Genomic DNA, 72,089 nt, shown 5'->3' on the forward strand with positions numbered 1-72,089 from the left:
AAAGATAGCAATAGACATATCTCAAAATATGACATACAAATGGCAAAGAGTGTTTGAGTAGTGCTCAACATCATTGATGATCAGAGAAATGCAAATCAAAACAACGAGTTATCATCTCATCCCAGTTAAATGGCTGTTGCCCAAAAAACAGGCAATAACAAATACTATCAAGGATGTGGAGAAAAGGGGACCCTCTTACACTGGTAGGGGGAATGGAAATTAGAATAACTATTACGGAAAACACTGGAAATTCTCAAAAAACTAACTATTGAAATACCACATGATTCAGCAATCACAAAGATTAAGTATGTACCTAAAAAAAGGAAATCAGTATGTCAAAGATATATTGGCACTCACATGTTTATTGGAGCACTATTCACAATAGCCGAGATTTGGAAGCAACCTAAATGTTCATTGACAGATGAATAGATTATAAAAATTAAGTACATATACACAATGCAGTACTATTGAGCCATAAAAAAGAATGAGATCTTGTCATTTGCAACAACATAGATGGAACTGGAGAAATTCTGTTAAGTGAAATAAGCCAGATACACAAAGGCAAACTTTGCATGTTCTCACTTATTTGTGAGAGGTAAAAATTAAAACAGTTGAACACGTGGAGATGGAGAGTAGAATGATGGATACCAGAGGCTAGGAAGGGCAGTGGTTTCAGGGAAGTGGGGATGGTTAATGGATTCAAAAATGTAGTTAAATAGAATGAATATGAGTTACTATTTGACAGCACAATAGGGTGATTACACTCAACAATAATTTATTGTATGTTTAAAATATCTATATGAGTACAATTGGATTGTTTGTAACATAAAAAAAAAAATGCTGAGGTGATGTGTACTCAAGTTACCCTGATGTGATTATTACACATTGTATGCCTACATCAAAATATTTCACATATACCACAAATATGTATATATACCTACTGTGTAGTCACAAAATTAACAAAAAAAAAAAAAGTTTTCAGGACCTCAGGCAAAGACATAAAATGTACTACAAATGTAAGAGAATCTGAATACATCAATTTACTTTAAAAATACAAAAAAGAAGGTAACATCATGGATAATTTTCAAGAAACAGGAAATTAAAATAAAAACCAAGAATCTTAAGAAATTGCAAACCACCTTGTCCTTTAAGTTTCAAGATTAAAGCAAAACAGTTTTTAATGTATTGGAACTCAGATAATACTAGTAAAATCTTTCCAAGGAATCAACTAAAGGATTAGCTTCAACCAACCAAAAAATGACTGACAATACAATGTAAACAGACTAATGGGTAAGTATTTTATATATATTTATTTCTAACGCTAAGAGTAAAACAAGGGTAGGTCCATAGATTGAAAAATAGTCAACATTGTTTCGATGAAGAAATAATGCACCTAATAAGATGGAAGCAGGAAAAAAAGAGGAAGTAGAAAAATATAAATTGACTATAGTATAGGAGAACAGACTGGATTCAAAGGATACCATTTAAAATTGATGGAAAGTAAAAGGTTAAATAAGAAAAAGGGAGTTTAAAGGTCTGCAAAAAGCACTAATACACAAAAACTACCAGAATTGAAAGACAAACTTTCCTAAAAACCCAAAGAAATTAGAGGTATAAAAACAAAGATAATCAAATAGAAAAAGAAACACAGTAAATATAAAATAATATAAACAGTAATTAGAACATAATATAGCAGAATTGAGATCAAACATGAGAATAATAACAAATAGAAATGGGCCTATTTAAAGGAAAAGGTCTTAAAATTGGCTCATAAAACAAAATCTAATTCTATGCTGTTTTCAAGAGACACATTAAAATACAGTGATTCGTATAGACGAAAAATAAGAAAATCCATAAAGATTTACCAGACAGATGAAACAAAAAGAAAACAGAATTTGCAATTCTGATATCAAAGTAGACTTCAACCTAAAGAGCATTAAATGAAACAGAAAAGGCACACTTTATAACGTTAAAAGCCACCTTCTAAAATGCAGACAGCTGTTGAGCCTATCATTTGGCAAACAAATAATAAATAAATATCTATATTAAACAAAAACTAGGGAAGATGCAATAATAATTAAGAACATGCTGATAACAGAAGACAACACTTCATTCTCACATGACACAGGCAAGTGAACAAAACTAATTTGGGATGTAAAATCTTTAAAAGACATAAAGTATATGTTTTGAATATATATAGAACACTATGCTGTGATAATACACAATGTACCTGCTTCCAAGCACTCATGGAACTTTCATGAAAATGGATCATGTACTAGACACAAGGAAAATATGAGGAGTTTTCACAGAACAGAAATATTATGAACAATATTCAATTATCACAATAAAAAGATTATAATTAAAAAGTAAGCTATCATATTTAATAATACAATATTAACAATTGTTTAATAATGCTATAATTAATATATAAAATGCTTACCCATCCATCTATTTACATTGTTCTTTCAGTCACCTTTTGATTGCTTGAAGCTCATCTTTTAGTAGGTACCTTGGAAACAATAGCTTCCTTTATAAATCAATTTTTAATAAATCATCTTCTTTTATTGCTTATCAAGACAATTGGTTTTGATGCACATTAGTATATTTAAAATATTCTCAGTTACTTCTACACAGTTATGTATAAGATGACAAAATAAGAGTAATCATTAAATAATAAAAAATATAGTAGCAGTAATATGACAAATATTGTGAGATTAATTGATGCATTGGATCAAAATATCTTATATATTTTTATGAAAATAATATAGAATTGTAAGACATTTATACAAATTATTCCAATATAATATGTTATGAGGTAAGGACTTTATGGTAAAAAATAACCCTGGTTTAAATCTTGGTTATCTCATAACAAACCACATTTGAAATGTGGTTTCAAAATAAGAGACTCATTTTCTACACTCATAGAAGTAAAGTTTCTATCCTGGTCTTTTGCTTAGTACATGGTGTAAATGGCATTGAACACTGTTGTGATAGTTTTCTAAATATAATGAGCTAACATACACCCAAAAATACCATGGTACCAAACCGGTGTAGTCAGAAATAGAACACTTTATGAAGGTGATAGACTGTGGCATGCAGAGTTCTTCAGTGTAGAAAACATAAATAACCCTAGCTAGATTAAGTAGGAGGAACTTATTTCCAGATATTAGTAACATATGTTTGTAAAGGGTGGTGTAAGATTATAACTGGAACTTCTTAGGGATATTCTCAGAATCATTGCAGAACTAACCTGAAAAAGCAGCAATTGCTACCACTGACACAAAAGCTACCCTTTACCTTTCCCAAAAAATAGAGCCATCCATTTTCAGCTGCATATGGATGTGTCTTTTTATTGACAAAGCCTGTCTGTTTCTGTGTCCTGGCAGCATAAGAAGTCTGAGAAGTGTCAGTTTGGGCAACTCCAAACTCACACTTTCCAGACTTCTTATGCTGCCAGGACACAGAAAGGTTTTGTCAAAGTGTGACTTTGGAGTGAGTTTGTGTGAAAGCACGTTGAAAATGTGGTGTCTCCACACTGTGGAGCATGATCAGAATATAGAAAAGGTAGTCAAAACTTTTGGGACTGTTACAAATAACAGTAGTCAACTACAGAAGGAAACACTATCATTGCTAGTTGAAATTCTGCCCTAGAGCAATGATGCCCCATATTGCCAGGAAAACGTCTGTTCAGTTTGATGGGCATAAATCATATTGTGAAGGCAGTCCAATCAGCTGAATGCCATTACAGTTTTGAATTACATAATTGATTGCTCTGAATTTCTGCAGGCCATGCAATCATTTAATAATTTGACTTTCCAAATACTTTTCCTTGAGCAAAGAATGTTCATGTCAACTTAAAACTTTCGTGTAACTTACATTATTGATCTAAATCAATATCTTGGTACTTTGGTTTACACACGCCAGTCTTTCAGTTTCTATTAAGTTCAGATAGCATCATTAGTCTCATCAACTCTATGGTCCTGAGAATGTTTCTGGAGTATTAAATCATTAGGAAAATGCTATCCTTTGAGTTACTTCATTAGAAAGTTATTGATCTTGTTTGATGATGAATTGTTACTTCTCTCAAAGTTTGAAAGTCCTACCATCTCAACAAATTAGACTGCTTTTGTTATTTGCATCAGTTAATTAGGCAGTTTTTGTTATTTGCATCAACATTTTGTCTTGGTGCATTTTTTGCATTGTTTAATTTTTATTTTTTAATTTTACGTATATTATCCATGTTGCATTTTTAAAAAAATTACAACAGCAAGACATTATTTTAGAAACATTATTGATGTTCTATTGTGTGAAAAATTCTATAAAACTCATTATGTTACTTAACCAAACTTGCCTAAGTTATTTGTAGATGTTTGAGTAATTTAAAACTTAGTTAAAAGTAAAAATGCTAATTGTTTTTACAATTTCAGCTTTTATCATAGATTAAAGGGTACACATACAGGTTTGTTACATGGGTATACTGCATGATGCTGAAGCTTGGGTCACCAGGCAGTAAACACCATACCCAACAGGTTGTTCTCAGCCCACACTGCCTTCCCATCCTCTCTTATCTAGTGGTCCCCAGTGTCTATGCTTGGGGTCCCAAAGATCCCATCACCCAGGCAGTAAGCACAGTACCCAATAGGCTGTTCTCAGCCCACACTCCCTTCCCATCCTCTCTTATCTAGTGGTCCCCAGTGTCTATTGCTTTCATCTTTACATTAATGTGTATTCAGTGTTTAGCTCCCTCTTTAAGTGAGAATATGCTATATTTGGTTTTCTGTTCTTGCATTAGTTTACTTAGATAATGGTCTCCAGACTGCAAAGGGCATGATGAGGTTTCTTATTTAAATTATAATGAATAAATCCAAAGATTTATATAAAAATAATCTAATTCTGGCCTTAATATTTTGAGCCCCCTCATAAGAATGTTATTAAACATTCCTAATCATTCCCTTCATAGTCACTTCATCTTTCTTCCATAGTTCACACCCCAGGAATTGCTGCTATTTATATCTTTCCTGACCTTTAGAACCACTACAAACAAAAATATTGTATCCAAATCATAAATGAGAAGAAAGTCAATACTATTGGCTCCAACTATAGGAAAAATTTCAGTTTGTTCACACGCACACACACACGCATACACACATACACACACACATTTATATGCAGATAATGAGCCCTAAGGATAGTTGAACTAAAGCCATTTCATTTAAGACAATTCCGCTTTCCCAGATGATATGCTAATGAACCAAGTAAGCAGTTCTAAGTCATTGATATCACATCATTCAGCACACAATTTCCAAAAACAAGTTAATGAACCAGTTTTTGAAAATCATTTAGAAGAGACACAGTTTGACACATACCAATGAGGCCAGTTCATTTGCTTGCTAAAATAGACTCTATCTTGGGTCCTTTCTAAACTAAAGCTAGCTTGACTTTGGCTGTCATCAGAAATAGTATAAAAATAAAAATGAATAAGTGCATTCCTAGGCCATGGAGAGGACTGTTTTTTTCTATTAGCATAATAAACTATATTCAAATGACCACTTATATCACCATAAGAACTAAATGCCTGATGAAAAAGTTGAAACAAAGCCTGTGTCTCTCATTTACTTAAGTGTCCTGGAAGTAATTCAAAGACCCTCTATAAGAAGAAAATGGCTTTCCTCATTCTGAGGTATTGGTATATCATTTGTTTTTACTGTGTTTGTGTACATCCTTCCCTGTCTTTGGTGGTTTATGTTTATGTGAAGACAAAAGAAGCTTGGGATATTTTAATCTATTGTTTCTCATACACATTCTCTAAGGCAAATACTATGTGAATTTTATTGTGCTTATCGGTGCTTCAATTGAGAGTTTCTACGAAAACACTTTTAGAAAAATCCAGGAGGAAATATTCCCTGCATATATAAAACATTTTTTTCTATCTCCTCTCTCCTAAACACTTTCATGCTTCCTTGCTGTTACTATCTATAAACATTTTTGGTAATCCAAGAATTTATCACAAAAAAGATTCAATTTCTGAAAACACAAATATTACAACCTCTAACCAGAAGCTCCTTCCTTTTAATTTTCTCAATGATTTTACTTACATTTTACCCATTGTTAATCTAATCTAGACAAAACCATTTATAGATATCTGTTCCATTGCTGTCACATAGCTTTCAGTCTATTGAGAAACACTGAATAATAAACAATTCTATTACAATATGATTCAGTGCTGTGATAAGCCAGCATTTTCTCAGGTCTTGTGGTTTTTATTTACTTAATACCTCCCAAATGCATCCACCAATTTTCCCTCTTTACTATATGTTTTTAAAAGATCACAGCCGTCTTTTACCTGGATGATTCTGACAGTTCCTCAGTGAACTTTCTTGACTTATAGATATGTGTTCAATCCATTTCTCATAGAGCAGCCAGAATAATCTATTTAATAGAAGCATCTTTTACTCCTTGCTTAAAATATTTCCTTGTGGTCATCCCATTAATACTGAAGTAAGGAACTAATTTTTTAACATGATTTACTAGACCCATGGGACATTTCTTTTACTGTCCTATCTCTTTATCCTCACCTTATTTCCTGCCCCCTAGTTGTAATATGTAACCTACAGTCTAGCCATGCTGCATTGTTTTGGATGAATTATGTTTCATACTTAGCAACAATGCACATACCATTTCTCTAACTGAAACACACTTCCCATAATCAGCTTCCCTAACTTCTAGTTAACTTCTCTTTTCTTTGGCCTCAGAATTTTCATGCACTCGTGGGAAGAATAATGTTTCATTGTGTTTATTGCATTTTTCAGCCAGGTTGGAGTCCAGGATCATACATAAGCTAAATTCTGCATAGATTTATGTCTTTAAATAGAAACTCCTATGAGTTAATAATTAATGTCCATGCCTTTAAATAAAAAGTGCTTGGATGTGGGATCCCTTTGAAAGAAATACCTCAGCCTTACTTTTTTTTATTTTGTTGGGTAATAATTACATTTCTGGCTCTAGCAATATCCAAGATATCATTCTTTTGAAATCTCTTCAAAAGCAACTAAACCTAGGTTTATTTCTTTTTCTCTTTCATAGCTATTTTCATTGATTGGTAAGAGACATTAGGTTCACTATCTAAATTTGTAATTTGTTGTTTTTACTTCCAGTGTCAAACTAAACTATACAAAGTAAGTTGTGGGATTCATGTAGCTAGCCCATGCTAAATATCTGCCATCTGCAACATGGGCCTCTGTTTATTCTGGATGCCTTAATCACATAAGCGTCATCCTTGGATTTAAATTTCAGATTGCTAGACTGTCACTACCATTCATAGAGGTAGAGTTTAATAAAGAAAACATGAGAAAATAACAGGAGTCTTAATTATGAAAGGAGCACGCCTTCTCTTTGGATTCAGTAAAGAAAAAAAATGTATTGAAGTTATTACAAACCAAAGACTAAAATAGGAATTTGAAACATGTGTGCACAGTAGAGTCTCTTTCTAGAAATTGGATTTTCTTATGAAGTCAAATAATAATGGAATTTGCTTAAAAACATGTTTATTTAGTTTTAATAGGAGCAGTGTGAAGAAGCATGGGCATAAAACAATTGTAAAGGAAAATATGCTGGTTAAACCAGAGGAAGAGAGAGAATTCCTTAGCACAACATTTAAGATCTTAGAGAACAGAGTAGGTAGATATGAAAGAGAAAAATAAATGAACCTGGGTCTAGTTGCTTTTGAAAATATTTTTTAAAAAAAGATGTCCTAGGTATTACTAGAGCCAAGAGTGTAATTATTACCCAAAGAAAAATGTAAAAAGTCAGGCGGAAGTGATTCTTTTAGAGGTATCCCAGATCCAAAAAAGCATGTGGAGTCATATTGTTAAGGTTTGTACAGTGAGAGCAATTGGTGAACAAGCTCTTGAAGACTGAGACAGCTTTGCAAAGTGGTTACATAAAAGACAGACTGATTTAAGAGGCAAACAAATGGGAATATCAGAACAAGTGTTAAAATATTTTTTAAAGTGTTTCACATGACACAGTTACTGTGGTTGTTAATACAGATACTGCCTGTGTCCTGAGGAAATGTACAATATAAATTTTGAAAATAGAAAATTAAAGGATGTGATATGTACTAAATACAGGACATAAAATATGCTGAAATTTATCTTGGCAGTACTATGTTACATTGAATGCTGTGTTAGATTAGTTGTTAGTCTAATTGAAAAATGCCCCCGTATGCTAATGTGCAGCTCAGGGAAGTAAAGAAAGGCAAGATTATCTTTAAACAGCAGATAATTGTTCACTTGTAAGCAAGTGAATTCATAGTTATTACTGAGTTCACTCACAAGAAAAAAAAAACGTAGAGGATATGCCATCAAATAGACGTTTGAGCCTGAAAGCAAAAACTAAGTTAAACGAGGACAGGAAGTACTGGTACCCAAGCAAGAGGCCAACGTAACCAGGTTACATGGAAAAAATGCAGATGATTGTCTACTCAAAAGGAATACATCAAAGGAAAATAACACCCAAGTTACATATCTCACAACTGCAGAGGATATAGTGGAAGAATGATTAGCATACTTCTAGTGAAGATGAGCAAGTAACTTGTTTCAAGAATGTTCTTTCTCCCAAAAACATGGCCATGATATATGAAATACAAAATGATAAAACAAGAAGATATCCAGATCAAAAATGATATACTCATCTGTAATAGTCTATACTGCCATCAGCAGTAGATTAACCTATTAGTACTAACTTAATTTCTTAAAACAACACAAACTTGTTGCGTTAATTTCTGTAGGTTTAAAAATCCAACACAAGTCTCATTGCATTAAAAATCAAGGTGGCAGGAGGGCTATATGTCTTCTGGATATTCTTGGGAATAATCCATTTCTGAGCCTTTTCCAATTTCTAGAGGCTGGCTGTATTTCTTGGCTCATAATCTTCAAATCCAGCAACAGTCTCTTCTATCTTCAAATCCAGCAACAGTCAGTGTAGTCCTTTTCACAACACGTCAATTTGATCTTCTCTTCTCTTCCTTCGTACACTTTAAGGATTCTTAGGATTACATGGGGCCCACCCAGAAGAGGCAGGATAATTTCCCCATTGTAAAGTCAGCTGATTGGCAACTCTAACTCCCCCTTGACATGTATTATAACATATCAGCAAGTTCTAGGGATTAAGATTTAGACATCTTGGGGGAAGGGTGCTATTTTGTCTTCCAAAATAGACGCTTCTGTGTAATAGCAGTGGAACAAAGGATAAGCAAGGTTAATATGGCATGAAGGCAGTGGCAATCAGGGAGTCTGGCTTTTGAGATATATTAGGTGTTATGCTATTCTATTGGACACATTATAAAATATCTGTAATAAAATAATACAATGAGTAGTGCTAGGACATTTGGATTTTGTCCATAAGGAACAAGACAAAATTAGATTCATTCTTTACCATATGCCAGGAAAAATTTTCAAAATTTATAAGTAAAATATAAATTATAGCATATTAAAGAAAAAGATATGGGGAAGTCTTTCTAGCCATGATGTAAAATGCACACAGAGAAAATATATTGGTAGTTTAAAAAAATTCAGGTAAAAGAAAATTTTGTGAACTAGCCTTACAAAAGTGAGAGCAGGGCTTTTCTAATAGATTGCTAATTTCCTCCAGGAGCAATGACTTTCCTGGATAATTAGAGAATTGAAGGCTAAATCTAATTAGCAAAAGCAAAATAAATACACACACACACACACACAATAAAAATAAAATAAAAATAAAGGAAATGTTAGAAAATAACTTATATTTCTCTGGTCTCATTTCAATCAGTCATCAGGTAGAGTCACGGCCCCTCTCCTTCTCCTATCCCAGGAAATCTAACATGCCTTGAATCTTGACATTTTAAAATTGGTTGGCACTAACCCACCAAAATACTAAAGGTAAAAATTCTTTATTTCAGCTATGTTAGTTACAAATATCATCTCCTAACTGTCTTACCTTTTTATAATCCTCAATGTCTCTTTTGGTAAAATGTCTAATTTTAAGCTTATTGTCTCAATCTTTTTCTTTACATTGAATATTTTTGCATATCGCTTAACAAGTTCTTCTCTACTCTTAGGTCATGAGGATATGCTTCTATGTTTTCTTTTCAAAATTTAATAGTGTTGTTTTTCACATTTTGCTTTCAATTCAGTTTGATAAAAAGAAAGTAGAATAAGCACTACCACAAACAGGATTATTCGAATAGCCAACAAACATACAAAATGGTATTCAACTTCATTAGTAATTAGATAGATAAATAAACAAATAAAATTAAAACAATATGCCTGGCTAATTTTTTTTTTTTTTTGAGGCAGAGTCTCACTCTGTTGCCCAGGCTAGAGTGCAGTGGCACAGTCCTGGTTCACTGCAACCTCCACCTGCCAGGTTCAAGTGATTCTGGTGACTCAGCCTGTTGAGTAGCTAGGATTAGAGGTGTGCAACACCATGCCTGGCTAATTTGTTTTGGTATTTTTAGTAGAGATGGGGTTTCATTATGTTGGTCATGCTGGTCTCCAACTTCCGGCCCACCTAGGCCTAGGCCTACCTAGGCCTCCCAAAGTGCTGGGATTTTTTATTTTTATTACTTATTGATTGATTGATTTTTTTTTTTTTTTGAGACAGAATCTCACTCTATTGCCCAGGCTAGAGTGCAGTGGCACAGTCCTGGTTCACTGCAACCTCCACCTACCAGGTTCAAGTTATTCTGGTGACTCAGCCTCTTGAGTAGCTGGGATTACAGACATGCAGCACCATGCCTGGCTAATTTGTTTTGGTATTTTTAGTAGAAATGGGGTTTCATTATGTTAGCCATTCTGGTCTCGAACTTCCGGCCCACCTAGGCCTAAGCTCACCTGCGCCTCCCAAAGTGCTGGGATTACAGGTGTGAGCCACCTGTAATCCCAGGTGTGTAATATGCCCAGCATAAACTGGCTAAAATTTTTAATGTTTGACAGTTTCAAATATTGGTGATGACATGAAGCATGAGAAATTTAAGCACCGATTTGGGGAGTGTCTGTCAGGGATACTTGCACCAGCATGTAACTGGTACAAGCTTTTAGAAAAAAATAGCCATTATTTAATAAGTTGAAGATATACAAACATACTTTGTTTTATTGCACTTTGCTTTTTCACACTTTGCAGATAATGCATTTTTCACAAATTGATCATTTATGGTGATCCTGCATTCAGCAACTGTATTAGGAACATTTTCCAAAAGCAGGTGCTCAGCTTATGTCTGTGCCACATTTTGCAATTGCTGCAATATTTCAAACTTTACATTATTAATATATCCATCACAGTGCTTTCTGATTAGTGACCTTTGATATTACTACTGTAATTATTTTGGGATGACACAAGCTGTTACTATATAGGATGGCAAACTTATTCAACAAATGTGTGTATTCAGATGAATCCACTGACCAGACCTTTCTGCAATGTAAAATATGTTCTTATTGTCTTTGTGAAAAGTAAATTGACTGTAAATGTCTAGATTTATTTCTGGGTTCTCTAGTTTGTTCTTATCACATTGCATTACTCTGATCTTCTCTTCTGTTCCCTCCTTAAAATGTCCCAAAATAGAGAACCCAATTCTATGGATTCTATTTATATGCTTATATATCTATGTGTCTGTTTATATGCCAGTACCATGCTGTTTTGTTTACTATGGCTTTGTAGTATATTTTGAAGTCAGATAGTATGATGCCATCAGCTTGATTCTTTTTATTCAGGAATGCTTTGGCTATTTAGGGTCTTTTGTTGTTCTATACAAATTTTAGATTTTTTTTTGTTTATGTGAAGAATGTCATTGTATTGGTCTTTTGATAGAAATTGAATTGAATTTGTGGGTCGCTTTAGGTGGTATTGACTTTTTAACAATATTAATTCTTTTAATCCATGAACTTGAGACATCTTTCCATTTTTTGTCTATCATATTAATTTTTTTTATCAGTGTTTTGTAGTTTTTATTGTAGAGATATTTAATTCCTTTGGTTAAATTTATTCCTAGGTATTTTACATTTTTGCACCTATTGTAAATGGAAGCGATTTCTTTTTCAGTTTGTTCTCTATTACAGTATATAAATGTTTGTTGGTTTTGCATCCTAAAACTTTACTGAATTTATTGGTTCTAATAGTTTTTTCTGGTTGAGGTTTTAGGCTTTTATTTTTTAAAACACTTAAAAAAATTTTTAAATAGAGCTTGGGGTACAAGTAGTTTTTAGTTACATAGATGAATTTTATAGTGGTGAATTCTGAGATTTTAGTGCACCTGTCACCTGAGTAATGTACATTGTACCCAGTATGTAGTTTTATATCAAGCCCCCTCCCATCATCCCCCTTCTGAGTTTCTGAAGTCCGATATATCACTCTGTATGCCTTTGTGTACTTATAGCTTAGCTCCCACTTATAAGGGAGAATAGACAGAATTTGGCTTTAAATTCCTGAGTTACATCACTTAGAATAGTGGCCTCTAGCTCCACCCAAGTTGCTGCAAAAGACATTGTTTTGTGTTCCTCTTTATGGCTGAGTGGTATTCCATGGTGTACACATATATGACATTTTCTTTATCCATTCATTGGTTGATAGGTACTTAGGTTGATTCCATTTCTTTGCAATTGTGAATTGGGCTAAAATAAACATATGTGTGCATGTGTCTTTTTCATATAATGATTTCTTTTCCTTTGGATAGATACCCAGTAGTGAGAATGCTGGATCAAATGGTAGATCTACTTTTTGTTATTTAAGGAATTTCCATACCATTTTCCATAGAGGTTATACTAATTTACATTCCCACCAACAGTATACAAGGGTTCCCTTTTCTCCATGTCCATGCTGAAATGTATTGTTTTTTAACTTTTTAATAATGGCCATTTTTGCAGGAGTAAGGTGGCATCTCACTGTAGTTTTAATTAGTATTTATCTGATAATTAGTGCTGTTGAGTATTTTTTCATATGTTTGTTGGCCATTTTTTGTTTTGTTTTGTTTTTTGAGACAGAGTCTCACTCTGTCCCCCTGCTGGAGTGCAGTGGCCTGATCTCGGCTCACTGCAAGCTCTGCCTCCCAGGTTCACACCATTCTCCTGCCTCAGCCTCCCGAGTAGCTGGGACTACAGGTGCCTGCCACCACGCCTGGCTAATTTTTTTGTATTTTTAGTAAAGACGGGATTTCACTGTGTTAGCCAGGATGGTCTTGATTTGCTGACCTCAGGTGATCTGCCCGCCTTGGCCTCTCAAAGTGCTGGGATTACAAGCGTGCATGAGCCACCATGCCCAGCTGGCCATTTTTATGTCTTCTTTTGAGAAATGTCTGTTTATGTCATTTGTCCACTTTTCGATAGTATTGTTTGTTTTTTTCTTGCTGAGTTGTTTGAGTTCCTTGTAGATTCTGAACACAAGTTCTTTGTCAGATGCCTAGTTTGCAAACATTTTCTCCCTTTCCATGGGTTGTGTGTTTACTCTGATAATTATCTTTTACTGTACTGGAGCTTTTTAAATTTAACCAGGTTTCATTTATTTATTTTCATTTTTGTTCCATTTGCTTTTGGAGTCTTAGTCATGAATTCTTTGCCTCGGCCAATGTCCAGAAGAGTTTTTCCAAGGTTATCTTCTAGAATTTTTTATGCCTTTAGATCTTAGATTTAAGTCTTTGATCATCTTGAGTTAATTTTTGCTTAAGGGATCCAGCTTCATTCTTCTACATGTGGCTAGCCAGTTTTGCTAGCATCATTTATTAAATGGGGTGTCCTTCCCCAGTTTACATTTTTGTGCGCTTGATCGAAGACCAGTTGGTTGTATTTGTCTTTACTTCCAAGTTTTCTGTTCTGTTGTACTGGTCTATATGACTACTTTTATGACAGTACCAAACTGTTTTAATAACTATAGCCTTGTAGTATAACTTGAAGTTCAGTAAGGTAGTGCCTCCAGATTTGTTCTTTTTGCTTAGAATTGTTTTGGCTATGTGGGTTCCTTTTTGGTCCCACATGGATTTTAGAATATTTTTTCTAATTCTGTGAAAAGTGATGTTGTTATTTTGATAGGAAGTACGTTGTGTCTATAGATTGCTTTGGGGAGTATACTTTCCACAAGAATGATTCTTCCAATCCATGAGTGTGGGATGTATTTCCATTTGTTTGTGTCATATATAATTTCATTCAGCAGTGTTTTGTACCTCTCCTTTTACAGATCCTTCACTTCCATTGTCAAGTATATTCCTAGGTTGTTTTTTGTTTTGTTTTGTTTTTTGTTTTTTTGCAGCTGTTTTTAAAGGAATTGAGTTTTTGATTTGATTCTCAGCTTGGTCATTGTTGATGTATAGCAGTGCTACTGATTTGTATACACTGATTTTGTAACCTGAGACTTAACTGAATTCATTTATTAAACCTAGAAATCTTTTGGCAGAGTTCTTAGGATTTTCTAGGTATATGATCCTATCTTTGGTGAACAGCAATAATTTGAATATCTCTTTTCCAATTTGGATACCATTTCTTTCTCTTGCCTGATTACTTTAGCTAGTACTTACATTACTATGTGGAATAGAAGTGGTGAAAGTGAGGACACTTGTCTTATTCCACTTCTTAGGGGAAATGCTTTCAACTTTTCCCTATTCAGTATGATGTTGACTATGGGTTTGTCATATATGGCTTCTATTAGTTTGAGGTAAGTCCCTTCTATGCCTGCTTGGTTGAGGGTATTTTTTTTTTCAGAAAGGGAAGCTGGATTTTATTGAATGCTTCTTGTGCATCTATTGAGACAAATATATATGGAAGCTGGATTTTATTGAATGCTTCTTGTGCATCTATTGAGACAAATATATAGTTTTTGTTTTTAATTATATGTATGTGATGTATTACATTTATTGACTTGTATATACTAAATCATCTGATACGGTTTGGATCTCTGTCTCCATCCAATCTCCTATGGAAATTTAGTCCCCAAGCTGGAGGTAGAACATGGTGGGATGGGATTGGATCATGGGGGCCATTTCTCATGAATGGTTTAACACCATCTTTCTAGTGCTATTCTCATGATACAGTTCTCACGAGATCCAGTTGTTTAAAAGTGTGTAGCACCTCCCACTTCTCTTTCTTTCTCCTGCTCTGACCCATGTGAAGTGATGGCTCGCCCTTCACCTTCCATCATGATTGTAAGTTCCCTGAGGCCTCCCAGAAACCAATGCCACTATGTTTCCAGCACAGCCTGTACTGTACTGGAAGTACAGTACCCCAATTAAACATCTTTTCTTTATAAATCACCCAGTCTCAGGTATTTCTTTATAGCAATGTGAGAACAGACTAATACACCATCTCTGAATCCCTGAGATGAAACCCACTTGATCATGATGTATTGTTGTGTTGTTGTATTTGGTTAGCTGTTATTTTGTTGAACATTTTTGCATCAATTGTTCATCAGGGATATTGGTCTGTAGTTTTCTTTCTCTTTTTTTTCTATTATGTCCTTTCCTGCTTAAGGTATTAGAGTAATACTGGCTTCATAGGATAACTTAATGAGAATTCCTTCTTTCTTGACCTTTTGGAATAGTTTCAGTAGGATTGGTACCAATTCATCTTTGAATGTCTGGCAGAATTCAGCTATGTAACCATCTGGCCCTGGGCTTCTTTTTTGTTTGTTTTTTTATTATTACTTATTCAATTTTGCTGCTTATTATTGGTCTCTTCAGGGTTTCTATTTCTTTCTGATTTAATCTAGGAGCATTGTATATTTCCAGGAATTTATCCATTTCCTCTAGGTTTTCTAGTTTGTGTGCATAGAGGTGATCATAGTAGTCTCAAATTATCTTTTGCATTTCTATGGTGTCAGTTGTAATGTCTCCAGTTTCATTGCTAATTGAGCTTCTTTGAATCTTCTTTCTTCTTTGCTTGGCTAACCTAGCTAATGATTGATCAATTCATTTATGTTTTCAAAGTTTTTTTCATTGATATTTCAAATATTTTTTGTTTGTTTCAATTTTATTTATTTCTGCTGTGATATTTGTTATTTCTTTTCTTCCCCTAACTTTGGGTTTAGTTGTTTTTGTTTCTTTGATTCCATGAGGTGTGACATTAGTTTGTCAATTTGTGATTTTTCAGACTTTTGGATGTAGGGATTTAGTGCTATACTCTCCTCTTAGCATTGCTTTTGCTGTCTCTCAGAGGTTTTTAAAACTTGTTTCAATATTATTATTCATTTCAAGACATATTTTAATTTTCACCTTGATTTCATTGTTAACCCAAAAGTCGTTCTGGAGCAGATTGCTTGATTTCTATGTATTTGTATAGTTTTGGGCATTCCTTTTGGAGTTGATTTCCAGATTGATTCCACTGTGGTCTGAGAAGATATTTGATATGATTTCCATATTCTTAAATTTATTGAGACTTCTTTTGTGGCCTTTCACACAGTATGTGTGGGAGAATGTTACACATGTTGATTAGAAGAATGTATATTCTGCAGTTTTTGGGTAGAATATTTTGTAAATACCTGTTAAGTTCATTTGTTCTAGAATGTAGATTAATCCTTTGTTTCTTTGTTGATTTTTTGTCTTGATGATCGGTCTAGTGCTGTCAATGGATTATTGAAGTGCCCTACTATTAATGTGTTGCTGTCTATCTCATTTCTTAGTCTAGTAGTAATTGTTTTATGAATCTGGGACCTACAAGTGTTAGGTGCATATACATTTAGGATTATAATATCTTCTTGGTGGATTGATTCTTTTATCATTGTATAATGACCTTCTTTGTCTTTTTAACTATTGTTGCCTTAAAGTCTGTTTTATCTGATATAAAACAGCTGCTTCTGCTCACTTTTTGTTTCCATTTGTGTAGAATATCTTCTTCCACCTCTTTACCTTGAATTTACGTGAATCCTTACATGTTAGGTGAGTCTCTTGAAGAAAACAGATATATGGTTTGTGATTTTTTATCCATTCTGTCAACCTGTGTCTTTTATGTGAAGCATTTAGGCCATTTACATTCAGTGTTAATGTTGAGATGTGAGGTACTGTTCCATTCATCATGTTGTAGCCTACTTGGTTTTTTTATTTGTGTTATGATTTTATAGGCCCTGAGAAGTTTATGCTTTCAATAGGTTCTATTTTGGTGCCTGTTGAGCTTTTGTTTCAAGAATTAGAACTCTTTTTAGCATTATCATGTTATCAGTAAACAGGAATAATTTGACTTTTTTTCCTTCCTAGTTTGGATGCCCTTCATTTTTTTTTCTCTTAATTGCTCTGGCTAAATCTTCCACTAACATGGAATTGTTACTAAAGTGTTACTTTTTAGTTACTACTAAAAAGTGGTAAAAGTGGACATCCTTGTTCCATTTCAAATCAGAAAGAAAATGTTTGTAATTTGTTCCCATTCAGTGTATAATGTGAAATGTGGGTTTGTCGCATATGGCTTTTATTGTTTTGAGGTATGTTTCATCTATATAGAGTTTGTTGAGTTTTATCATAAAGAGATGTTGTATTTTGTCAAATGAGTTTTCAGCATCTATTCAAATGATCATATGGTTTGTGTGTTTGATTCTGTTGATGTGCAGTGGGATGATTAAGGAATCAGAGAGACTGAAGGGTTGAGGAGGAATTATTTAATTATTTAGGTGCACCGACCCAGTTGGATTAACATCCAAAGGACTGAGCCTCAAACAAAGAGTCAAGCTACCTTTTAAGCATTTTGCGGGGTAGGGGGAGATCTGTGCAGGAGGAAGTGTATTACAGAAGTGAGAAACAAAGACAGTTATTCAACTAAGACATGCATTACATTATTTCTTACTTTTCAAGGAACAACATGTTTTACGACTTGAGATTATCTTTCTAGTGACTTTGCAGCTGCACAGCTAGAGAAACAGTCTTCACAATGCCTGGGAAAGGGAGAGATAAGGCTCACTAGCCACAGACAGAAAAACAGGCAGCTAACTTTAAAGGACTCCAGCCCTTTCTCTTCCTCAAGGGGAATCGGGTTTTCTTATGTACAACTGAGTTTTTGCTTACACAGTCTTTAGTTTCTTTTAATTCCTGTTCCAGATGGGATGTGTCACATTTATTGATTTGCATATGTTGATTCATCCTCGCGTTCCTGATATGAATCCCACTTGAACATGGGGAATAATCTTTTAATGTGTTATATTTGGTTTGCCAGTGTTTTCTTGAGGAATTTTGTTTTTATACTTATCACAGATATCGACATGTGATTTTCTTCTTTGTTGTGATTTTGCTGCTTTAGTTTTTGTTTGGTTATTAGGATAATGCTGGCCTCACAGAATGAATTTAAAAGTATTTCTTCCTCTAAAATTTTCAGAATAGTTTGAGCAAAATTAATATTAGTTCTTTTTAAAATATTTGGTATAATTCCACATCTAAGCCATCAGGTCCTGGGATTTCCTTTGATGGAAAAACTTTTATTACTGCTTTCATCTTGTTACTTGTCAGTGGTTTGCTCAGGTTTACTATTTCCACATGGGTCAATCTTGGTTGGTTGTATATGTCCAGAAATTTATCAGTTTTTTCTAAGTTTTACAATGTGTTGGTGTATATTTGCTCATAATACTTTCTAATGATGCTTTGTATTTCTGTGACATTAGTCATTATGTCTCCTTTATTGTTTCTGATTTTACTAATTTGGGTCTTCTCTCTTTTCTTCTTAGTCTAGCTAAAGCTTTGTTAATATTACTTACTTTTTTTTAGAAAAGCAACTTTATTTTATTGGCTTTTTAAAATTATATTTTAGTTTCAATTTTATTTATTTTTGCCCTGATATTTATTATTGTTTTCCTTGTATTAATTTGGGTTTTGTTTGTTCTTGACTTTCTAGTTTCTTAAGCCACATCATTAGGTTGCTTATTTAAAATATTTCTACATTTTTGATATAGGATTTATTTTTATCAACTTATGTTTTGTACTGATTTTTATGTTTTCTCTGTATTTTTGTATGATCTATTTCATTTGTTTCAAGAAATTCTTTGACTTTCTTCTTAATTTCTTCATGAGCTATTTATTGTTCAGGAACATGTTGTTTAATTTCCATGTGTTTGCATAGTGTTCACAGCTTTTCTTGTTATTGATTTATAGTTTTATTCTATTAGTCAGAAAATACACTTCATATGATTTTCACACTTCCGAAATTGCTGAAACTCATTTTGTGACCTAACATATGGTCTATCCTAGAGAATGTTTCATGTACTGATTAGAAGAACGTGTGTTCTGCAGCAGTTGGATAAAATGTTCTATAATTATCAGTTAGGTCCATTTGATCTAGAGTATAATTTAACTCCATGTTTCTATGACAAATTTCTATTGGGATGATCTTTTCATTAATTACAGTGGGATATTGAAGTCCCCTAATATTAAGGTATGTTAGTCTATGTCTTTTTTAGTATTAATGTTTGTTTTATATATTTAGTATTACTGGTGTTGGATGCATATATATTCATAACTGTTATATCCTCTTGCTGAATTGATTGCTTTATCATTATATAGTGACCTTTTATTCTCTTTTTACAAGGCTATATTATCTGTTACAAGTACAACCACTTTTAATCTTTCTTGATTTCCATTTGCATGTGATTTTTTTTCCCGTTCCTTTACTTTTAATCTACATGTGTCTTTATAGCTGAAGTGTATTTCTACTAGACACATACAGTTAGGTCTTGTTATTCCATCCATTTGGCCACTGCGTCTTCTAATTGGAGCTATTAGTTCACTTACATTTGATAATATTATTGGTAGGAAACAATTTACTACCACCATTTGTTGCTCGTTCTTTGGTTGTTTTGTAACTCTTCTGTTCCATTCTTCTCTTATTTCTGTCTTCCTTTGTGTAAGTGATTTTTCTTGGCAGTATGTTTAATTTGTTGCTTTTTTATTTTTACTGTATGTATTACATGATTTTGCTCTGTGGTTACAACGATATTAGAAAAAAGAGTCTTATAGATATAACAAGTTATTTTGAACAGATGACAAGAGAAATCTGATTAGAAAAAAAGAACAAAAGGAAAACTAAGAACTTTACATTTTAACCCAATCCTTCCCACATTTTGACTTTTTATTGTCTCAATTACCATCTTCTTATGTTGTTTATTTCTTAACAGATTGTTGTAGTTTACTGTTATTTTTGTTAGATTTGTTTTCTAGTCTTGATACTAGTGATATGAGTGGATTACACACCACAATTACAGTATTAAAGTATTCAGAGTTTGTTGTTATATTCACCTTTTTCATTGAGTTTTAAAGCCTCAAGTGTTTTCTTTTTGCATGTTAGGAATTTTTCTCTTTCAGATTAAAGAACACTCTTCAGTTTTTATGTAGACAAGTCTAGTGGTGATTAAAAACCCTCTATTTTTATTATTCTGGGAAAGAGACTTTATCTCTCCTTCATATTTGAAGAATGATCTGCTGGATACAGTAACCTTGGTTGGCAAGTTTTCTTCCTTCAGCATTTTGAATATGTTGCCACACTCTCTCCTGGTCTATATAGTTTCCATTGAGAAGTATTTTGCCTGACAAATCAAAGCTCCTTTATGTGTTATTTGTATCAGCTGATGTGTCAGACCCCTGGCATCAGAAAGTGGTCAATTCATGGGTTGGTAAACTAACAGTGTAGGTTTGAAAAAGGATAGTTCTATTAGAAAGAAAGAACACTACAGAAGTGTGCATTGGGCCATCTCAGCAAGAAAGAACTGAATGTGCCAGGGTGAATTTTTCCTTAGGGGTATTTAAGGACCTTAAAGCAGGAGCTTAAGGGTAATTTGAACCATATTAGCCACATAGGTCAATATAAATGATTACAATTGTAGAAATTTTCATCTCTTAATGTCAGCAAGGGCTGCACAATGAGTTTTGATAAGCATGTATTCCAGAGATACATAAAAATTCTAGACTGGGCACAGTGGCTCATGCCTGTAATCCCAGCAGTTTGGGAGGCTGAGGCGGGTGGGTCGTGAGGTCAGGAGATCGAGACCATCCTGGCTAACACGGTGAAACCCCGTCTCTACTAAAAAATACAAAAAATTAGCCGGGTGTGGTGGCAGGTGCCTGTAGTCCCAGCTACTTGGGAGGCTGAGGCAGGAGAATAGTGTGAACCCAGGAGGCGGAGCTTGCAGTGAGCCAAGATTGCACCACTGTACTCCAGCCTGGGTGACAGAGCGAGACTCCATCTCAAAAAAAAAAAAAAAAATTCTAGTTACTTACAAATTTTGGGAAAGAAACCTGGAACCAGATGCCTGCTTTAGATAATAGGGAAGTCCAATTACTTCTAAATTCCTTAGATTAAGGAGTTTCTCCTCTGGGTGCTCCACTTCATGGTCTTCAGTGATCTTTACTCTCCTCATTTAGCTCTTTTTTTTCCCCCTTGGTACTTTTTGGATCCTCTCTTTACCCTTCCTCTTTGAGACATTGATTGTTATATGCCTTGGAGTAGTCTTATTTGGGTTAAATCTGTTTGGTGATCTCTAATCTCTTGTACCTGGATATTTATATATTTCTCTAGGTTTGGAAAGCTTTCTGTTAATATTTCTTTGAATATTTTCTTGATCTTCCTCAAATCCATCTTGAATGCCAATAACTTCTAGATTTTCTCTTTTAAGGTTATTCTGTATATCTTGCAGATGATTTTGTTTCTTTCCACGTGTTTTTAAATTTTTTTATCTGATTATATTTTCCAGTAGCCTGTCTTTGAGCTCAGTGATTGTTTCTTCTACTTGATCCATTATGCTGTTCAGAGCCTCCAATGCATTTTTCACCTCAACAAATATCTTTCTCCTTTCCCAAATTTATGTTTGGTTTTCAAAAGTATTTCAGTTCCTTTATTAAATTTTTCTAAGTTTTTTAATTGATTTTCTGTTTCCTTGGAGTTTGCTGAGTTTTATTAGAATTGCTATTTTTAAATTTTTATTTGAAAGCTTATGCATTCAATCACTGGCTCTTGCTTTTTTCATTTGGAAAGGTCATGTTTCCCTGATTGCTATTGTTTCTGTTGGATGTCCATATATGGCTTCAAATGAAGGATGATTAATTCCAGTGTTCACAGTCTGGCTTGTTTTGGTTGTTCTAGAGTATGTTTGCTTAGAAGTTTTTTTGTTTTGTTTTGTTTTGTTTTGTTTCTGTTTTTATTTTTCTTTTTCATTGCCGGTGGGTGATAAAAATATCAATCAAAGTAACCAGGAAGGAGTGGGATGTTAAAATAAGTCAAAGCTGGCAACATCTTGCAGTTGAGGAAAGACAGGAGAAATGCTTTGAGTCAGATACAGCATAGTGGTGACCTTGAGCATTCTGTTCAGCTTGAAGTAGGATTCTGCTCATGGCTTGTGTTACATCATAGTATCCATCCTTACAAATAAAATTGTGATGATATGAGTAGAAATATGGGAGAATTAGTATACAAAGGAATGAAAGTGAGATAATTGAATACATGACTTTGACAAATATAGAAGTGGAAACAGAAAAGACCATGACTTAATATGCAAGTACTTACATGGGGTTAGGCAAATCTACGTGTGTGAGGGGTAAAGCAGAAATACTAAGTGCAGGCCCCCCGAATTGTGGCGGCAACATTAAGAAACTGATGGAATCTTTTATTGCAGAGACTAGAAAGTGACCTTGGAATTAAAATTATTGAAAAGAAAGCTTTCATGCGCGTCCGTGTGAAGAGACCACCAAACAGGCTTTGTGTGAACAACATGGCTGTTTATTTCACCTGGGTGCAGGCGGGCTGAGTCCGAAAAGAGAGTCAGCGAAGGGAGATAGGGGTGGGGCCATTTTATAGGATTTGGGTAGGTAAAGGAAAATTATAGTCAAAGGAGGGTTGTTCTCTGGCGGGCAGAGTGGGGGTCACAAGGTGCTCAGTAGGGGAGCTTTTGAGCCAGGATGAGCCAGGAGAAAGAATTTCACAAGACAATGTCATCAATTCAGGCAGGAATGGGCCATTTTCACTTCTTTTGTGGTAGAATGTCATCAGTTAAGGCAGGAACTGGCCATCTGGATGTGTACATGCAGGTCACAGGGGATATGATGGCTTAGCTTGGGCTCAGAGGCCTGACATTCCTGTCTTCTTATATTAATAAGAAAAATAAAATGAAATAGTGGTAAAGTGTTGGGACAGTGAAAATTTTGGGGGGTGGTATGGAGAGATAATGGGCGATGTTGCTCAGGGCTGCTTCGAGCAGGATTAGGGGTGGCGTGGGAACCTAGAGTGGGAGAGATTAAGCTGAAGGAAGATTTTGTGGTAAGGGGTTTTATTGTGGGGTTGTTAGAAGAAACATTTGTCATTTAGAATTATTGGTGATGGCCTGGATATGGTTTTGTATGAATTGAAAAACTAAATGGAATAAGAGAAGGAGAAAAACAGGTATTAAGGGCCTAAGAATTGGGATGACCTAGGACATCTAATTAGAATGCCTAAGGAAATTCAGCATAGTCCTGTCAGCAAAGATTATTTATTTACTTCAAGAGTTACGACTGGCAGTTTGGGGATAGCACGAGGAGACATCAGCTGTGATGGCTTGGAGAAACAGTGTAAACCGGCAGTGTAAACAAGAGCAGGGCATGTATGAGCAGTTGAGAACAGTGAATAGGAGTATGACTAGACAGAAGATAGTAGGGATGACAAGTCTTTTTGGGGCACAGTCTAAGTTAGTCTGCTGTCTGGAATGAGACTGTGGCCTAATAAAAAGGAGCATCTATACAGGAGCGCAAATGGGCTGTACCCTGTAGCATTCTGAGGACAGGTCTGAATTCTGAGAAGGGAAAGTGGTAAAAGTATTGTCTAGTCCTTTTTAAGTTGGTGGCTGAGCTTGGTGAGGTGTGTTTTTAAAAGGCCATTAGTCTGTTCTACTTTTCCTGAAGACTGAGGACTGTAAGGGATATAAAGGTTTCACTGAATACTAAGAGCCTGAAAAACTGCTTGGCTTATTTGACTAATAAAGGCTGGTCTGTTATCAGACTGTATAGAGGTGAGAAGGCTAAACTGAGGAATTATGTCTGACAGAAGGGAAGAAATGACTGTGGTGGTCTTCTCAGACCCTGTAGGAAAGGACTCTACTTATCCAGTGAAAGTGTCTACCTAGACTAAGAGGTATTTTAGTTATCTGACTCGGGGCATGTTGAGTAAAGCTAAGTTGCCAGTCCTGGGTGGGGGCAAATCATCGAGCTTGATGTGTAGGGAAGCGAGGGGGGCCTGAATAATCAATCCTTGAGGAGTAGTAGAATAGCAGATGGAACACTGAGAAGTTATTTCCTTGAGGCTAGATTTCCACGATGGAAAGGAAATGAGAGGTTCTAAGAGGCGGGCTAGTGACTTGTCCTATAGCATAGCCTGCCTTTGCTGGTGTGTGGCGATTAGGCCTGGTGGAACCGCCATTAATAAATCAAGCGTGATCAGGGTGAGGAACAGGAAAGAAGGAAATATGGGGAAATGGGGTGAATGTCAGGTGGATCAGAGAGATACAGTCATGAGGGACAGGTGTGGTACCCAGAATAATGTGGAAGGCTGGATTGAAGTCCCAGCCAGGAACAATGGTAATTGTGGGACTTAACAAAGAGTGAGTACAGCTGAAGGAGCTGGGGAGCAGAAAGTATATGCATCAGGTATGAGGAAGAAAATAGATTTTGGAAGTTATGAGAAATGTAGAGAGCAAGTTGAGCATAGTTTGTGATTTTGAGGGCCTCTAAAAGTATTAGGGCAGCAGCAGCAGCCACTGCACGGAGACATGATGGCTAGGCTAAAACAGCAAGGTCAAGTTGTTTGCACAGAAAGCCTACAGGGTGAGGTCCTGGCTCTTGTGTAAGAATTCTGACTGCACTCACCATACCTAAGAAGGAAAGGAGTTGTTGTTTTGTAAGGGATTGAGGTTTGGGAGATTAATCGGACACAATCAGCAGGGAAAGCACGTGTGTTTTGATGAGAATTATGCCGAGATAGGTAACAGATGAGGATGAAATTTGGGCTTGACTGAAGTAATGGGGGCTGTCTGTGAAGCCTTGCGGCAGTACAGCCCAGGTAATTTGCTGAGCCTAATGGGTGTCAGGGTCAGTCTAAGTGAAAGCAAAGAGAGGCTGGGATGAGAGGTGCAGGGGAATAGTGAAAAAAGCATCTTTAAGATCGAGAACAGAATAGTGAGTTGTGGAGGAAGGTATTGAGGATGAAAGTGTATGGGTTGGGCACCACAAGATGGCTAGGCAAAACAATTTGGTTGATAAGACACAGATCCTGAACTAATCTGTTAGACTTGTCCGGTTTTTGGACAGGTAAAATGGGGGAATTGTAAGGAGAGTTTATAGGTTTTAGAAGCCCATGCTGTAGCAGGTGAGTGATAACAGGCTTTAATCCTTTTAAAACATGCTGTGGGATGGGATATTGGCGTTGAGCGGGGTAAGGGTGATTAGGATTTAATGGAATGGTAATGGGCATGTGATTGGTTGCCAGGGAAAGAGTAAAGATGTCCCATACTTGTGGGTTAAGGTTGGGGGATACGAGAGGAAGACTCGAAGGAGGCTTTGGGTTGGGGAGAAGGGTGGCAATGAGATGCAGCTGTAGTCCAGGAATAGTCAGGGAAGCAGATAATTTGGTTTAAATATCTCAGCCTAATAAGGGAACTGGGCAGGTGGGGATAACTAAAAAAGATTGCATAAAAGAGTGTTGTCCAATTTGGCACCAGAGTGGGGTAGTTTCCAGGGGTTTAGAAGCCTGGCTGTCAATAGCTACAACAGTTGTGTAGGCAAGGGAAACAGGCTCTTGAAAAGAAGGTAATGTGGAGTGGGTAGCCTCTGTATTGACTAAGGGGACGGACTTACCTTCCACTGTGAGAGTCACCTGAAGCTTAGCATCCATGAGGGTCTACGGGGCTTCCGAGGTGATCGGGCAGCATCAGTCTTCAGCCACTAAGCCAAGAAAGAGTCAGTCAGAGAGCCTTGGGCCAGAGTTCCAGGGGCTCTGGGAGTGACTGCCAGGTGAGTTGAACAGTCTGATTTCCAGTGGGGTCTCGCACAGATGGGACACAGCTTAGGAGGAATCCTGGGCTGCAGGCATTACTTGGCCTGGTGGTCAGATTTCTGGCACTTGTAGCAAGCTCCTAGGGGAGGAGGTTCTGGAGGAACACCTGGCCACTGTGGTTCAGGCATTTGGAAGTTCTTGTGTGCTGGAGATGTGGCTGGGGTTTGTCTCAAAGTGGAAGCAAGTAATTGCAACTTTTTTCTATTATTGTACACCTTGAAGGCGAGGTTAATTAAATCCTGTTGTGGGGTTTGAGGGCTGGAATTTAATTTTTGGAGTTTTATTTAATGTCAGGAGCAGATTGGGTAATAAAATGTATTTTGAGAATAAGATGGCCTTTTGACCTTTTAGGGTCTAGGGCTATAAAGTGTCTCAGGGTTGCTGCCAAACGAGTCATGAACTGGGCTGGATTTTTATATTTGATGAAAAAGAGCCTAAAAGCTATCTGATTTGGGATAAAGAAAAAGGAGCATTAACCTTGACTATGCCTTTAGCTCCAGCCACCTTTTTAAGAGTAAATTGCTGGGCAGGTGGGGGAGGGCTAGTCACAGAATGAAACTGTAAGCCGAACTGGGTGTGAGGAGGGGAGGTGATAAAAGGATTATAGGGTGGAGGAGTGGAGGCTGAGGAAGAATTGGGACCTAGCTCGGCCTGGCGAGGAGCAGCCTGGGGAGGAGGGGAGAGGTCAGATTGGTCTGTAGAAAAGGAAGATTAGAAAGACTCAGCAACGCTTGGGGTTGGGACTGAGGGGACAGGCAGGAGGGAAAGAAGGAAGATTTGGGACGAGTTGCACTGGGCACAGAGACTAGGGAGGGACCGATGTGTAAAAGAATGCCTGGACTTCAGGCACCTCAGACCATTTGCCCATTTTACAACAAGAATTATTTAGATCTTGCAGGATGGAAAAATTGAAAGTGCCATTTTCTGGCTATTTGGAACTACTGTCGAGTTTGTATTGGGGTCAAGCAGCATTGCAGAAGAAAATAAGGCATTTAGGTTTTAGGTCAGGTGTGAGTTAAAGAGGTTTTACGTTCTTAAGAACACAGGCTAAGGGAGAAGAAGGAGGAATGGAGGGTGGAAGGTTGCCCATAGTGAAGGAGGCAAGCCCAGAGAAAAGACAGAATAGAGACATGGAGGGAAGGGGTTCGGGGGTTCTTACCCTCCAGAAAAGCAGGAAAGGGGTCTGGACACAGAGATACGAGGTTGGGGCATGGAAATAAGGGATTGGGGCACAGAGAGATAAGAGGTTGGGGTGTGGAAATAAGGGATTGTGGTGCAGAGATATAAGGGGTTGGGGTGTGGAAATAAGGGATCGGGGTGCAGAGATATAAGGGGTTGGGGTATTGCCCCTCTCCTAGAAAAGCAGGACTTGTCACTAAGGGTGAAGGAGAAGGGGTTGGGGGTTTCTTGCCTCCTAGAAATGTGAAGAAGTGGTAGAGACACAGAGAGAAGGGGTTGGGGTACTTGCCCCTCCCCCAGAAAAGCGGGACTTGCCGCTAAGGGTGAAGGACCAAGGCAGGCGTCCCTGCATGGTCTGACACCTCTGAAACCTGTGTGAATAATCAGAGAGGCATCCCTGCAATGATTAAACACCAAGGGAAGGCTGCCTTCCCTAGTCCGTGACCGACGCTGGAGTTTTGGGTCCACGGATAAAACGTGTCTCCTTTGTCTCTACCAGAAAATGAAAGGAATTGAAATTAAGAGAAGGGAGAGATTGAAGTGTGGCGCCAAGATTGAAGGGAGAAAGAGGTTGAGGGATAGTGAGGGAGGTTGGAGAAGAGAGTAAAAATAGGCTGCTTACCGGATTTGAAATTGGTGAGATGTTTCTTGGGCTGGTCGGTCTGAGGACCTGAGGTCGTAGGTGGATCTTTCTCATGGAGCAAAGAGCAGGAGGACAGGGGATTGATCTCCCAAGGGAGGTCCTCCAATCCAAGTCAAGGCACCAAATTTCATGCACGTCCATGTGAAGAGACCACCAAACAGGCTTTGTGTGAGCAACATGGCTGTTTATTTCACCTGGGTGCAGGAGGGCTGAGTCCAAAAACACAGTCAGCGAAGGGAGATAGGGGTGGGGCTGTTTTATAGGATTTGGGTAGGTAAAGGAAAATTATAGTCAAAGGGGGGTTGTTCTCTGGCAGGCAGAGTGGGGGTCACAAGGTGCTCAGTAGGGGAGTTTTTGAGCCAGGATGAGCCAGAAGAAGGAATTTCACAAGACAATGTCATCAGTTAAGGCATGAACAGGCCATTTTCACTTCTTTTGTGGTGGAATGTCATCAGTTAAGGCAGGAACCGGACAGCTGGATGTGTACGTGCAGATCACAGGGGATATGATGGCTTAGCTTGGGCTCAGAGGCCTGACAAAAGCTACTATAAAGAAAAGAGAGACAAAATGTGCCACAATTTTGTAAAAGGATTGAGTTTTAGGCAAACAGGTTACCTGATAGTGAATTAATCTTTAGGAAACTCATGTTTAGAATAGATATCCTGTCCATAATTATGTAAACAGCAAACTTTTTCTGGTCTTAATATTCTGTGGTTTAGAAATATGAGAAACAGCTAAAATAAATGGGCTTTAACACCCACAAAAATACAGATAGCAAATAAATAGAGAAATCAAAGCTATCTTAAATGCTAGTAATTAATTCTAAAAGTACCTAGCTCTCATTAAATTATGCTTTATGCTGCATTCTTTAGAAGGATGGGATTGATTTGTGAGCAGCAAATCTGGTACAGCCACATTTTTTTTTTTCAACATGAGAAAAGAGGGAAATAACTTTTAAGACATTAAGTCTTTCAGAGCCACATTTGTGATTAAATTGAGCAATTTCAGCTCACTGTTTAAAAAAGGACTATATAATGCAAAAATTATGCACAGAGTGAATAATAAGAGATGTGACTGGAGAGATTAAAAGTTAAACAAACCTGCAGAAATCACAGCATGACAGCAAATTCCAGATGGCTGCATTCCCCAGGGTCCTTGAGAAACTTTGAAAGGGTAAGCTGCATGTCATCCAACAGATTTTTATCTCTGAAAGCCTATAAATGAAGGAAGAAATGTTCATGAAAATCCACCACTTCAAAGAACAGTTGTTTTGAACTCTGTGTGAGGGCTTGGCCAAGTTCATGACTCAGTCACCCAAAAAAGCCCATGCCCAAGGGATTACAATTGTTCTAACAAGAACTTGCTCCTGTGCCCTGAATGCTATTTGTTTTGCAAATGTATCTGAACACAATTCAGAAATCATGTGTTTTCTTTTCTATCTTCCTTGAGGTATAATTGATGAATAGAAATTGTATATATTAAAGGTGTACAATGTGATGACTTATATATGTAAACACTTAAATTATTATAGCAATGGAACTAATTAACACATCCATCACCTCACATAGTTATCTTTTTGTGTGTGGTGAGAACACTTAGTATCTACTCTCTATGCAAATTTGAAATATGCAATATAGTATTATTAACTATAGTCACTATATTGTATATTAGATCCCCAGAACTTATTTATATTGTAACTGAAGCTTTGTACCCTTTGATCATTATATCCCCTGCCCAACTTTGTCATCCCTCCTCTAACCACTTCCCATCCCTAGAAACTGATATTTTACTTACTGTTTCTATGAGTTTGACTTTTTTAGATTCCACATGTGAGACCATACAATATTTATCTTTCTATGTCTGGTTTATTTTATGTAGAACATGTCCTCTAGGTATATTCATGTCACAAATGATAGAATTTCCTTTTTTAAGGCTGAATAACAAACATTTAATTATATATATATATATCTCACATTTTCCTTATCCATTGTTCCAATGACAGACACTTAGATTGCTTTCATATCCTGACAATTGTGAATAACCATGCTAAGAAGATGAGAGTGCCAATATCTCTTTGAGACACTTATGTCGATTCCTTTGAATATATACTCAGAAGTGAGACTGCTGGATCATATGAAGTTTACTAATTTTTTAAGGTAACTTCATACTATTTTTTATAATATCTACACAAATTTACATTCTCACCAAAAGTATATAAAATTTCTCATCCGTATAGCAAACCCCTGTGACATGAATTTTACCTATATAATAAACCTTCACAGCTGCCCTTGTTTGTTTTTCTTTTCTTTTTTTTTTTTTTTTTTTTTTGGAGATGGAGTCTCGCTCTGTCACCCGGGCTGGAATGCAGTGGCAGTAATCTCAGCTCACTGCAACCTCTGCCTCCCAGGTTCAAGCGATTCTCCTGCCTTAGCCTCCTGAGTAGCTGGGACTACAGGCACCTGCCACCACACCTGGCTAATTTTTTGTATTTTTAGTAGAGACGGGGTTTCACCTCATGGGTTGGCCCGGCTCGTCTTGAACTCCTGACCTTGTGATCCGCCCGCCTCGGCCTCCCAAAGTGCTGGGATTATAGGCATGAGCCACTGAGCCCAGCCTATCCTCACTAACATTTCTTATCTCCTGCTTTTCTAATACTAATCATCCTAATATATCTGAAGTGATATCTGATTGTGGTTTTAATGTGCATTTACCCGATTATTAGTAATACTGAACACTTTTACATATACCTTTTGACCATTTGTACATCTTCTTCTAAAAAATATCTATTAAGATCCTTTGCCTTTTTGAAAATTGTGTTATTTTGGGGGATTTTTGCTTCTGAGTTGAGTTCTGAATTGAGTTTTAGCCTTTATTAGACACATGGTTTTCAAATATTTTCTCCCATTCCATAGGTTGTATTTTCATTATGTGGGTTGTTTCATTTACTGTGCAGAAGCTTATTAGTTTGAAATAACCACATTTTATTTTTGCATTTGCTGCCTGTGCTTTTGGTGTCATATCTAATACATCATTTTCAAGACCAATCTCAGGGAGTTTTCCCCTACTTTTTTTCTAGTAGTTTTATGGCTTTAAGCCTTCCATTTAAATTTATAATTCATTTAATTTTTGTGTATGGTGAAAGATAAAAGTCCAATTTTATTCTTTTGCCTGTGGATATCAAGTTTTCCCTCTACCATTTATTGAAGAGACTATCATTTCTCCATTGTGCATTCTTGGCACCTTTGTCAAAGATTAGTTGACCATATGTGCATAGACTTATTTCTGGGCTAGCAATTCTGGCCCATTGTTCTACATGCTGTTTTTTGTGCTGGTATCATGCTGTTTTGATTACTAGAGCTTTGTAATGTAGTTTCACATCAGGAAGTATGAAGTCTTCCAGCTAAAGATTGCTTTGCTTACTGAGGATCTTTTGTAGTTCCATATGGATTTTAAGATTTTTTTTTCTTTTTGTTGAAAAATATTGAAATTTTGATAGGGATTGTACTGAATCTGTGGATCACTTTATGCAGTATGGATATTTTAATAGTATTAATTATTCCAGTTCATGTAAAGAACATATCTTTTTGTTTTTGTGTCTTCTTCCATTTCTTTCAGTAAGTCTTACAGTTTTTAGCATACAGATCTTTAACTTCCTTGGTTAAATTTATTCCCAAATATTTTATTCTTTAGATGCCTTTGAAAATAAATTTGTTTTACTAATTTCCTTTTCTGATACTTTGTTATTAATGTATAGAAATACTACTGAATCTTGCTTGTTGATTTCGTGTCTTGCAACTTTACTGAATTTATTTGTTCTTTTTTTTTTTTTTTTTTTTTTTTTGAGACAGAGTCTTGCTCTGTTGCCCAGGCTAGAGTGCAGTGGCCAGATCTTGACTCACTGCAAGCTCTGCCTCCTGAGTTCATGCCATTCTCCTGCCTCAGCCTCCCAAGTAGCTGGGACTATAGGCGCATGCCACCATGCCCAGCCTGGCTAATTTTTTTTTTTTTTTTTTTTTTTTTTTGTATTTTTAGTAGAGACGAGGTTTCACCATGTTAGCCAGGACGGACTCGATCTCCTGACCTTGTGATCCACCCACCTCGGCCTCCCAGAGTGCTGGGATTACAGGTGTGAGCTACCATGCCTGGCCTATTTGTTCTAATAGTTATTTTGTGGGATCTTTAGGGTTTAAAATATATTCAATTATGTCATCCCTAAACACAGAAAAAAATTACTTCTTCCTTTATAATTTGGATATCTTTCCTTTCTTTTTCTTGTCTAATTTAATTTGGCTATGACCTCTAGTAGTATGTCGAACGAAAGTGTTAAGTGTTGGCACCCATTTATTATTTTTGGTTTTGGAGGAAAGTATATCATCTTTTCACCAGTAAGTATGATGTTAGCTGTGGGCTTGTCATATATAGCCTTTATTAAGTTAAAGTTAATTCCTTCTATAACTAATTTGCTGAGAGTTTTTTATAATAAAGGGGTGATACATTTTGTCAAATGCTTTTATTGTATCTCTTAATATAAATCATATTATTTTTATCCTTTACTCTGTTAATGTGGTGGGTCACATGTGTTGATTTGCATATGCTGAGCCATTCTTGCACGGAAAGGCATGGAAATTGCATCAAATTCTACTTGATCATGATGTATAGTCCTTTTACCATGTGATTGAATTTCATTTGCTAATATTTAGTTGAGAATGTATGCATTTACGTTCGTCATGGATATTGGCCTGCAATTTTCTTTTTTTATAGTACCATTTTCTGATGTTTGTATCAGGGTAGTTCTAGTCTCATCTAATGAGTTTGGAAGTATTTCCTTTTATTCCATTTTTTTGAAGAATTTGAGAAGAACTAGCATTCATTCTTCTATAAATGCTTGGTAAAATTCACCTGCTAAGCTGGTTGGTGCTTGACTTGTCTTTGTTATGAGGCTTTTGATTACTGCTTCAATTGTCTTACTGTTTATTCGCTGTTCAGGTTTTCTGCTTCTTTGTGATTTCATCTTGGTAAGTTGTATGTTTCTAAGAATTTATTTCTTCTAGTATATTGAATTTTTGGCATATAATTATACATAGTAGTTTTTATGATCATTTGTATTTCTTTTGCATCAATGATAATGTCTCCTCTTTCACTTATGATTTTATTTGAGTGTCTCCATAGAAAAATTTATTTTTTTGTATGTTTTCAAAAAAACAACTCTTAGTTTTATGGATTTTTAAAAATTGTGTTTGTAGGCCTGTATTTCATTTATTCTGCAATAATATTACTATTTTCTTCTATATTCTTCTATAATCATTACTTTCTTTCTCCTACTTTGTACTGATATTTTTTTCAATTCCTTGAGGTATACAGTTAGGTTGTTTATTTGAGGTCTTTTTTATTTCTCAATATAGGCATTTATTGCTAAAATCTTTCCTCTTGGAACTGCTTTTGCTACATCCCATAAGTTTTAGTATGCTTTCTTTCTATTTGTGTTTGTTTCAAGATATATTTAATTTGTTTTCTAATTTTTCTTTGGCATATTGGATTTCTTTGACTCCATATTTACCCTAACAGCGAGTTTTATATTTTCTTGTATATTCATGTTCAGGATAATGCTGTGTAAGTTTCATATATTTGTGAATTTTCCAGTTTTCATCGTGGTATTTATTTCTACTTTTATAACAGTATGATCAAAAAAGAAACTTGATGTTTCTTTTTAAAAGATTTCAATCTTTTAAAATTTATGCAGACTTGTTTTCTGGCCTGACATGTGATCTATCCTTGAGAATGTTCTATGTGAGCTAGAGAAGAATGTGTATTCTGTTGCTGTCATATGTAATATTGTATATATGTCTGTAAGGTCTATTCATCTAAAATGTAGTTCTTCTCCAATGTTTCCTTCTTGATTTTCTATCTCCATGATCTGTCCATAGCTAAAAGTGGGGTATTGCTGTCATCCGCTATTATTTTATTCTTATATATCTCTCCCTTGTACTCTACTAATATTTACTTTATATATTTAAGTTCTCCAATATTAGATTCTTGCAGATTTACAAGTGTTAAATCCTTTTGATGAATTGAACCCTAATTATTACAAAATGACTTTCATCTGTTTTTACAGTTTTTGAGTTGTTTATTTTGTCTTAGCATAACTATCCCTGCTCTCTATTTGTTTCTATTTGCATAAAATATATTTTTTATTTTCTTCACTTTCAGACTGATTTGTGTCTTTAATGCTAAAAGAAGCCTCTTGTGTGGAGTATATTATTCTATCATGTTTATTTTTATTTTTACCTATTCAGAAACTCTATACCTTTTGATTAAAAATTTATTCAATTTATATTTTATTTTTTTTCTAACTATTTTGTAGTTCTTTGTTCCTTTCTTTTGCTCTTGCTTTCTCTGGTATTTGCTTGCATTTTTGTTGGCGTATTTAAAGTCTTTTCTATTTATCTTCTGTGTATATACTGGAAGTTTTTTTTTCATGGTTACTATGAAGCTTACATTTAAAAAATCTTATAGTAATAGTCTATTTTAAGCTGATAACAACTTAAGTTTAATCACATACAAAAACTTCACTTGTACTCCTCCGCCACCATATATGTGCTAGTATTGTTACCCTTTATGTCTTCTAAAATTATGTATCCATTAATAAATTATTGTAGCTATAGTTATTTTTAATAAATTTGTCTTTTAACTTTTATACTAGAGTTAAAAGTAATTCACTTTCTACCACTGTAATAGTTGAGTAATCTGAATTTAACTCTATATTTAACAGCAAGCTTTATATTTTCTTATATGTTCATGTTGATACTTACTACTCTTTTATTTTAACTTGAAAAACTCCCTTTAGCATTTTTTTGTAAAACTGACCTAGCTGTAATTAGCTTCCTCAGATTTTGTTTGACCAGGAATTTTTTTTATCTCTTCCTAATTTCCAAAAGACAGATTTACTGGGTATAGTAATCTTAGTCAACCTTTTTTTTGTTCGTTTTTTTGTTTTTGTTTTTGTTTTTTCCTTTAAGCACATTGAATATGTAATTCCATTCCCTCCTGGCTGGCAAGATTTCTCCTGAGAAGTCCACCAGTAACCTGTGACAGTAGTTAACTTGTGTGCGACCACACTCTTTTCTCTTGCTGCTTTAAAGATTCTCTGTCTTTCACTTTTGGCAATTTGTTAATAATTTATCCCCGGTAATGTTTATATTGATCATGCCAGAGACCCCTTGAGCTTTGTGAGTCTGGATGTTATATCCCTCCCCAAATTTGGAAAGTTTTAGTCTTTTTTTTTTTTCTCTTTCTCTCTTCTTCTCTGGAACTCCAATAACATATATACTTGTTTGTATGATGGTATACCATTGGTCCTATATCCTTTCTTTACTCTTTAATATTTTTTTCTTCTACCTTGGCAATTCCCAGTGGCCTGTTTTCAAGTTTGCCAGTTCTTCTTCTGCATGATTGAGTCTTCTGTCAAAGCTCTTTACTGAATTTTTCAGTTTTGTTATTATATTCTTCAGCTTCAGGACATCTGATTAATTATTTTTATGGTTTCTAAAGCTTTATTAAGCTTATTATTTTGCCTATATATTATTTTTGAGGTTTTATTTAGTTGTCTATATGTGTTCTCTTACATCTTCTTGAGCTTCCTTTGGATGATTATTTTTAATTATTTCTCAAGCAACTTAGAGATCTCTATTTCTTTGGGATTGTTCATTGATGCCTTATTAATTTCCTTTGGTGATGCCTTGTTTGACCAGTTCTTTATCATCTGTGTAGCCTTTTACTGATGTCTATGCATTAAAAGGAACAATCACCTCTTCTAGTCTTTACAGTCTGGTTTCAGCAGGCAATGACCTCCTGTTGAGTCCCTAGGGATTGCAGTCAATCAGCATTGAAACCAAGTCATATAGCTGCTCCTAGGTCTGCAATAGGGTCCATGATTCACATGTTGTTACCAGGTGCTTGGGTGAGTGTGGATTCTGCTTGGTCTTTAGACAGACAGGAGTGTCTCATTAATCTTGGTCAGTGTCTCTGGCACTGGGCAAGGGTTCACCTCATGATCTGCAATTAGGTTCACAGATGATGGGGTCTATTACCAAGTCTGTGGGCAAGTGTAGCTTCCAGTAGGTCCCTGGGAAATCTCCCACTGGGTCAATGGGTGGATTACTGGGCAAGTGAGACTGCTCCTGTGCTACAAATGCTTGAGGCTAAAACTAAGTCATATGGCCACTTCAGGATCCACAGTCATATTGAGGCTGGTAGCCTACCTTTGATAGCACAAACAGGCATGTCTCCCACTAAGTTGCTGGGCAGGCAGGACTGCTCGTTGACCATGTCTGAGAGGGGCTGGAGCTCAGTAACAGGCTCATTTTAGGATCTGTAGCTAGACCAAGGTCAGTTTTCCTGTCTTCCTAAGAAAAGGTAGGCATGTGTTTCACCAGTCCCTGGGTGGCCAAGACTGTTCCTGGACTGCAGCTATCAGAGCCTGAGCCAGGTCACAGGCTGCATCAGGGTCCACAGCTCGTACTGAGGTCAGTAGGCCTGAGGCATGGGTAGGTGTGGCTCCTTCTTGATCCCTGGATAGATGGTGTTGGTGGCAGGACCAAGGCCAAATGGGACTGTAACCAAGTCCACAGGGGGACATGGTTGTTCTGGGTCTGTAGTTGGGACCACAGCCAGTAAGCCTGGCACCTAGGCACTGGCCTAACTTCTCAAAACAATTTTATATGGTCTTGGGCTTCATCAGGGTTTTGCAGCCTCTTATCTGGATACCAAAGCTCTCACAAAGCCACATTTGTCTATGGTTTGCTGCCAAAATACTGTTGTTGGAGGGATACAAGTGGGTAACCTTTTATTCCTACAACTTGCTGATATTATTCCTAATGTTTTTGCATTATGTTAACTCTATAATAGAGGTCATAGGAAAACATGGGACTAGGTAATACAGGAAAAACTTTGGGGCCCCCAAGTGAGACCTATGTACTTGATTCATGAGGTACCCTGGGATTTTAGAGAGGCTTGTTTCTGGAAAGCTTTCCTTTCTAAAATCCTTTAACTCTTGTTTTTATGGAAAATAATTTTGCTTTGTGAAATAGTTAAAAACATTCAGTCTTTGAAAGAAGACAGAGCTGGTTTTGACTGTTGGACTTGCTACTTTCTTGGCAGTATGCTTCTTAATTAACTTCAGTTTTTACATTCTTTTTTTAAAAAAAGGGGAATAACAATGCTTATTTCAAGAGTTGTGACTATAAATGGAACATGCTATTAAAGTACCCAACACATTGTAAAGCACACAATAAATTTATCAATGCCAGTTTTTCACCCTTTCTTGTGCCTGTGTGTGGATGTGTGTGTTTCAAATTTCTAAATTACTGATCTCCTCACACGTTGTCTCTAAAATTTTGCCCTGATTCAAAATAATCTCCCATGTATAACTTGAATATAATGCAATATGCATACAATGTGCCTGATAACTGAATCCTCTCTGTCCATAAAACACAAAGTGTGCAAATGTGCACACACACAAACACACACACACACACAGAGAGAGAGAGAGACAAAAGCATATAACACAAAATAGTTACATTTTAAATGCTCAATGGCCGCATGTAACTATTGGTACATATTGGAATGGCAGTTTTAGAGTTAGAAATATGAATTTAAACTTAGATGGAAATTAGTCAGCTCAGGAAAAAATATTCCTGATATTTTAATAGAAATTTTATTTTATGCCACTAGCAAATTTACTTTCCCCTTTTCCAAACCATGGTTGTCATATTATTTCTTGCTGTGAACTTCTAGTACCACTTGCACCCATTATTCAGCTAATGACCTTGCTTAGAAATTCAAAGAGATCAAATAATCAATATGTTACCTTCTGCATCCTCCTACTATTGGTATGCACATACACATAGTATTCTGCCTCTCTTGAATTAAAAAAGGTGAACTGCCTTGCCATTATTTAAGATAAAGTTCATCAATTTTTAATGGGTCATTCTGCCTACTCAATGATTCTACTGTTACATACAATTATCTCCCTTCTTTCCTTGAAATTATATTTGTTTATTGTATTCCTCCCCCCACTACACTGAAATCTTCATTAAGGAACAGCTTATTTGTGTTGTTTTTGTTTTATCTTTCTATTCCTAACATCTAAGATTATGCTTGGCATCTAATAAGTACTCAATATTACCCTAATTAAATCTGTGTCTCCTCATAGTTAGTCACAAAATGATGTCATATTCAAAAGTAATGTTAAAAGTAATTAATCCTGTAAAGTACTTTAAAACTTAACATCTCTGGAAGAGGCATCATAGAGGCAAATTTATTTTGTGATAATATTTGTCTCCTGAATCATCATAGTCACTCCAAATATCTTCAATTTCTCTCTCTGTATCTATCTATCTATCTATCTATCTGTGTATCTAATATTTATGTGTTTCTTCCATGTTAAGATTAGCTCTTCAATTAATGGATAAATTTATTCTTTTCAGGATTATTTAAAACATCTCAATATTCCAAACATTACAAACACTATCTAAAAGGCTTTCAGATAAATACAAAAACATCCTTATTAATTTTGTAGCAGGTGAACATTTAAATACTTATAAATGTTTGTCCATTTTAAAACAAAATGTATGGATGATTGATTGAACCATATTCTACATGTGACTTAATGTATTATAGTGGACAAGCATGTATTTCAAGCCAGTCTGTCATGGCCTCAAACTCCTTCTGTGGCACTTATTAATGGCTAAACATTGATATGCTAATTAACCTCTCAAATTTTGTTTGTTCTGGTCTGTAAAATGGCAGTAAAAATATCTACCATGTGTTCAGGAATGTGAGAGTTATATAAAATAATACTAAATTACTAGCAGGTGGTTTAGACTTGAAAGTATAGTAGAAGCTCAACAAATATATTATGCCTTTTAAAAATCCACACAATGTTAAAAGTACAGATGCTCCTCAACTTACTATGGGGTTATGTTCTGATAAACTCCTCATAAGGTAAAAATATAAAAGTCAATCTAACACACCTAACCTAGTGAACATTATTGTTAACCCAGCCTACCTTAAACATGCTCATAACACTTACATTAGCCTACAGTTGGGCAACATCATCTAACACAAAGTCTATTATATAATAAAGTGTTAAACATCTCATGTAATTTGTTGAATACTGTACTGAAAATGAAAAACAGAATGATTGTGCTCAATGTACAGTTTCTTCTGAATGCTGCTTTTGCATGATTATAAACTTGAAAATAAATAAAAATAAAAACACAAATAACCCCATAAAGATTGTGCTTCTAGCTTTTAGCACTGGCACTATTTCAATTTTTATAATTTTTCATATCAAATACCTCAAAATAGCTTAAGAACACAATCCCTGGATAACTGCATTTTTTTCTTCCTAGAAGAGCTGAGAATCATTAAATGTTTGCCATCACTGATCAGAAAGCAGTTAGCATCTTTTTATCAAAAAACAAAAAAAAATAAATTTTATAAAATTCCTAAGGAAAATGCATTTTAACTTAACTGTATGAATTTTTTATATCATCCGGCTTATGAGATACCTTCTATAATTTGATTTGAATGGCAGTATTATTCTTTTCCTTATTTTTACATTTATTCTTTATTGACTGCAGAAAAAAATGATATAATGAAATTCTCAAGTTGTGTCCATCTTCGAACTTGAGAACAGTTGGTCTCTCAGAGATGATTAGTACCTCTAGCAGGCTCAACATCACATAATTCAATCTCCTTTGAACCTGAATTGAGTGCCGATAGTGCTATTTATTCTGCATTTGAGATGACAGTTGATGGCTAATATTTTCTGTGGGGAAAAACACAGCCTTAAGAAACAAACTTAGCATGCTTAACAGTGAATTGTGGTACAGCAACAATAGAGACCCAACTTATTTTTAAAATTCCAGCAACCAAAACAAATAAAAAAAGATGTTATAATGTATATATTATAATATTTGTTACATTAATAGAAGGTGAACTACCTGTTATTGTAACAGAAAATCCAATTTACTGTCTGTTGCCTTCAATTTTGATTTGACAAATGCTCAATCTTACGCTGTGTTTCAAGTCCTGTCATTTATCTTTTGGAGCATGTACTGTAATGTCTCTTTGAGGCAAATAAAACTATCTTTGCATTTAATTTACTAAAAATGCTTAGGTATATTTGAGTTTATTAAGTGCAAATATGTGAGAAGCTAATTTTGTTGTTAAGATCTTTTTGGCATGTGAAATCCATCATGACTTTAAGTTTGAAACTGTTGATTGCATCCTTATTTGTATAACAAGAAGAAGGCACATGATGACTATTTCTATTGTCCTCACATATACACCATGTAATTTTGTGATCCATATCAAACTTACTTAAACAACTTCATCAATTATAAGTATTTAATTATTTCCTTCAAGTAGTTTAATTGGATATAAAAGCAAGTTTTCCATAGGCTGGAATTATTTTACAATATCCATTAAAGAAAAACCTTCACACTGTAAAATGTTAGTTCTCTTTATTCATTTACTATTAGACAACTATTCCAGAGAATGCAAAATTGTATGTGAAGGAACATGTTAGAAACAAAATCTCACATTTAAAAAATAATTACAATGACTGTCAGTTCATGTTGTCATATGAAACACATTTTTTGTTGTCACTCTCTCCAAAAATTCCAACAAAAAGACAATAAGTAAATAAGAAGGTACATATTCTCTAACACATAGAGAATAGAGAGCAAAAAAAAGCAGGTGAACTACATCAACAATACTTTAGAAGATGGAAAGAGTATGAATGACTGTACTACCTGATTTTCATAGTGGAAAAAGCTGAAATTTAGATGCTGTGTTAAGGGATGGCTAATCAAATTTAATTCAATGCATCACAAAAATAATCAGGAAAAGATTGAAACTGAAGGCAACTAGTACCTCTAGTAGGGTTGCCAGGTAAAAGAGAAGACACGGCTGGGCACGGTGGCTCATGCCTGTAATCCCGCTACTCAGTAGGCTGAGACAGGAGAATGGCTTGAACCCAGGAGGTGGAGGTCACAGTGAGCTGAGATCGCACCATTGCACTCCAGCCTGGGCAACAGAGCAAGATTCCGTCTCAAGAAAAAAAAAAAAAAAAAAGACACACAATTACATTTGAAAATCAAAGAACATTTTTTAGAACACTATATCCTAAATATTGCATGGGATATACTTATGCTGAAAGAAAATCAGTCTATCTGAAATTCACATATGACTGAGCATCCTCAAATTTTTTATGCTAAATCTTGCAACCTACTATGAGGATAGGTTGAGAAGTGGTACTGAAATCTGTGTAAGGATTAGTTGAAAGTGGAAGTAATAAGCAGTGTAATTACTAGATCTCCTCTCTCACCCAACCCATAGTGAAAACCACCTCACTGCAGCCCAGCAGGCAATGGAGTTTTACCCCCTGAAGAGACTGAACCAGAGACACTGTATTTAGGGAGATGCACTCTGTACAGTACATCAGGATTGAGTCACCATCCTGAAAATACTGGAAGTAAAAGTCTGAATAATGAAAAATAAGACCCTCTAGCATATTGTCCTCACTAAGGCTATAGATTTTAGAAGGCAGCATTACCTACCCCGTCTCCCATCAAATCAGAGATTTAGAGATCCCTTTTGAGAACAGGCTCACCTAATAAAAGTGCACAGATACTTATGTTTGAGGGTCATCAAACGAAGTGGCCCAGGTCTCTCTCTTTTTGACCACTCCACAGCAAAACTGAGATGTCGGCAGGGTTGTCTCATGCTCATAGGAATTATTTTAGATTTTCAGTATCTCCTTCTGAAATAAGCAAGATTGCCAAATATTCATCCATTTATTAATTCACCAGATATTTGCTGACCCAAACACTGTTTTAGAAACTGGAGATACCTCAGTAAACAAAAGATCAAGATACACTTGACAACTTCTAATATTAAAGGAAAAAATAAAAATTTAAAAAGACAAAGAGATAATAAAACAATAGCAATAAAAATCGATGGTTAGTAGATTCAGAAAAATAAAAATATATCTTGCCCTAATACAAGAACAGCTTATTCTTTTTAAAAAATGAATATAATAAATACTATTTGAAAATGTAAAAAAAAAACATTGGATCAAAATATTTTTAGAAATGAATTGGAGTAAATATCACGTAAAGAAAAATAGAAAGAGACTATTAGTAAGAGAAAAATAATAAGAAATTAGATAATACAGCTAGGTCAACCAACATAAGTTACAGAAAGGGAAAAAAGAAAATTGGAGAGTATAATTACATAAAAATAGAATTCCAGAATTAAAGAAAATACGTTTTTATATAAAAATGTGAGTAAAATATTCAGAACAATAAGTGAGGAAACACAAACATGCACAAAGAACACACTATGTGTGAGACAGCAAAACAAGAGGGATGTAGAAAAATCCCAAAATATTCCAAATCAAGAGAAAACTAATTCACTTTTGCATATGAAGGACCAGAATGAAAATGACATCAGACTTCATAGCAGCAAAAGTAGCTGGAAGTCTAATGAGTAATGCCTTTAAAAAAAAACTAAGAAAAATGTATTTGTGACTGAAAAGTCTAAATCCAGCCACTCTACCAATCAAGTGTGAAAACAGAATGTTTTGAGTTGTTTTCAGATTTTCAAGATTTCAAAAACTTATCTCCAACCATCTTTTTTCAGCAAGAAATGTAAGGGAATTTAATCCTTCGATAGTAGAATACAGTAGGTCATGCATGTAGGGTAAAATAAATAGCGTTGTAAACTTATTTGGTAAAAGCTATGTTCATATCAAAACAGTTAAAGAATTGAAAGTGGTTTCCTCTGCTGTTCGAAATATGACTGTGTACTTTAGCCCAGGATATTGTGTTTTTGTTGCTGTTGTTTGTTTCTTTGGAGCCCTAAAGTATTCTGCCTTTTAAAACTGCTTATAAGCAATACTTTGGTAAAAATTAAAATTAAAATTAAATCCATGGAGAGCTACATGATTCAATTACCTCTCTGCACAGAATAAGAAACTCAAGTAAACACTGTATCAATTGAAGCCATAGAATTCCAATTATCTCCTGGAATCAATTTATGCAATTTGGATAAAACACTTGTTGAACTCTGACTTTAATAACTTGAGCACAATAATGTTGACAAATCAATATAAGAAATACCCAAAGATTCATACAATTTCTAAAGCAAAACATCAATAAAAGCATATCTTCAGACGGTATACAATTTATTATACTTCCAAAATTTATTCTATACTCACTTAGTAACATGAATACAATGAAGTGACACATGTTACTTAATTTTCTTCACAGAACTAAGTTCTTTAACTCCAGACATTACACTCTGTTGATTAAATTTTGTTAATCACAGGCTTAATGATTAAAGTGGTGAATCTAGTGAAATAATAAAAATGTAATTAATAATAGGTCCTACCAAGGAAAATCAAGCACAAAATTGCTGAGTCTATTTTAAAAATAAGAGCAAGATAAAAAGTGGTAGCAAAGAACTAAGACAATTTTATGCCGCTGTAGTTACCCCAAAGCAGTAATTATTTGGAAAGTTATATCAATCTAAAGTGGACTCTGACTAATAGGAGAAGCAGATGTTTTCTTTCTCTCTTTTCAAAAAATTGTTACTTAAATTATCCATACAATAATTTACACAGAGCATGCTTAGAATGAGCGTATTTATTTATACCAAGTAGTTTTGGTAAATGTCAGAAATAATGGTACCTAATGAAAACAAATTCTTGGCTAACTTTTTCAGTAAAGCTTTGCTTCCATTTCCCTTCTCTATTTGGCCTTCACACATTTTATTTACCCTGTGGATAACATGGTAACAGTGAGCATGTTCCTCGAGGACATTGGGAAAATTGGCAAAAGCTGGTATTCCTATCACGCTTCTTATACTCCAGAGCTAAAGTGATAACTTTTGGCGGAAATAGCCTTTTGCCTGGAGGATGTGTATACCCAAACCAGAGTAGAGGGAGGATTTTCTGATGCTCTCCGAAAGTTAACAAGACGGAAACTGAGGAGATTGGTCATGGGGAAGTGTAGACAACAGATGCCAGAATAAGGATGAGGCTACTCCAGCACAAAGTGTTAATTGTTCAATTATATTTTTAAAATCATAAATTGTGACTGTTATGCCAATATTCAGCATCTGTATAAGAATCTCTCTTTACTACCATGAAAATTATTTCTAAATTGTTTTAGCCAATTATCCAAAAAATTCATTCAGAAATATTTATTTAAAAATTTTTATAGAGCTTCTACTATGTACCAGGCATTTTTTAAAGTGCTAGGAAAAAAAACTATGTACTCACAGACAAGTTTTTTGGTCTACTCAAGCTTATGTTCTAATGGGGGGAGAGAGAGGTTGACAATAAATTAAATAAATAAGTGAAATAAATTAAATAAATAAGTGAAATATTATGCAAGATGAAGTTAAGTGTGTTACTGGTGGTGAATCCATACAGGTCTGCAGCAATGTCAATTATTGCCTCTTCAGAAAAAAGAATTTGACTGAGTGGCATAAGGCAGGAGAGGCCAAGGCAAATTTTAGAGGAGGAGTGAAAGGTTATTAAAAAGCTTTAGAGCAGGAATGAAAAAAGTAAAGTACACTCGGAAGAGGGCCAAGCAAGTTACTTCAGAAATCAAGTTTGCAGTTTGACCTTTTGATTTGGGGTTTTATACATTGGCATGCTTCCAGGGTCTTGTGTTACTTCTCCCATCATTCTGCCCTTGGGGTGGGCTGTCTGCATTCTCAGTAACTCGCCAACACACAGTACCTTGTGCTTACCAAAACTTTGCGCATGCTCACTTGAGGTGTTCTTCTCCTAACAGTCGCATTCTTAGGGGAAGATCATATACTGGTTAAACTCTGCCATTTTTTCTCTTAGTGTGTAAGCTCAAGGCCATTCATCCAATTCCTGAGATCTTCTGAGGAAAATGATCACCAGTTTCAGGTTTTCCTATCTATTGGGAGACTGCCTTTTTCTGGCACTAGCTGCAATCAATTATTGTTTTAGAGGGACAGCTTAACAACTGCTTGACCATCAGCTGATGGTCACCTGACATTTCTGGTGGTTGTGAGGGATGCCCTCTCCTGCCCTGCTTATGCCTGACTATAAGCAGGCATACTATAACATTTTCCCCCTCAAGGGTCAAAGACCCCACTTCTTTGGGGAAAATGGCTGCCTCCTGCTGACAGAGACCTGATTGTAGTTGTACTGTTGGTCTTGGCCTCTTGCTAGCTGTCGGCAGGGTTGGCTCCACGGGTTGATGAAAGCTGTATCCAGTCAGGTCCAAGGGAGACAGGGGCAGGACTTCACCTGCCATGTCTCACTGCTGGGCAGTCTAGGGTCCCCTGTAGATGAGTGACTCTTGAATATTGGGAGGTCATATCTCTCACTGAGGATCCTCTAGAGCTTGATGGCCTGAAGGTGATAGGAAACAAATTGGGTTATTTGATTTAGAAGACACGGACCAAAAAGGAGCAAACGTATGAGACTAACAACTGGTCCTAAAAAGGGAAGAACCCAGCAGAACCATTTCCAGCTTCCTTCCCAATTTAACTAACTCTGGGAGGCTTATTTCCATACACTAGAAGTGGCTTGGTTTGGGAGCTGTCTGACATTGTCTTCCACTTTTCCTGATTGATTTACCCAAAGGCAACATTTTTTATCTAGGGATAAACAAATTCCTCTCTGTGCTTCCATTAACATATCTGGTCCTCAATGATTCTGGAGGACAACACCTGCTAAGGAGTCCATTTGTTCTTGCACAATTGTTAAGATTTTAGCCATGGCATCAATGTTTTTGGCTGTTTCCTTTGAGAGCTGGCTACAGGCTAAGGAGGATTTTGTGATTCCAACAATCCTGGTTACCATACCAACTATAATACCAAGTCCCATGAGAAGAAAAATTAATAGGATAGCATTCTTCATCCTGAGCAAGATGGAATGCCTGTGGATTGGTACTGGAAGAGAGAGATTGCCAGGGACTATGAAAATATCCAGGGATACATAGTCTATGGTAAAAGTTATAGTCCAGTTAGTGGGGAGGTATTGGGGAACTGATTGGCTACAAATATAGAAGGCTCCTTGGTTTTTAAGACAAGTAGGGATGTCAAAATGAAATAAGGTGGTGAGAACAGCTCAAAAAAAAAAATCCCAAGACTGCTGACATGCCCAGGTAGATGGTGGCTATAGTCACACCTGCTAAGACTCGGGTGCGTGGGGTTGTTAGCTGATTCCAATATGTGCTCAGATTTAGAATATTGATCCAGATTGTTACATTACTCATCCCTCTTGTTTCTTCTGAGCTGCAGCCAAAGATCACTAATTGGTTCACAGGAATAAGCAACATTAATCTAAATTGCAGACAAAACTTCAAAAACAATAAGTATACAATCTAATAGCAGGTGTACCATAGTTCTTCAAACATAATTTTTCTCTTGCCAGTCCTCATTTTTATTAAAAACAAATCATGATAGGACTAATTTGCTTGCAAAATAAGTTTTAGAGTTATTATATTTAGCCTGATTATTTCCATACACCACAGAAAGAATAATTATTTGCCACATACATTTATTTTTAATTGGTTTTGATGAAACTTCATTTCATAAGAAATCTCAGATAAGACCTGTTTAACACCTTAAGCCTAGCCATGAGTTTGCCATCAAATACCTGTATGAGTTGGGTAAATTTCTCTCCTCTCAATGTCTCAGTATAGCTTGGGGCTCCTGGGCCTGTCAGAAAGTGACATCTTTACTTGCCACAAGAACAAACCCTGTAAAGGGACTATGCAGACAAGGTATGAGGCTAGTTTTCCCAAGGGGCTTTTATTAGATCTATAAGTTGAAGTTGATCTTTTAAAGGAGAGCATGCCATTCAAGTTAAAGTCTTGGTAAAATAACCAGTTTCTTCAATTGTGTCCTGTTGAAAAATAAAAAATAAACAGATTCTTATTGCACTTCTGCAAATAACTTTATTGCCAGAAGTTAGGAATACTCACAAATAGTTGCCAAATTTTTGAGATATCTGGTAGAGAGAAATATGCTCCAAATTTTATTTATAGGAGTATTTTTCTAAATCATTAAAAGCTGTAAATAGTTCAAAAGAACAATTTTCTTGGCTTTGGATAACAAAGTATTAGCAATGTTTTAATCAAAAAAGCATCAAAGGATAATTTTAGTCTTTTACTAGTTCAGTCCATGCAGTTAATGCCTGTTCTGCTTAATATTCATGAACATTTCAGCTCTCCATGAGAGTCTTGAAAGTTTTTCCCTCTATTCTGTCACAGTACACAGTATACAAAATTATCAGAAAAACCTGCATTTAAGAGCACTTGTTAGAGTCCTATAACTGATTATAAAACAGCCTCTAAAGAGGATCAAAATAAGACAATTGTCCATGGAAGACAAAACATCTTAGATTAGCCACAGTCAAAAACACAATTGAAAATGAAATTTTTTACCTCTATAGCATTCAATAATTTAACATGGCAATTATAATTATTATTGATAACACATACTAAGACATATCAGAATTATAGGAGACACAGAATTTCTTTTATAGAATCAATTTTTCACAAACCTTCCACAAACTGTTTAAACCTTTATCTTTACCCTAACTAACTTAAAACAATACTTTACAAAAATTAACTCAAGATGGATTAAAGACTTAAATGTTAGACCTAAAACCATAAAAACACTAGAAGAAAACCTAGGCAGTACCATTCAGGACATAGGCATGGGCAAGGACTTCATGTCTAAAATACCAAAAGCAATGTCAACAAAAGCCAGAATTGACAAATGGGATCTAATTAAACTAAAGAGCTTCTGCACAGCAAAAGACACTACCATCAGAGTGAACAGGCAACCTACAGAATGGGAGAAAATTTTTGCAATCTACTCATCTGACAAAGGGCTAATATCCAGAATCTACAAAGAACTCAAACAAATTTACAAGAAAAAAACGAACAACCCCATCAACAAGTGAGCGAAGAATATGAACAGACACTTCTCAAAAGAAGACATTTATGCAGCCAACAGACACATGAAAAAATGCTCATCATCACTGGCCATCAGAGAAATGCAAATCAAAACCACAATGAGATACCATCTCACACCAGTCAGAATGGTGATCATTAAAAAGTCAGGAAACAACAGTTGCTGGAGAGGATGTGGAGAAATAGGAACACTTTTACACTGTTGGTGGGACTGTAAACTAGTTCAACCATTGTGGAAGTCAGTGTGGCGATTCCTCAGGGATTTAGAACTAGAAATACCATTTGACCCAGCCATCCCATTACTGAGTATATACCCAAAGGATTATAAATCATGCTGCTATAAAGACACATGCACACGTATGTTTATTGCAGCACTATTCACAATAGCAAAGTCTTGGAACCAAGCCAAATGTCCAACAGTGATAGACTAGATTAAGAAAATGTGGCACATATACACCATGGAATACTATGCAGCCATAAAAAATGATGAGTTCATGTCCTTTGTAGGGACATTGATGAAGCTGGAAACCATCATTCTCAGCAAACTGTCGCAAGGACAAAAAACCAAACACTGCATGTTCTCACTCATAGGTGGAAACTGAACAATGAGAACACTTGCGCACAGGAAGGGGAACATCACACACCGGGGCCTGTCGTGGGGTTGGGGGAGGGGGGAGGGATAGCATTAGGAGATATACCTAATGTAAATGATGAGTTAATGGGTGCAGCACACCAACATGGCACATGTATACATATGTAACAAACCTGCACGTTGTGCACATGTATGCTAAAACTTAAAGTATTAGAAAAAACACTTTAACCTTCTAAACTAGGCAAAAATAATTCACATTCCCATGCAGTCCTTATACTCTTTTGCCAAAAGCACATTCTCTTTGGTTACATGCTATTTCTAAACCCCTGATGTAGGGCTATCCAGGTTAAAGTCATTCATTAAAGATTTAGGTAGCATTCACAGGAGAAATGGGGCTAGAGGGGAAGATGAATTCAGAGGCTGGGTAAATATTGAGTAGGCACCCATCTTGGAGGAGGTGCCATTTGCCCCGATTACTGAATAGTAGTTGAAGGAGAGTTGCTCAGAGAAGGAGACTAGCACAGGAGAGGCAGCTCTTGAACCCAAGAGGAAACATAATTTTACTTGTCCTTGGCTTTGTCCTTAAGACAACCTGAAGGAAGCTGGAAAGCTTGTAAAGCAAATAGTTGAGCCCGCCTTTTGTCTCTGCATTTTATTTTCTTAGTCCTGGCCTTCTTGTCCTGATCTCAGTTATAAAAGACTAAGGAGTCTAGTTTGATGATTTCCTGTATAACGGCACTAGGTTCTAAGGCCAACTTATGTAGTTTTCTCCCAGTTCATTTTTAGGCCAAACAGTATTACAAAGAAAAACTAGTGTTTTGTTTTAAGATTTGGAGGAATCAAACATCCCAGTTTTGGGGTACGCATCTGAGGTGCATATCCTGTTATGGACATGTGATTTCCCATCTACAAAGAGAGAACAGAAGAGGAAAAAGGAAAAAGAAGAAGTCCCCTCTTATTCTTCTACTATCCTGAATACAGCATCCCTCATTCATACTTAGAGTTCTGGAATAAACCAGTCTTACCATTTACCCTTAACTTTTTTCTCATCTCATCACAATTACCTACTTGAGAACAAAGGACATACCAGAATGAATAGTGGGCCAACTCTTCACCCTTGGGTTGCTGGAATGAGCCAGTCTTACCATGTACCATTAAACTTGCCTTCCTCTCTGTAGCCCAAGACCAACCTTCATCTCTCTCCTATGAGTCTCTTGTGTCTGTGGCTTTGGGCTGGCTTATATCTTTGTCTCCATAACCTTATAGTGACTCTCGCTTGGAGCATTCTAGCAACAAAATGATTATCTCTTTTCTTACATTCTCATTTTCCCTGTTCTTTGAATAGTTGAGAAGCCTGTATTTTAGCTAACTGCTACAAGTGGGGTGGACCTCCCTCCCTTTGAACATACCTTGAAGATCTTGATGCATATTCAGAAGGGTGTGGAAGTGATTAGAGAAGTGGAGGCTACAGGAGGAAGTGGGAGGAATAATTATGGAAAGGCTTCATATGCTCACAACAACAACAGCCCTTGGATTTGAGAGGGCAACGTTTATTTGCCCTCTTGACATAAAGTAGTAACTTCTGGAGGACTTGGGGCTTGGAGTAAGAACTTGCAAATGGCAAAGGGAGAATTTCCCCTCCTCCCAAAGGGGTGTTAATTCAAAAAAAAATGCAAGTAGGTGGGATCCTTAAAGGGCCACAGACAGAAGTACAGAAGTAGGCCCTATGCAGGCAAATAAACTGCTTGAAAAGCCACTGGAAAACTCAGCCCTAAGGTATAGCAGGAACAAAAAGTGTATGATAAGTCTTAAGGAGCTGGCGCAGCCAGAGTTCCAATTAGTGCCTTTCCCAGAAGTGTGCCTGCAGACAGGGGAAGGATTGGAGGTCAGTCAAGCTGGGAGGGTAAAAACAAATATAAATCTTAGGGGATGGCTGCAAGAAAGCCTGTGTCTTTGCTGCCACACAAGCCCAGCAAGAGACATAGGCACATAAATAATAGGGATTGTGGGTTTAAGAAGTCATGTGGCATGTAAAGTGAAAGCAAAAGAGGCAGACTTGCCCCTGAGGTAGATGGTCCAGCAGGTGCACAAGGCCGTTTCAGAATGCACTCAGAACAAACAAGAGAATAGGCCATGCAGGTTCTTGGGAAAGGGCTGATTTTAGTTGAAAAAAAAACCAGAAGAAACCCCAGACATCGCATGATTTCAGGCTTTAGCCCTACCACTCTTGTGAATCTCACGTTCAGGAGGGCCATTAGTGCTTCAGTTATACTTGTTCTGGATTCCAAGGTCCTTCTCACCCCCAAAGGCTACCCATCAGGGTGAACAGAGAGACCAACCTGGGGGAGCAGAGTCACTTGTGGCCAAGAAGAATTGTTCTGGGGTTTGGTTTGCAAGAGAGCAAAAGGGCAGAAGAAAACAGCATATGGGGGTTGAATGCCCCCAGCAGAACAAGGCAAGGCATAGGGGTGTCTTACTACTGGGGATCATACCTGCGTCACACAGCACCAAAGTATGTTAGCAGTGGGACTTATCTGAGGCATGTGGGCCAAGCAGGCAACTTGAGATACCAAGTGTACTGTTTTACTTTTGACTTTGGGTTTTATACATTGGCATACTTCCAGGATTTTGTATCCCTTCTCCTCTGATTCTTCCCTTGGTGTGGGCTGTCTACATTTGCAATGGCCTGCTAGGACTTGGGAGGGGAGCATGTACAATGTGTTTACTGGTGTTGTACACATGCTCACTTGAGGTATTCTTTCCTTACCAGCCTAATGTTCTTAGAAGGTCATATACCAGTTAAACTCTGCCATTATTCCTCTTAAGGTGCAGGCTTGAGTCCACTTGCCCAACTCCTGAGCTCTTAGTGGGAAGTTGCTGATCACCAGTTTTAGATTTTTTTAATCCATTGGGAGATTGCCTTCCCCTGGTGCCAGCTGTGACCAGTTATTATTTTAGAGCGACAGCTTAACAACCACCTATCACCTGATAGTCACCTGACATTCCTAGTTGGGGGTACCCCTCTCCTGCCCTGCTCATGGTACTTACTATAACAAGTGCAAGCACAAGACAAAAAAATACAAGAGGATATTTTAATAATTCAATCAAGATATATTGATGGTTTTGCCCATGTTAGAAGGGTTGTAAGGCACAGTAATAGGGTAACTGGGTGTAAAGATTTTTAAGAAAAATAATTTTCTAAGTTAGATCATAAATTCATTAGTTGTATTCAAGGAAAGTATTTTTAATGATTTGATGTTGATTGTAAACAGTTTTTAGAATACGTTGATATTGAGGTTAAAGATTTAGCTTGTAGGTCAATATTTCCAAATTTCCCAAATTGTTGGCAACAAATTTAGAAGTGCAGAATCTACCTAAGTCCTTCATAAATGGATTTATTAGCCTCCCCTACTGCCTTTTTTGAAACTAGAGTTTTACAGCTTCTAATTTCCTCTGGGTAAAGTAGTATCTTTAAAACTTGCTTGTTTGTAACAATTACCTGGTTTGCTTATCAATACTGTAGATTCTTAAGCTTTCCTGCAGACTCATGGACTCAGAATCTTTATACATGGGACAAAACAGCAGTTTTAATAAACAGCCTAGGTTATTTACACATACCTGAAAGTTGGACAGCCACTCATTTGCTAACATGATAATATAGAATGAATAAATTCTTAATAATTCTTAATAATTGTTTTACTCTCACATATTTAGAAATCTTAGTACAAGATTAATAATATTCTGTCTTTCCAGTCTTACAATTCTCTATACATTTATTTATAATCAAGGGATTACCATAAAGATATTAAACTACATGGCCTCTCATTTCCATGGACCTCTTCCATGGCGTTTTGTTTCACTTTGTGATGATCCCAAACATTGCAGAAACTTGTAGTCTCACCTGACATAAGTAATCCCTGTTTATTTCAGTCAGAGGTAAGGTGCACAATTATAGAGCCAACATTATAACTCAAGCTCTCTTAATACTAACATACATCATAAATTTGCCTTCAAATTAATCTAGTCACTTCTTGGCTTAAAGTTATTTATTAGCATTTTATATTAGATTGTGTTAATATTTTTAGAGGAAAGCAAAATGTCGGTATTTGAAAGGAAAGAAATCCAATAATGTGAATAAATATCTAAATTTAAGGCTTTTCACTTTCAGCTATTGATTAAATGCTAGTACTATTGCTAGTAATATTACTAGATACACAAATACACAAAAATCATGTAGTGCACATTATCAAGAAGTCATCTAGTATAGATATTATATAATGTTATGAAAATATACAAGAATAAGTGTGCCTGCCTAGAAGTAGATGTCGTGATTTGTTTTTAAATACTTAATTTGTCTAATGCCTTTACAATATTTAATAGTTATGGTATGTCTTCTGATTGTAAAATAGTTGGTGGTTTTACTTGAACAACGAAAATACTATAAAATTTCTTTTCAAAATCAATGAAGTCCTATACTGAGTTCTATTATGTAAGTTCACCAGAGACTTAACATCAATTATTAATTTAATCTTTGTTGTCTTGAGACACACACAGACAAGACCTCATCAGGAAGCATATATACACATGCACATACAAAGTTGCTGGCAGATTATTGAGAATACAATTTCCCGGCATAAAAGACATGTTTATAGCAAACTAAGAGATTCTTAAAGGCAATCCTAGATGCCTTTGGAAGGAACCCTCATGTACAGCATAGTGACTGCAGTGAGTATTGACTTGGCATTTAATGAATATTTGATGATGAATGAATAATTGAATTAATTTAGATCCATGTTCTTGACTGAAAACCAAGGTGACTTCTTTACCATGTGCTCAAATAAAGAGATGTTTAATTACAAACTTGATAAATAATGTTGTTTCATTAGTTTTTAGACACTAAAATACAAAAACCAGACCAATTTATCAACAGACCACTATTCATGATCCAGCATGATTTGTTCAGGATTGAGAACTAATGGCTTCTTCTGGCATAGACCTTCAAATTCAAAAATAATCTATTTACAGGCATCAGGTTGACATCCAATTTCAGTTCCTATAGTAACACATTAGAGAAAATAGTTTTTTTTTTAAACAATTGGTTTCCTTGACATGTGTTTCAGTGTGATATTTACACTGCTGTCTGTGCTCATTATAGATTGCATTGATTATATAGCAGGAGTGTTAATGTAACTGAGTGGTTTATTCTTTCATGGGACTGCAGCACAAACAAGGTAGTCTAACTTGTGTCAATGTGTCCTGATAGCCTGAGAAAAATTTTCACAAATAAAATCCAACTAACCTTTCTTTCCCTGATCTAACCACAAATAACCCCCACAAACAAGGGTCATTGCAAAGACTTTGACTAATTAGTTGTGAAATCAAAACTTAGGTAATTATATACTGCCACTAAAAATGGACTAGCAGAAGATAAAACATATTTGTACAAAATCAGGCAATCCAAAGTTATACCTGTGCATTTAATCTCTAAACCCTCCTGGTGTAATATTTAAAGACATTCTTAATTTAGTAAGAATGGCAAAACAACAAAACTTTTACAATTTAAGTGAAAGTACTTTTATGAAAAAAAAAAATTTAAGTGAAGACAATAGAAAGGAGATCCTAAGGTCAAAGTCTTGTGCATTTGACTTTGTTTTAACATCAAAAGACATAATACAGAAATAGAAAATAAGATCTCAGAGTGGAAAAAGATATTCACATCACATAAAACAAAGATTTTATATTTAGTATATATAAGAAGTTCTTACAAATCAAAAAAAAAATGGGAAAATGACCTATTGGTATTTCATAAAAGGGGACAAAAAGAATAGCCACTGGCCAATAAATACAAGGCCATGAAATATAGAGTAAAACATAATATCATTAATATCCAAAAAAATGGCTACAAAAAGAATTACAAGATGAGGCATAGCAAGAATGTAGAGCAAGAGAAGCTCCTTCATATTGCTGGTGGTAGGGGGAATCAATACATTCACTCTGTAAAAATGTTTGGCATTGTCTACTGAAGATGAGCATACACAGCTAAACAATTTCATACCTAGATATATAATCAACAAAAATATGTGTGCTTATGCACTGAGAGGCATTTAAAATAATGATCATAACTCCATTATTTGTAATAATCAAGAGCTGAGAACTGTTATGAGACCCATAAACGGTAAAAACAGATAAAATAATGTATACATATAGGGGAATATACACAAATAAAAGTAAATTATACCATTACACATGGATGAATTCCACAAACATAATGATTATTAGAGAAGCTCAAGTGTAAAAGATTATATACTATACAGTCTCAGTTCATTGAGTTTCCTCCAAAACATAATAAAAACTAAGCTTTGTGATTAACATCACAACATGCAATAGTAAAAGAACGAAGAAAAGTTTAGAAAAATTTATTACCACAGTAAGCAATTTATATGTTTTTCTTAGGTGGTAGAGATGGAGTTTTTGTGGAAAATTTCTTCAATGGCTGGTAATTAATCTCTCCTGACCTGAATCATGTAGTGGTTACATATGTGTTCAATTTATAATTTCTTAAATGTTACAATGGTTCTTACATACTTCTCTACTTGTGTTATTTCATAATAAAAAAGATTAAATATACAGATACCTGAAACATATACTTTAAAACTTAGACCTTATTAGTCATCAAATTAATACTATAATATCAATATTGTATGTTTAATTACTAAAAATTAACTCATACATAATACTGGATGTTGTGTAATGGTATCTGTACTATCAAATACTGTTAGTAGATATGCAGATTAAAAAATTAAATAATAGACAGTCAATAGTAAGTGTTTTAATATAATAAGTGCCAGATATGCCTTATTTCTAGTAATTCCTATTCCAGAAATATCCTTAAGGAATTAGTCTAAAATAAGAGAAGTGTATTTAAAATAGATTAATTATTGTATAATGTATAGAAGTAGCATTGAAAGCTAAAGTGTCCAACAATAGAAAATATTTGAATTAAATTGACATTTAGATTATTTCTATATGCTTTTATTATTATACATGAAAGACTTGCACATATGGTACAATATAAAATATGCAAAAAAAATTCCATATAAGCCTGCCAAAATGTTAACTTTGATTCATTCTCTGCCTTGTAAATATGAAATATTTTTTCTTCATAATTACTGTTTGCTCTTCCATATTTTATGCAGTAAATATATGTTATCACATAACCTGAAACAATTAGCAAAAACCTACAAACTGGATTTATTAGATAATTCTTCTTTTATCTTTTAATATTTCATTTCCAACCTGACCATACTTTATTCTGTTGATTATCAGTGCTGATGGCACTGGCTGGAACTTGTGTTGCAAAGTTGAGCAGGAGTGACGAGAGTAGATAGTCTTGGCTTCTTCTTGATATTAAGGGAAGACATTCAGTTTTTCATTATTAAGTTAGATGTAAGTTTCTCATAGAGTCTTTTATATCAAGTCAGAAAGTTTTCTAGTCCAAGTTTGTTTAGAGTTTTTCTCATAAATGCATGTTAAATGCTATAAAGCACTTTTTCTCTGTATTTAGACTATAGTGATTTTTGACCTTTATTGTATTAACTGGTGTATTAAATAGAATTCAAAGATTAATCTAAACTTAAATTCCTAGGATAAATCCTACTTGGTTATAGTGCATAATTCCTGTTACATATTTCTGGATTTAGTAAGCTAATATTTTCTTCATGATTTTTACGTCTATATTCATGAGGGATTTGTATCTGTAGTTTTCTTTTCTTGTGTTATCTTAATTTGGCCTTGTTTTCAAGGCAATGTTGGCCTTATAGGATGAATTGTAAGTGTTTCTTCTTCCTCTATCTTTCTGGAAACTTTTGTAGTATTTAAAAGCTGAAAATCTTCAGAAAAACCATGAGTGGCTATGGTGAAGGCAAGCTGGAAGCAAAAATTATGAGATGAATCTTTCAAGCTAAAACCTCTCTGAACTTATAGGTCAGAAAGCACCAAATGATGTTGGGGCACACCCTCTTGCAATGGCAAGCACTGGGGCAAGGGAGGAGGGCTGAGAAAATACGTAAACCATGACCAGCAAACAGAAGAAAAGTTTCACTTGTCATGGACATCAACAAATTCTAGTGCAACTTCTTAACAGCGTTTAGGCAATATGAAGACATGTGGACCAGAAGCCATTCTAAGTAGGAAGAGGATGTGGGATAAACATCTTTAACAATGCTTTAAATGTAAATTGCTTTATCATAGGTCTGGAAACTTTTAAATCAAAAAACATTGTTTAACCTGCAAAACTCATTGTTACCTTCAATTATTAAATACAATTTCTCCTCTAATTTCATCCCTACAAGCAGTAGAAAATAATAGAAGTGCTACATTTTTTTTCAGTTCTGATGTGTGTAAATTACAAAATTCTCTGGTTTAACTTTCCTTATAGAATATATTACAAAATCTAGATTATATTTAATTTGATTTGATTTTATTGATAGATGAGATTGACACAAATGCAGAGAACCAGAATCTAGAGCTCATAGAAATCCTGAAGAGCAGGTGGAAGATGGGAGATCACATCAGAGCTTGTCCTACTGGGAAGATGTTGAATTCATAGAGGCAGGGAAAAGTGTAAGGATGTCTCAACTAAGAGGTTTAAATAACTCAACAAAACATAAATGTATATTTTCAGATGTATAATAAGTCAAATTAAGTGTATAATAGAGCATTATTATAGCAGGCAATGCTCACTAGTCCAAACAACAGATTGTCACAAGTCTTAAGATAGGTTATTATATTTTCAAATATTTATAATTGGATTTGAACACAATTTTCTCCCTCAAGTTGACTATTCTGGAAGTATTTTTTAAGAAAAACAGATATTATATGAATCTTATTCAGTATGAACAAATAAACACCAAATAATTTTTAATAGAAATCAATGAATTTGGTTTGATAGGTATGTAGATAGATGTAGATACGTATCAAGAAAAATGGTTTAAAGCAAATATTTTGGATATGCTCTTACAATAAAAATCATACTAATATTTCATTTCTGTATCACTTCGTCAACTTCATTGGAAAATCAGAAATATTTATTATTGATAAAATTTGGTTTTTGTTTTATGTGAATACAAACTGAGTTATAGTGTTACTCATTATAATTTTAGTTTAGAATATCTAACTTTGAGTTAAAATGTTACTTGAATTCCATTTTAAACTACATTTTCATATAATTCATTTCTCAGCATAAGTTGATAATATGGCCTAAGTAGGGAAAACATTGAAGAGAACCAAATAATTACATCAAATAATATTTATCGTATTTTCAGCATAGCTTCTACTACACACTAAGCAATTCTCTCCCAGAGGGAATAAGGATTTTCTCTAAGAAAGCATAATTCAAATGTGGATCAGCTTCATAATTTTGTTCCATTTTTACCAGAAACATCAGGGTAGAACTATAGCTCTCCATTTCTCGTGTTTCATATGGTATTGACCACATTTTACACAGCTGATTAGTAAGAAATTTGACTCAAAGTCTAAAGGGCAGGAGGCAGAGCTAAATGGCTGAATAGAACCTTTTCTTGATTGCCCCCCTGCAGAAACACCAAACTGAACAGCTACTTACATGAAAAAGCAACTTCATAAGAACAAAAAATAAAATCAGGTATGTGTCGTGTACCTGGTTTTAACACATTGCCTATACCATCCTTCCCACAACCCTAAGCAGTACAACATGGAGAGAATTTATGTGCTTTGGGGATGGAAAGCAAAGTGGGAGTACGGGACTTCGCACTAGAACTCGGTGCTTCCTGTCACAGTAAAATACAAAACAGGGCAGAATTCTGGCAGTGGTGCCCACGACGGGAGAATTTAGAAAAACCCTGGGCCAGAAGGGACTCTTCCACCCTAGCAGAAGAAAACTGAGTCCTGGCCCGCTTTACCACTGACTGACTAAAGTGGCCTGGGTCCCCAGATAAATTTGAGAGGAAGTTAGGCCACAATGACTGTAGTCCTTGGGCAAGCTCAGGTGCTGTGCTGGTCTCATAGGCAATGGATTTGCGGTGCAACCCAGAGTGACACCAGCTGTGGCAGCCACAGGAGTGCCTGCATCACCCCTACCCCAATTCCAGGCAGTGCCACTCAAGGAGAGTCTTCTTCTACTTCCGGGAAGGAGATGGAAGAATACAGAGGACTTTATCTGGCAATGTGGGTTTCAGTTTAGCCACAGTAAAATAAAGCACCAGGCAGATTCCTGAAGCCCCTGATTCCAGGTCTTAGCTGCTGGATGGCATTTCTATACCAAACCTTGGCTACAAGGGAATCCACTGCTCTAAAGGGACAAACCCAGTCCTGGCTGGATTCACCACCTGCTGACTAAATCTGAAAGAAAAAGATATTAGTAAACAATGAAAAATCATCTGAAGGTATAAAACTCAATGATATAAGTAAGACACAGAAAAATACAGAGTACTTTAACACTGCAATTACAGTTTACAATTCACTCATATTTCTAGTAGGAACCCTGCAAGATAAACCCATCAAAAATAACAACTACAACATATTAAGAGACAAGACAGTACAAAACAATATAAACAGAGACAGCAGAAAGCCTAAAAGTAAGGAAGAAGTTAAAGTGGTGAGTTTTTTAGTTGTCTCTTTGCTTATTTTTCTTCTTTGTGATAAGAATTAAATTGTCATCAGTATAAAATAATTGGTTATAATATGCTATTTGCAAGCCTTATGATCACAAAAAAAAACCCATAATAGATCCATACACACAAAAAAATAAAAAGCAAAGAATTAAAATTTCTACCAGAGAAAATCATTTTCACACAAAGGAAGACAGGCAGGAAGAAAGAGAGGAACAACAAAACAGCCAGAAAACAAACAGCAAAATGACAGTAGTAAGCCGTTACCTGTCAGTAATAACACTGAATGTAAATAGACTAATTCTAAAACAAAGACATAGAGTAGCTACATGGAAAAAAAATAAACAACACAAGACCCAACTATATGCTGCCTATAAGAAATTTACTTCACCTATAAAGACACACATAATCTGAAAATAAAGGGATAGAAGAAGCTATTTTACGCAAATGAAAGCCAAAATATATCAGGAGTATCTATATTTACTTCTCATAAAATAGACTTCAAGACAAAAATTGTAAAAATATACAAAACGGTTGTTATATAATAATAAAAGGATGAATTAAGCAAGAAAATATAACAATTGTAAATGTATATGCATCAAACACTGGAACACCCAGACATATAGAGCAAGGATTGTTATTAAAGAGAGAGACAGATGCCAATACAATAACAGATGTGGACTTCAACAACCCACTTCAAGTATTGGACATATCATCTAATTTGACAAAGAAACACTGGACTTAATCTGAAGCATACACTAAATGGACCTAATAGATATTTACAGAACATTTCATCTGAAAACAACATAATGCACATTTTTCTCCTCAACACATGGAAGATTCTCAAATATAGACCATATGTTAGGGAACAAAACAAGTCACAAAAATTCAAAAGAATTTAGAATTATATCAATTATGTTTTCTAGCCACAATGGAATAAAACAAAAATAAATAAGAGGAATGTTGGACACGATAAAAACACACCAAAATTAAACAATATGCTCCCAAATGATTATTGAGTCAATGATGAAATTAAGAAAATTTTAAAATTTCTTCAAACAGATAAAAAAATAAAAACACAACATACCAAAATCTATGGAATACTACAAAAGCATTAGTAAGAGGAAGGTTTACAGCAGTAAATGTCTACATTTAAAAAATAGAAAAATTTGAATAAACAACCTAAGAGTATATCTTAAAGAACTAGAAGAGGAAGAACAAACCAAACCCCAAATTAGTAGAAAGAATGATATGATAAATATCAGACCAGAAATAAATGAAACTGAAATTGAAAAAAAAAACACAAAAGATCAACAAATTAAAAATTTGTTTTTTTTTGAAAAGATAAACCTTCAACAAACTATTTAAAAAGTAGCAAGAAGACCCAAATTAATAAAATTAGAAATGTAAAAGGAGACATTACAATTGATACCACAGAAATTCAAAAATCACTGGATATTGTTATGAGCAACTATTATGAGCAAATATATGTCAATACCTTGGAAAACCTAGATGAAATTGATAAATTCCTGGACACATGCAACTTACCAAGATTGAACCATGAGGAAATCTTAAACTTGAATATACCAATAACAAATAACAAGATAAAGGCAGTAATAAAAATTTTCCATCAAAGAAAATCCCAGGGCCTGGCAGCTTCACTGCTAAAAATTCTGCCAACATTTAAAGAAGATCCAATACAAACCCTAGTCAAACTAGTTTTTAAAAATTCAAAGTAAAGGGAACACTTCCAAACTCACTATATGAGGCTACTATTATCCTAACAGAAAAATGAGACAAGGACACAACATAAAAAGAAAGCTACAGGCTAATATTTCTAAAGAACATAGATGCAAACTCTTCAAGAAAATACCAGCAAACTGAATATAACACATTAAAAGATCATCATAATCGAGTGCAATTGATCTTGGTGATACAAGTGTGATTTAACATATGAAAATTAATAAATGTGTTACATCACATCAACAGAATGTACAACAAAACCATATGAACTTTGCAATAGTACACAAAAAAGTTAACATCCCTTCATGATAAAAACTCTGAACAAACTGGGAATAGAAGCGAAATACCTCAACACAATAAAAGCCTATATGAGAAACCCACTGCCCATATTACTTTAAATGAGGAAAAACTGACGGCCTTCCCTCTGACATGTCCAACAACACAAGAATGCCCACTTTCACTCCTTTTATTCAACACAGTATTTAACATCCTAGCCAGAGCAATTAGAAAAGAGTAAAAATAAAAACCATCTGAATTGGAAAGGAAAAAGTCAAACTATCCTTGTTTGCAGAAAATCTAATCTTATATTTAGAAAACGTAAAAACTCCATCAGGAAGCCATTAGAACTCATAAAAAATTTCAGTAAAGTTGCAGAATACAAAAATCAACATACAAAAATAACTAGCTTTTCTATATGCCAATAGCAAATTAGAAAAGAAACCAAGAAAGTAATCCTATTTATAATAGCTAAAAATGAAATTTAAAAGCTAGAAATAAATTTGCCAAAGAAGTGAAAAAGCTCTACATTGAAAACCATAAAACACTGATGCAAGAAATTGATGAAGACCACACAAAAAAATAGAAAGATATTCCATGTTGATGGATTGGAAGAATCAATATTATTAAAATGCCCATATTACCAAAATCAATCTACAAATTCAATACAATCGCTATCAAAATGTCTGTGAGATTCTTCATAGAAATAGAAACAATCTTTCTGAAATTTACATGAAATCACAAAAGACCAAAGAAATCTTGAGCAAAAAGAACAAAGCTGGAGACATCTCATTGCGTGACTTATAATACAAAGTTATAGTAACTCAAACATCATGACCCGGGCGTAACAACAGACATATAGACCAATGGAACAGGATAGTAAACCCAGAAATAATTTCATACTTCTACAGTGGACTCATGTTTACAAAGGTATCGAGAACATGCATTGGGGAAAGAGCAATCTCTTCAATAAATGGTGCTGGGAGAACTGGATATTCATTTGCAGAAGAATGAAACTAGTCCCCTATCTCTCGCCATATACTAAAGTAAAATAAAAATATTTTAAATATTTAAATATGAGATGTCAAATTATGAAACTACTAAAATAAAACGTTGGGGAAACCCTACAGGACATTGGACTGGGCAAAGAGTTCTTGAGTAATACTCCACAAGCACATGTAACCAAAGAAAACATGGACAAGTGAGATCACATCAAGTTAAAAAGTTACTGCACAGCAAAGAAAACAATCAACAAAGTGAAGAGATGGTCCACAGAGTACAAGACGATTTTTGCTAACTACCCATATGACAAGGGATTCATAACCACAATAGATAAGGAGCTCAAGCAACTCAATAGGAAACAAAAATAAATCTTATTTTTTTTAATGGGCAAAAGACCTACATAGATACTTTATCAAAAGAAGACATACAAATGGCCAACAGATAAGTGAAAAAATACTCAATATCACTAATTATAGAGAAATGTCAATCAAAACTAAAATGAGATATTATTTCACCTCAGGTAAAATGGCTTTTGTTTTAAAAAGGCAATAACAAGTGATGGCAGGAATGTGAAGGAAGGGGAACCCTCATACACTGTTTATGGGAATGTAAATTCATACAGCCCCAATGGAGAATAGTATGGAGGCTTCTCAAAAAAAATAAAAATAGGAATACAATAGACCCAGCACTTCCACAGATGGGTATATATATCCAAAGAAAGGAAATCAGCATGGCAAATTTATATCTGTATGCTCATATTTATTGCAGTACTACTCGCAATGTTTAAGTTCATCAAGATATAAATGAACTTATGTGTCCATCAACAAATGGATGGATAATGAAAATATGGTACATATAAGCAAGGAATATTATTCAGCCATAAAAAGAGTGAAATCCTGTCATTTGCAATCACATGGATATAACTGGCAGACATTATGTTAAGTGACATAAGCCAGGCACAGAAAGACAAATATTATATCCGCTCGCTTACATGTGGGAGCTAAAGAGAAAAAAGATGAAGTCAGGGAGATAGAGTAGAATGATGGTTACCACAACCTGGGAAGAGCAGTGGGGCTGGGAAATAAAAATGGGGTGGTTAATGGAAACAAAATTACAGTTAGATAGAAGAACTAAAATTTATTATTCAGGAGAAAAATATGCCCACTACAGTTTACAATAATACATTATTTCAAAATAATTTTAAAAGGTGAAATCAGAATATTCCTAACACAAAGAGATGATAAATGCTTGAGATGATGAATATCCCAATTACCCTGATTTGGTCATTACACGTTGCAGGCTTGTATCAAAATATCACATGTATTCCATAAGTATGTACAACTGTTATTTATCCATAATAAAGGTTTTTAAAAAACAGAAATTTGACTCATGGCAGTCTTTTCCATACACTTACTTACTTAGCACAACCTATATTCAAAGTGGTCGTATATTTTCAACTCACCACACTTACCTGAAATTTTTTCACGGAAATTTTCTGTGCTAAATAACAGATTTATTTTCAATATAATACAATGCCTCTTTTCAAAACCTACTTTCTGAAGTACATATTTGAAGGGTTAATGCTCACACACATATCATGTATATAATGCATATGTACTATGTATAATATTTTATATGTATTTTATGTAAGAATAATTTGGATAATTTTTTTTCATTTTATTACTACAAATGATCTCCTAAGGCACATCAAGCATATGCTGATGTTTTTTCACTATGATGTATGAAAACTGTGTGGTGAGGATATAGCTTATTAATCTTATTCTCCAGAGGTAGTTATTTTACACTATATTTAATTATCTATATCTTCACAATGCTTACTTTGCAAACTACAGGTATTTTTAGCAATTATTTAATCTTACCTTGAATCCAGTCATAGTATTTTGATATCCTCCCGGAACTGCAAAATCTACAATTTTGTTACATAATGTATTTGGAAGAGCAATAATATTTATTTTAAATGTAATCTCAGTTTTATCTAGATTAATTAGTCCTGTCAAATTAAACTATTATTTCATGTTATGCCTAAACTTATGCATTTTTCTCCATTATATATAGAGAAAAAAACAAAACAAACACAGGTAAAGGAGCTTTAAGCTCTTTAATAATACAAAAGTATATCTTTCTTATCAAGATGAAGGAAGCTGTGAATGCAAACTTTGAAACAGCACTCTTTCATTTTTTTCTTACTACATTCTGCTATTTTAAGAAAAGTCCTAATTAAACATATGCTAGTTACTTATATAAAATTGTTTTTATTTTTATTCTCACTTTTTGGTAAAAGAAAATTCCATTTCAAAGTCAATGATACAAATTTTTTAAGAATATTTGAACAGACTGCCTTCAACAAATTGGAGGAGGCTCAAATCTAAAAGCAAATTTTTTAAAATAGTAAGAGCATAATTATTGCTTTTATTAAAAAGTGAATATAGGAAGAAACAAAATGAGAATTAAGCATTGAATATTATTTGGAAATTAATTAATGAAAATAATTCCTCTTTCTGTTGTTTAGTCGCATGTTATAATAACATATTACTATCAGATATTCACTATTTAATATTTTTGAATTAACAGTGTATCCAGATTAAATTCTGCCGGTGCCAGACAGATTATGTGAACATAAATAATTATATTTTATAGAAAAATGTGTGGACAGGTACTGTTTTAAGCGCTTTACACATATTCTTAATACTACATGTAATTCTTTCAAAAAGCTATTTTAATTCACTAATTTACTATTGAAACAACTAAGAAATAAAAAAACAAACAGATAAATTTATCATGGTTATAAGACCTAAAAAAATTTACTTTGACATCTTTTAGTAATAATTTGGGCAGCCTGACTTCAGAATCCACACTCATAAGCCCATGAAGGTATCTTTGCCTCCTGCTATTATAAATCTTCAAGTTTATGAGTTCACAATTCCATGGTTCATGACATTGATTTCTACTCATCCTTCTGGGTATTCACATCTTAGATCTGCACATATTTCAAGAAGTCAGGGAAAACTCTATTGAAAATGTAATACAGTTATTTTGAAAGTACAAAACTTCAAAGTTTATTAACCGGTATATCATTTAAGAATATTTTAGATATGACTAGATCATTTTTAATTTGAGATTGTTTGCTTGTCCAAAGTGGAAATAATGTTTTTAGTATGAGGTTTTAATTTTGCCTTTGACAATACAGAATAATTTAATTATTAAATTTGGTTTAAACTTTTACTTTTACTTAGAAATAGAAAAAATTTTACAGCTCACAAAAATATAAATCTAGTAATTCAGACTAAATAATATCTAATAACTAAATCTAAAATAATTATTTATTAACATGATTAGCAAATATTTATTATTGATTTATGTCAAAATTATCTCTAATACCTGGAAACCAAAAATAGTATTTATATCACATTGTAATACAATAACCAAAATCAAAGTTTTGTTAGAATTAATTTAATATTGTGATTTTTAATTACAGAAATATTAGTTTAAAATATTAGAAAATTAATTAGAAATTAGAAAAATTTCCCCTTAAACTTACACTTTTCTTAAAAACTAACTGTGGGGTGCAGCATACAGGAATCCTGAATGTAGCCACTCCATCCTAACAAGTACAAAGTTTAAAAAATATAGAGAAAGTAACAACTTCTTAGGTCCACAAGAGAAGTGAGGTCATAGGCAAATTGCAACCCACAGAATTGAAGAGACTGTCAAACGAATAGAGAGTCATCATTTACAATAGGAGAAACTCATGAGCAGCAACCTCCGTGGGAACTAATGCTGAGTACATTATGTTTGACTATTAAAAAAAAAATTAGAAGATGTACTAAATGACAAAAAAACACTGTATGAATATACAAAGCAGGCATCAGAACCAGACTAAGATGTGGCAAAGATGTTGGAATTATTACACAAATAATTTAAAGTAAGTATGGTTTATATGCCAAAAACACTAATGGATAAAGTCCACAATACATAAGTAAGAACAGATAGGCAATGCAAGTAGAGGTGAAAATTCTCATAAAGCAGCAAATAGAAATTCTAGAAATCCAAAAACCATAGGAGAAATTAGGAAGACCTGTGAAAACTTATTAGTTGACTGAATACAACTGATAAAATAATCTCTGAGTTTGAGGATATCCCAATAGAACCTCCTAAAACTAAAAGAGGAAAAGACTGAAAAGAATTCAGAAAAGAATATTCAAGAACTATGTGACAATTATAAAATGTGTAAACACACATAATGAGAATACCTAAGGAGAAGAGAGAAAGAAAGAAACAGATGAAATATTGGAACAATAATGATCAAACATTTCCTTTAAATTGATAGGCACCAAACCACAGATTTCAGAAGCTGAAGAGAACACCAAGCAGGATAAGTGCCAGAAGAACTACACTCAGACATATTATTTTCAAAGTACAGAAAATCAAAGAAAAAAAGAGAGAATATGGAATCATATAAAATGTTCATTTAAAACAACAAAAGACAGAAAAAGAATGGAAGACAAAAAGAGGAACAAAGAACAAAGAAAAACAAATAGAAAGCATTAAAAATATAATAGATATTAATCTAACTATATAAGTAATCATTTTGAATTTTAATGTTCTACATAAATCAATTAAAATATAGATTTTCAGAGTGGATCAAAAGACAAGACCTAATTACATGTTGTCTAAAATAAACTGATTTTCAATATAAAGACAAATACAGATTAAAAGGAAATGGATGGAGAAAAATATACTATGCTAATATTAATCAAAGGAAAGCAGAAGTAGCTATATTAATTTTAGACAGAAGCATTAAACAAAATTAAAGGGTTCAATTCTTAATGTGTACACAGTTAACAACAGAAAATTAAAATATGTAAGCAAAGATTAATAGAACTTTAAGGAGAAATATATAAACTCACTGTTATAGTTAGAGATTGCAACAGCTTCCTTTCAGAAAGAGGCAGATCCAAAGGTAGAAAATCAGTAAATATTAGTAGAACCCAACAACATTATCAATTAAATGGATATACTAGGTGTATGTGGCCTACTTTATCCAATAACAGCAGAATACATGTTATTCTCACACTTACATGTAATTTTCACTGACACAGAGCACATTCTGGGACATAAAACACACTTTAAAAAGTTTAAAAGAATGGAAATCATACAATGTCTGCTTTCCGACCACAGTGGAATTAAACTAGAAATTAATAATAGAAATATAGCTGGTAAAAATTTAAAATACTTGGAGATCATCTAACAGGCTTCTTAATAGCACACGGGTGAAAAAAGAAATCTCAAGAGAATTTAAAAATATTTCGAATGAAATTACGATGAAAACACAATTTATCAAAATGTGTGAGATGCAGCAAAAGCAGTGCTTAGAGAGAAATTTATAGCAAGACTAAGCTTCCAGCCTAGGACACTAGAAAAATAAGAGCTAATTAATTCGAAGTAAGCAGATGAAAAGAAATACTAAAAATTTAATTACAAATCAATAAAATTGAAAGCAAGAAATCAATAGAGATAATCAAGGAAACAAAAATCTGATTGTCTGAAAATTTCAGTAATGTTGATAAGTCTCCAGCCAGGCTAATTAAAGGGAGAGAGAGAGAGAACACAAATTCCTGATAAAAAAATAAAAGAAAGACCATCACTACGTATTAATGGACCTTAAAAGGATTACAAAGAAATACTACGAACGTGTCTTCATTCACAAATTTGATATCCTAGATGAATGAATGAATCAATTCCTTGAAAAATAGAATCTACCAAAACTCATAAAAGAAAATCTGAATAGGCCTATATCAATTTAAGAAATTTAATTAAGTATTAATTACCTTCTCAAACAGAAAGCACAAGCCCTAGATGGGTTTACCAGTGAATTTAAGAAAGCAATTATACCAATTCTCTAGAACCCCTTTCAGAAGACATAAGTAAAGGGCATACTCCCTATCTCAGTCTCTGAGGTTAGCATTACTATTATATCAAAACTAGAAAGAGAAATTTCAAGGAAAGAAAACTTCAGGCCAATATTACTCATGAACAGAGATGCAAAATTCCTCAACCAAATATCATTAAATTGAATCCAGCAATATGTAAAAAGAATTCTACACCTTGACCAAGTAGGATTTATTCCAGATAGGCAAGTCTGATTCATCATGCAAATATCAGTTAATGTAGTTTATCATATCAACAGGCTAAGCAAGAAAAATCACATGATCATATAGATGCAGAAAGATCAATTTACAAAATCCAACTTTTAGTAAACTGTGAATAAAAGGAAACTTCCTCAACTTGATAAAACTTAACTACAAAAAGCCTACAGCTAACATCATACCTAAAAGTGTTTTGATTTTTAATCCACTCAGCCACTTTTTATCTTTTGATTTGTAAGTCTAATTCATTTAATCTTAAAATGATTATTGATAGGGAAATATGTACTATTGACACTTTGTTAGCTGTTTTCTGTTTGTCTTATAGTTCTTTTGTCCCTATTTTTCTCTCTTTAAATCTTCCTTTATATTTCATTGTTCTTGTTGTTGTTGTTGCTGTTGTCTTGATACTGATCGACTTCTTTCTTCTCTCTCTCTCTCTCTCTCTCTTAGCTTTTATTTTTGATTCGGGAATACATGTGAAGGTTTGTTACATAGGTAAATTCATGTCTCAGGAATTTGTTCTTCCAGATTATTTTATCAGCCAGAAATTAAGCCCAGTACCCAATAGTTATCTTTTCTGCTGCTCTCCCTCCTCTCTTCCTCCACCCTCAAGAAGACCCTGGTGTCTGTTGTTTCCTTCTTTGTGTCCATAAGTTCTCATCATTTAGCTCCCACTTACAAGTGAGAACATGCAGTATTTTGTTCTCTGCTCCTGTGTTAGTTTGGTGAGAATAATAGCCTCTAGCTCCATCCATGTTCCTGCAAAAGACATGATCTTGTTCTTTTTTATGGCTGCATAGTATTCCAAATCTCAGGACTCATTTTCTCTTTTTATTTTGTGTAACTTCCATGGGTATTTTCTTTGTGATTGCCATGTAGCTTACATAAAATATCTATACTTGTAACAGTCTCTTTTAAACTCATTTCACTTGCGTAGCAAAACTCTACAATTTTACCTCTCCTCTCTTAATATTATATGCTATTGATATCACAATTTACATTTTTATATTGTGTATTCATTAAAATTATTTATTTATAGTTAGTTCTGACATTTTAATCTTTTAACTTATATTTAAAAGCAATTTATCCATTATTATAGTAATACAGGATTCTGTTTTTGTCTATATAATTACCTTTACCAACAAGTTTTATAGTGTCTTATGCTTTTGTGTTGCTGTTTATTGTCCTTTTGTTTCAACTTGAAAAACTTCCTTTAGCATTTCTTGTAAGGTAAGTCTAATGGTGATGAATGAACTCCCTAACCTTTTGTTTATCTGAAAAAGTTTTCATCTCCATCTTCATTTTTGAAAGATAGGTTTGCTGGGTATAAATAGTATTGTTTTTAAAATATGATAAAGAGAGAATTTGTGCAACACATTGAGTTTGACTAACAACTATTGATAATGCAAAATTCTTAAAGGCAGCAATATTAAATAATAAAATAATAATCATTTCTTTGCACCATTCATCTAGAATCATTTCGTGAATGAGTTTCCACCTTCCCAATATCCTTTGACACTACATTAATTATTGCAAACTACATTTGCTTAGATAATGGTTGTCATTTCATTCTAAAGGAGCAGATTACAGTTTTCATTTCTACACCAGAACTAAACTCTCCTTACTTTGCAAAGGCATTACATATAATTCTCAATATGTAGCCCACATGAAAGACTATACACAAAAATATTTCCTTTATGTATTTCTGTGTCTTACAAATTTGAATACTCAACTAAAAATTAGAATTTTAAAGGGAAAGTTATTTTAAGGAAAAATAGGGCTAAATTTTCACAGGGATGATAATATCACATTTTAATTATATTCTCTTCAGCTTTTAAATCATTTAAAGTCTTAATTTATGATAATACTTTCTGGAAGGCAAATTACCAATGCCTATTAAAATCTAATATTTAATAATATGCATTCACCTTTAGCCATCTCACCTATGATTTTAATTAAAAAGGATTATAAATTTTAAATATCTATTTATGCTATCTGTATTTTCTATTTTCCTAAATTAATTTATACTTTTAAACAAACATTTGAAATTATGTTTGTATAGTATTTATTGTGAACTTCTCTTAACATAATCACAAGAAGTAGAGATTTAGAAAAAGCTGTTTATTCTGTATATCATGGACATCAGTTTTTTCTACATTTGCAAGCCCACTGTAAAGTTAGAGGCAATAGTTACAATCACCATTAGGTAATAAGTTTTAGGAGAACAGAAATTTCAGAGATAGCAAGATTAATTCTTAAAGGCTAATACTCTTCTTGATATATAGTATTATAGGTACTCAATAAATAGTTCTTAAAAAGCTTAGTGACTGAATTGATGAATGTGTATCACAGTGCTCCAATGAACTTTCCTTGCACTTTCTATTATAAATTTACTCTTGTAGTTATGTATCAGGTTTTTTTTTTTAGACAGAGTCTCATTCTATCACCCAGGCTAGAGTGCAGTGGCGCGATCTCAGCTCACTGCAACCTCCACCTCCCAGGTTCAAGTGATTCTTCTGCCTCAGCCTCCCAAGTAGCCAGGACTACAGGTGTGCACCACCATGCCCAGGTAATTTTTGTATTTTTAGTACAGACGAGTTTTCACCATGTTGACTAGGTTGGTCTTGAACTCCTGACCTTAAGTGATTCACCTGCCTTGGCCTCCCAAATTGCTGGGATTACAGGCATGAGCCACTGCACCCGGCCTGTATCAGGTAGTTTTAATTACGAACAAATTAAATTATCGTAACTCCTGTCCATATTTTTAGAAAATGTAACCTTATCATCGATTAACCATGAATCCCCAATCTAAGCATGTCTTAGACTTCTTATGTACAATGATCTTTTCCCTTTTCTTTATCTGTAATACGTTGTCATAGTTAAATCTTGAACTTGTCATCACCAGAAAAGGTAAACCCTTAAAACCTTAATATCAAAGGTAATTTTGATTACCTTTCCCATTTATTCAAGGACAATACCAATTTATTCTGATTGCCAATACTAGACCATTTATTCAATGATTATGTCACTATCTGTCAGCTTTCTCCTAGATCCACATTGTTAAAATCTGGATTCTAGTCTGACTTATTAATACCCCTTTGTAAAACTAATTTCTTTTTGCCTTTCTTGCTCCTAAATTCTTCATTTCTATTCTCTAGCAAACTCTTATCTTCATATATAACCTGACTATTTAATTATCTATGCCAGGGGCTTAGTAGTTAAATATGGGAAGAAGAAGAAGAAGATGATGAAGAAGAAGAAGGAGGAAGAAGAGGAGAAGGAGAAGGAGGGGGAGGGGGAAGGGTGCACAATAAATATAATTGGGATCACTATGATTTATCACTACAGGTTTATATTCTAATTTCCTAGATGACTACTTTATAATATCCTTTTTACTCAAACTTCCATGTACCTTCACAACTTTAGTTTCAGCCAATGACTTCCAACATCCTGTATTTTGAAAACTGAAAAACTGTAGCTATTTGATGCAAACTCCATTATCTTTCCACCACATATATTACAGCTTACCTGAACCTTCACTCACTTTCTCCTTCTACACTTTGCTTTCAATGAAGGAACAGTCCCTGCTCCTGTTCAAGCGCTCCACTTTCCCCTTCAAACTAATCAGTTCCATCTCCTTTGCCATCACTTTATTACTCCATATAGATCATTCTCATAATCTTCCAAATGTGTCCTTAAAAAGCAAACAAATCAAACTCTTTCCTAGGAGCCAAGGCACCTCCAGCTACCACCACATTTCTCTGCATGCTGCTGTAGTCAATTATAATAATGGGTTTATTGTCTCATG

Source organism: Pongo pygmaeus, chromosome 2 (assembly GCF_028885625.2).
Source record: "Pongo pygmaeus isolate AG05252 chromosome 2, NHGRI_mPonPyg2-v2.0_pri, whole genome shotgun sequence".
Taxonomy (NCBI): Eukaryota; Metazoa; Chordata; class Mammalia; order Primates; family Hominidae; genus Pongo; species Pongo pygmaeus.